This window comes from Schistocerca serialis, unplaced genomic scaffold, assembly GCF_023864345.2.
Source record: "Schistocerca serialis cubense isolate TAMUIC-IGC-003099 unplaced genomic scaffold, iqSchSeri2.2 HiC_scaffold_1417, whole genome shotgun sequence".
Classification (NCBI taxonomy): Eukaryota; Metazoa; Arthropoda; class Insecta; order Orthoptera; family Acrididae; genus Schistocerca; species Schistocerca serialis.
Window position 1 is genome coordinate 28841075 of NW_026047644.1, and position 72089 is coordinate 28913163.

Below are 72089 nucleotides of genomic sequence, written 5' to 3' on the forward strand. Positions count from 1 at the left end.
CTCCTGCGAGTCCAGTATTAGATTCAGATGCTTCACTTAAGGTTTACTGTATTCCTTGGACCTTCTTATTGACGATGAAACACAGAAATTGCATCCGAATTTAATACAAAAGGCACAATACCGACTTAATTACAAGAGGAGTCACACTCTAACCTTCTATGATTTGAACCTATCCTGTGAGCCCAGTTTTCGATTCCGATGCTTCATTTCAGGTTTACTGTATCTCTTGGTTCTTCTTCTTGACGATGAAACACAGAAATTGCATCCGAATTTAATACAAAAGGCACAATGCCGACTTAAGTACAAGAGGACTGACACTCTCACCTTCTATGATTTGAACCTCTCCTGTGAGTCCAGTTTTAGATTCCGATGCTTCACTTCAGATTTACTGTATCCCTTGGACCTTCTTATTTACGATGAAACACAGAAATTGCATCCGAATTTAATACAAAAGGCTCAATGCCGACTTAAGTAAAAGAGGACTGAGACTCTAACATTCTACGATTTGAACCTCTCCTGCGAGTCCGGTATTAGATTCAGATGCTTCCCTTAAGGTTTACTGTATCCCTTGGACCTTCTTATTGACGATGAAACACAGAAATTTCATCCGAATTTAATACAAAAGGCACTATACCGACTTAAGTACAAGAGGAGTGACACTCTAACCTTCTATGATTTGAATCTCTCCTGTGAGTCCAGTTTTAGATTCCGATGCTTCACTTTAGGTTTACTGCATCCCTTGGACCTTCTTATTGACGATGAAACACAGATATTGCTTCCGAATTTAATACAAATGGCATAATGCCGACTTAAGTACAAGAGGACTGACTCTCTCACTTTCTATGATTTGAACCTCTCCTGTGAGTCCAGTTTTAGATTCCGATGCTTCACTTCAGGTTTACTGTATCCCTTGGACATTCTTTTTGACGATGAAAGACAGAAATTGAATCGGATTTTAATTCAAAAGGCAAAATGCTGGCTTAAGTAAAAGAGGACTGACACTCTCACTTTTTATGCTTTGAACCTCTCCTGTGAGTCCAGTTTTAGATTCCGATGCTTCACATCAGGTTTACTGTATCCCTTGGAACTTCTAATTGACGATGAAACACAAAAAATTGCATCCGAATTTAATACAAGAGGCACACTACCGACGTAAGTGGAAGAGACGTGACACTCTAACTTTCTATGAATTGAACCTCTCCTGTTTGTCCAGATTTTGATTCCGATGCTTCACTTCAGGTTTACTGTATCATTTGGACCTTCTTATTGACGATGAAACACAGAAATTGCATCGGAATTAAATTCAAAAGGCACAATGCCGACTTAAGTACAAGAGGACTGGCACTCTAACATTCTATGATTTGAACCTCTCCTGCGAGTCCAGTTTTAGATTCCGATGCTTCACTTCAGGTTTACTGTATCCCTTGGACCTTCTTATTGACGATGAAACACAGAAATTGCATCCGAATTTAATACAAAATGCACAATACCGACATAAGTACAAGAGGAGTGACACTCTAACATTCTATGATTTGAACCTCTCCTATGAGTCCAGTTTTAGATTCCGATGCTTCACTTCAGGTTTACTGTATCCCTTGGACCTTCTTATTGACGATGAAACACAGAATTTGCATCCGCATTTAATACAAAGGGCACAATAGCGACTTAAGTACAGGAGGAGTGAAACTCTAACTTTCTATGATTTGAATCTCTCTGGTGAGACCAGTTTTAGATTCCGATGTTTAACTTCAGGTTTACTGTATCCCTTGGACCTTCTTATTGACGATGAAACACAGAAATAGCATCCGAATTTAAAACAAAGGGCACAATACCGACTTAAGTACAGGAGGAGTGAAACTCTAACTTTCTATGATTTAAACCTCTCCTGTGAGTCCTGTTTTAGATTCCGATGCTTCACTTAAGGTTTACTGTATCCCTTGGACCTTCTTATTAACGATGAAACACAGAAATTGCATCCGAATTTAATACACAAGGCACAATACCGACTTAAGTACAAGAGGAGTGACACTCTAACCTTCTATGATTTGAATCTCTCCTGTGAGTCCAGTTTCAGATTCCGATGCTTCACTTTAGGTTTACTGCATCCCTTGGACCTTCTTATTGACGATGAAACACAGATATTGCTTCCGAATTTAATACAAATGGCATAATGCCGACTTAAGTACAAGAGGACTGACTCTCTCACTTTCTATGATTTGAACCTCTCCTGTGAGTCCAGTTTTAGATTCCGATGCTTCACTTCAGGTTTACTGTATCCCTTGGACATTCTTTTTGACGATGAAAGACAGAAATTGAATCGGAATGTAATTCAAAAGGCAAAATGCTGGCTTAAGTAAAAGAGGACTGACACTCTCACTTTCTATGCTTTGAACCGCTCCTGTGAGTCTAGTTTTAGATTCCGATGCTTCACTTCAGGTTTACTGTATCCCTTGGAACTTCTAATTGACGATGAAACACAAAAAATTGCATCCGAATTTAATACAAGAGGCACACTACCGACTTAAGTGGAAGAGGAGTGACACTCTAACTTTCTATGAATTGAACCTCTCCTGTTAGTCCAGATTTTGATTCCGATGCTTCACTTCAGGTTTACTGTATCCCTTGGACCTTCTTATTGACGATTAAACACAGAAATTGCATCCGAATTTAATACAAATGGCACAATGTAGACTTAAGTACAAGATTACTTACATTCTCACTTTCTATGACTTGAACCTCTTCTGTGAGTGCAGTTTTAGATTCCGATGCTTCACTTCAGTGTTACCGCATACCTTGCACTTTCTTATTGACGTTGAAACACAGAAATTGCATCGGAATTAAATTCAAAAGGCACAATGCCGACTTAAGTGTAAGAGGACTGACACTCCAACTTTCTATGATTCGATCCTCCCAGTGACTCCAGTTTTAGATTCCGATGCTTCACTTCAGGTTTGCTGTATCCCTTGGACCTTCTTATTGACGATGAAACACAGAAATCGCATCCGAATTTAATACAAATGGCACAATGCCGACTTAAGTACAAGAGGATTGACACTCTCACTTTCAATGATTTGAGCCTCTCCTGTGAGTCCAGTTTTAGATTCCGATGCTCCTCTTCAGGTCTACTGTATCCCTTGGACCTTCTTATTGACGATGAAACACAGTAATTGCATCCGCATTTAATACAAAGTTCACAATACCGACTTAAGTACAGGAGGAGTGACACTCTAACTTTCTATGGTTTGAACCTCTCCTGTGAGTCCAGTTTTAGATTCCGATGCTTCACTTCAGGGTTACTGTATCCCTTGGACCTTCCTATTGACGATGAATCACAGAAATTGCATCCGAATTTAATACAAATGGCACAATGTCGACTTACGTACAAGAGGACTGACACTCTCACTTTCTTTGATTTGAACCTCTCCTGTGAGTCCAGTTTTAGATTTCGATGCTTCAATTCAGGATTACTGTATCCCTTGGACCTTCTTATTGACGATGAAACACAGATTTTGCATCCGAATTTAATACAAAATGCACAATGACGACTTAAGTACAAGAGGACTGACACTCTAACTTTCTATGATTTGAACCTCTCCTGTGAGTCCAGTTTTAGATTCCGATGCTTCACTTCAGGTTTACTGTATCCCGTGGAACTTCTTATTGACGAAGAAACACAGAAATTGCATCCGAATTTAATACAAAAGGCACAATGCCGACTAAAGTACAAGAGGACTGACACTATAACTTTCTATGTTTTGAACCACTCCTGTGAGTCCAGCTTAAGTTTCCGATGCTTTACTTCAGGTTTAGTGTATCCCTTTGGCCTTATTTTTGACGATGAAACACAGAAATTGCATCCGAATATATTACAAAAGGCACAATGCCGACTTAAGTACAAGAGGACTGACACTCAAACTTTCTATGATTTGAACATCTCCTATGAGTCCTGTTTCAGATTCAGATGCTTCACTTCAGGTTTACTGTATCCCTTGGACCTTCTTATTGACGAAGAAGCACAGAAATTGCATCGGAATTAAATTCAAAATGCACAATGCCGACCTAAGTACAAGAGGACTGACACTCTAACTTTCTATCATTTGAACATCTCCTGTGAGTCCAGTTTTACATTTCAATGCTTCACTTCAGGTTTACTGTATCCCTTGGACCTTCTTACTGACGATGAAACACAGAAATTGCATCCGAATTAAATTCAAAAGGCACAATGCCGACTTAAGTACAAGAGGACTGACACTCTAACTTTTTATGATTTGAACCTCGCCTGTGAGTCCAGTGTTAGATTCCGATGCTTCACTTCAGGTTTACTGTATCCCTTGGACCTCCTTATTGACGATGAAACACTGATATTGCATCCGAATTCAATACAAAAGGCACAATACCGACTTAAGTACAAGAGGAGTGACACTCTAACCTTCTATGATTTGAATCTCTCCTGTGAGTCCAGTTTTAGATTCCGATGCTTCACTTTAGGTTTACTGCATCCCTTGGACCTTCTTATTGACGATGAAACACAGATATTGCTTCCGAATTTAATACAAATGGCATAATGCCGACTTAAGTACAAGAGGACTGACTCTCTCACTTTCTATGATTTGAACCTCTCCTGTGAGTCCAGTTTTAGATTCCGATGCTTCACTTCAGGTTTACTGTATCCCTTGGACATTCTTTTTGACGATGAAAGACAGAAATTGAATCGGATTTTAATTCAAAAGGCAAAATGCTGGCTTAAGTAAAAGACGACTGACACTCTCACTTTCTATGCTTTGAACCTCTCCTGTGAGACCAGTTTTAGATTCCGATGCTTCACATCAGGTTTACTGTATCCCTTGGAACTTCTAATTGACGATGAAACACAAAAAATTGCATCCGAATTTAATACAAGAGGCACACTACCGACTTAAGTGGAAGAGGAGTGACACTCTAACTTTCACTGAATTGAACCTCTCCTGTTAGTCCAGATTTTGATTCCGATGCTTCACTTCAGGTTTACTGTATCCCTTGGACCTTCTTACTGACGATGAAACACAGAAATTGCATCCGAATTAAATTCAAAAGGCACAATGCCGACTTAAGTACAAGAGGACTGACACTCTAACTTTTTATGATTTGAACCTCTCCTGTGAGTCCAGTGTTAGATTCCGATGCTTCACTTCAGGTTTACTGTATGCCTTGGACCTCCTTATTGACGATGAAACACTGATATTGCATCCGAATTCAATACAAAAGGCACAATGCCGACTTAAGTACAAGAGGACTGACACTCTAACTTTCTATGATTTGAACCCCTCCTGGGAGTCCAGTTTAAGATTCCGATGCTTCCCTTCAGGTTTACTGTATACCTTGTACCTTCTTATTGTCGATGAAGCACAGAAGTTGCAGCTGAATTAAATTCAAAAGGCACAATGCCGACTTAAGTACAAGAGGACTGACACTCTAACTTTCTATGATTTGAACCTCCTCTGTGAGTCTAGTTTTAGATTCCAGTGCTTCACTTCAGGTTTACTGTATCCCTTGGACCTTCTTATTGACGATGAAACACAGAACTTGCATCGGAATAAAATTCAAAAATCACAATGCCGACTTAAGTACATGAAGACTGACACTCTAACCTTCTATGATTTGAACCCCTCCTGTGAGTCTAGTTTTAGATTCCGATGCTTCACTTCAGGTTTACTGTATACCTTGGACCTTCTTATTGTCGACGAATCACAGAAATTGCATTGGAATTAAATTCAAACGGCTCAAAGCCGACTTAAGTACAAGAGGACTGACACTCTAACTTTCTATGATTTGAACCTCTCCTGTGACTCCTGTTTTAGATTCCGATGCTTCACTTCAGGATTACTGTATTGCTTGGACCTTCTCATTGACGATGAAACACAGAAATTGCATCCGAATTTAATACAAAAGGCACAATACCGACTTAAGTACAAGAGGACTGACACCCAAACTTTCTATTATTTGAACATCTCCTGTGAGTCCTGTTTCAGATTCAGATCCTTCTCTTCAGGTTTACTGTATCCCTTGGACCTTCTTATTGACGATGAAACACAGAAATTGCATCCGAATTTGATACAAAAGGCACAATGCCGACTTAAGGACAAGAGGACTGACACTCCATCTTTCTATGATTTGAACATCTCCCATGAGTCCAGTTTTAGATTCCGATGCTTCACTACAGGTTTACTGATTCCCTTGAACCTTCTTATTGACGATGAAGCACAGAAATTGAATCATAATTAAAATCAAAACGCACTATGCCGACTTAAGTACAAGAGGACTGACACTCTAACTTTCTATGATTTGAACATCTCCCATGAGTCCAGTTTTAGATTCCGATGCTTCACTTCAGGTTTACTGTATCCCTTGGACCTTCTTATTGACGAAGAAACACAGAAATTGCATCCGAATTTAATACAAAAGGCACAATGAAGACTTAACTACAAGAGGACTGACACTCTAACTTTCTATGATTTGAACCTCTCCTGTGAGTCCTGTTTTAGATTCCGATGCTTCACTTGAGGTTTACTGTATCCCTTGGACCTTCTTATTGACGATGAAGCACAGGAATTGCATGATAATTAAAATCAAAACGCACTATGCCGACTTAAGTACAAGAGGACTGACACTCTAACTTTCTATGATTTGAACATCTCCTGTGAGTCCACTTTTACATTCCGATGCTTCACTTCAAGTTTACTGTATCCCTTGGTCCTTCTTATGGACTATGAAACACAGTAATTGCATCCGAATTTAATACAAAATGCACAATGCCTACTTAAGTACAAGGGGACTGACACTCTAACTTTCTGTGATTTGAACATCTCCTGTGAGTCCAGATTTACATTCCGATGCTTCACTTCAAGTTTACTGTATCCCTTGGACCTTCTTATGGACTATGAAACACAGTAATTGCATCCGAATTTAATACAAAATGCACAATGCCTACTTAAGTACAAGAGGACTGACCCTCTCACTTTCTATGATTTGAACCTCTCCAGTGAGTCCAGTTTTAGATTCCGATGCTGCACTTCAGGTTTACTGTATGCCTTCGACCTTCTTATTGACGATGAAGCACAGAAATTGCGTCGGAATTAAATTCAAAAGGCTCAATGCCGACTTCAGTACAAGAGGACTGACACTATAACTTTATATGATTTGAACATCTCCTGTGAGTCCAGTTTTACATTCCGATGCTTTACTTCAAGTTTACTGTATCCCTTGGACCGACTTATTGACGATGAAAGACAGAAATTGCATCCGAATTTAATACAAAATGCACAATGCCGACTTAACTACAAGTGGACTGACACTCTAACTTTCTATGATTTGAACCTCTCCTGTGAGTCCAGTGTTAGATTCCGATGCTTCACTTCAGGTTTACTGTATTGCTTGGACCTTCTCATTGACGATGAAACTCAGAAATTGCATCCGAATTTAATACAAAAGGCACAATACCGACTTAAGTACAAGAGGACTGACACCCAAACTTTCTCTTATTTGAATATCTCCTGTGAGTCCTGTTTCAGATTCAGATCCTTCCCTTCAGGTTTACTGTATCCCTTGGACCTTCTTATTGACGATGAAACACAGAAATTGCACCCGAATTTGATATAAAAGGCACAATGCCGACTTAAAGACAAGAGGACTGACACTCTAACTTTTAATGATATGAACCTCTCCTGTGAGTCCTGTTTTAGATTCCGATGCTTCACTACAGGTTTACTGTATCCCTTGGACCTTCTTATTGACGATGAAACACAGAAATTGCATCCGAATTAAATTCAAAAGGCACAATGCCGACTTAAGTACAAGAGGACAGACACTCTAACTTTTTATGATTTGAACCTCTCCTGTGAGTCCAGTGTTACATTCCGATGCTTCACTTCAGGTTTACTGTATCCCTTGGCCTTCTTATTGACGAAGAAACAAAGAAATTCCATCCGAATTTAACACAAAAGGCACAATGCCAACTTAAGTACAAGAGGACTGACACTATAACTTTCTGTGATTTGAACCTCTCCTGTGAGTCCTGTTTTAGATTCCGATGCTTCACTTCAGGTTTACTGTATTGCTTGGACCTTCTTATTGACGATGAAACACAGAAATTGCATCCGAATGTAATACAAAAGGCACAATACCGACTTAAGTACAAGAGGACTGACACCCAAACTTTCTATTATTTGAACATCTCCTGTGAGTCCTGTTTCAGATTCAGATCCTTCCCTTCAGGTTTACTGTATCCCTTGGACCTTCTTATTGACGATGAAACACAGTAATTGCATTTGAATTTGATACAAAAGGCACAATGCCGACTAAAGGACAAGAGGACTGACACTCTATCTTTCTATGATTTGAACATCTCCCATGAGTCCAGTTTTAGATTCCGATGCTTCACTACAGGTTTACTGATTCCCTTGAACCTTCTTATTGACGATGAAGCACAGAAATTGAATCATAATTAAAATCAAAACGCACTATGCCGACTTAAGTACAAGAGGACTGACACTCTAACTTTCTATGATTTGAACCTCTCCTGTGAGTCCAGTTTTAGATTCCGATGCTTCACTTCAGGTTTACTGTATTCCTTGGACCTTCTTATTGACGATGAAATACAGATATTGCATTCCGAATGTAATACAAAAGGCACAATGCCGACCTAAGTACAAGACGACTGACACTCTAACTTTCTACGATTTGAACATCTCCTATGAGTCCAGTCTTACATTCCGATGCTTCACTTCAGGTTAACTGTATCCCTTGGACCTTCTTATTGACGATGAAATACAGAAATTGCATCCGAATTTAATACAAAAGGCACAATGCTGACTTAAGAACAAGAGGACTGACACTCTAACTTTCTATGATTTGAACCTCTCCTGTGAGTCCTGTTTTAGATTCCGATGCTTCGCTACAGGTTTACTCTATCCCTTGAACCTTCTTATTGATGATGAAGCACAGAAATTGCAATGGAATTACATTCAAAAAGCACAATGCCGACTTAAGTACAAGATGACTGACAGTCTAACTTTCTATGATTTGAATCACTCCTGTGAGTCCAGTTTTAGATTCTGATGCTTCACTTCAGGTTTACTGTATCCCTTGGACCTTCTTATTGACGAAGAAACACTGAAATTGCATCCGAATTTAATACAAAAGGCACAATGAAGACTTAAGTACAAGAGGACTGACACTCTAACTTTCTATGATTTGAACCTCTCCTGTGAGTCCCGTTTTAGATTCCGATGCTTCACTTGAGGTTTACTGTACCCCTTGGACCTTCTTATTGACGATGAAACACAGAAATTGCATCCGAATTAAATTCAAAAGGCACAATGCCGACTTAAGTACAAGAGGACTGACACTCTAACTTTTTATGATTTGAACCTCTCCTGTGAGTCCAGTATTAGATTCCGATGCTTCACTTACGGTTTACTGTATCCCTTGGACCTTCTTATTGACGATGAAACACTGATATTGCATCCGAATTCAATACAAAAGGCACAATGCCGACTTAAGTACAAGAGGACTGACACTCTAACCTTCTATGATTTGAACCTCTCCTGGGAGTCCAGTTTAAGATTCCGATGCTTCCCATCAGGTTTACTGTATACCTTGGACCTTCTAATTGTCGATGAAGCTCAGAAGTTGCATCGGAATTAAATTCAAAAGGCACAATGCCGACTTAAGTACAAGAGGACTGACACTCCACTTTTAAATGATTTGAACCTCTCCTGTGAGCCCTGTTTCAGATTCCGATGCTTCACTTCAGGTTTACTGTATCCCTTGGTCCTTCTTATTGACGATGAAGCACAGAAATTGGATCGGATTTAAATTCAAAAGGCACAATGCCGACTTAAGTACACGAGAACTGACACTCTAATTTTCTATGATTTGAACATCTCCTGTGAGTCCAGTTTTACATTCCGATGCTTTACTTCAAGTTTTCTGTATCCCTTGGACTTTCTTGTTGACGATGAAATACAGAAATTATATCCGAATTTTATACAAAAGGCACAATGCCGACTTAAGTACAAGAGGACTGACACTCTAACTTTCTATGATTTGAACCTCTCCTGTGAGTCTAGTTTTAGATTCCAATGCTTCACTTCAGGTTTACTGTATCCCTTGGATCTTGTTATTGACGATGAAACACAGAAATTGCATCGGAATTAAATTCAAAAATCACAATGCCGACTTAAGTACATCAAGACTGACACTCTAACTTTCTATGATTTGTACCCCTCCTGTGAGTCCAGTTTTAGATTCCGATGCTTCACTTCAGGTTTACTGTATACCTTGGACCTTCTTATTGACGATGAAGAACAGAAATTGCATCCGAATTAAATTCAAAAGGCACAATGACAACTTAAGTACAAGAGGACTGACACTCTAACTTTTTATGATTTGAACCTCTCCTGTGAGTCCAGTGTTAGAATCCGGTGCCTCACTTCAGGTTAACTGTATAACTTTCTACCTTCTTATTGACGATGAAGCACAGAAATTGCATCGTAATTAAATTCAAGAAGCACAATGCCGACTTAAGTGCAAGAGGACTGACACTCTAACTTTGTATGCTTTGAACCTCTCCTGTGAGTCCAGTTTTAGATTCCGAAGCTTCACTTGAGGTCTAGTGTATCCCTTGGACCTTCTTCTTGAGGATGAAACACAGTAATTGCATCCGAATTTAATACAAAAGGCACAATGCCGACTCAAGTGCAAGAGGACTGACTCTCTAACTTTCTATGATTTGAACTTCTCCTGTGAGTCCAGTTTTAGATTCCGATGCTTCACTTCAGGTTTACTGTATACCTTGGACCATCTTATTGACGACGAAACACAGAAATTGCATTGGAATTAAATTCAAAAGGCTCAATGCCGACTTAAGTACAAGAGGAGTGACACTCTAACTTTTTATGATTTGAATCTCTCCTGTGAGTCCAGTGTTAGATTCCGATGCTTCACTTCAGGTTTACTGTATCCCTTGGACCTTCTTATTGACGATGAAATACAGATATTGCATCCGAATTTAATACAAAAGGCACAATGCCGACTTAAGTACAAGAGGACTGACACTCTAACTTTCTATGATTTGAACCTCTCCTGGGAGTCCAGTTTTAGATTTCGATGCTTCACATCAGGTTTACTGTATCCCTTGGACCTCCTTATTGACGAAGAAACACAGAAATTGCATCCGAATTTAATACAAAAAGCACAATGAAGACTTAAGTACAAGAGGACTGACACTCTAACTTTCTACGATTTGAACCTCTCCTGTGAGTCCTGTTTTACATTCTGATGCTTCACTTCAGGTTTACTATATCCATTAGACTTTATTATTGACGATGAAACACAGAAATTGCATCCGAATTTTATACAAAAGGCACAATGCCGTCTTAAGTACAAGTGGACTGACACTCTACCTTTCTATGATTTGAACCTATCCTGTGAGTCCTGTTTCAGATTCCGATGCTTCACTTCAGGTTTACTGTATCCCTTGGACCATCTTATTGACGATGAAGCACAGATATTGCATCGGAATTAAATTCAAAAGGCACAATGCCGACTTAAGTACAAGAGGACTGACACTCTAACTTTCTATGATTTTAACATCTCCTGTGAGTCCAGTTTTACATTCCGATGCTTTACTTCAAGTTTACTGTATCCCTTGGACCGTCTTATTGACGATGAAACACAGAAATTGCATCCCAATTTAATACAAAAAGCACAATGCCGACTTAACTACAAGTGGACTGACACTCTAACTTTCTACGATTTGCACCTCTCCTGTGAGTCCAGTTTTAGATTCCGATGCTTCACTTCAAGTTTACTTTATACCTTGGACCTTCTTATTGACGATGAAGCACAGAAGTGGCGTCGGAATTAATTTCAAAAGGCACAATGCCGACTTAAGTACAAGATGACTGACACTCTAACTTTCTATGATTTGAACCTCACCTGGGAGTCCAGTTTAAGATTCCGATGCTTCCTTTCAGGTTTACTGTATACCTTGGACCTCCTGATTGTCGATGAAGCACAGAAGTTGCATCGGAATTAAATTCAAAAGGCACAATGCCGACTTAAGTACAAGAGGACTGACACGCTAACTTTCTATGATTTGAATCTCTCCTGTGAGTCCAGTTATAGATTCCGATGCTTCACCTCAGGCTTACTGTATACCTTGGACTTCTTATTAACGATGAAGCACAGTAATTGCATCGGAAATAAATTCAAAAAGCACAATGCCGACTTAAGTACAAGAGGACTGACACTCTAACTTTCTACGATTTGCACCTCTCCTGTGAGTCCAGTTTTAGATTCCGATGCTTCCCTTCAGGTTTACTGTATACCTTGGACCTTCTAATTGTCGATGAAGCTCAGAAGTTGCATCGGAATTAAATTCAAAAGGCACAATGCCGACTTAAGTACAAGAGGACTGACACTCCAATTTTAAATGATTTGAACCTCTCCTGTGAGCCCTGTTTCAGATTCCGATGCTTCACTTCAGGTTTACTGTATCCCTTGGTCCTTCTTATTGACGATGAAGCACAGAAATTGGATCGGATTTAAATTCAAAAGGCACAATGCCGACTTAAGTACACGAGAACTGACACTTTAATTTTCTATGATTTGAACATCTCCTGTGAGTCCAGTTTTACATTCCGATGCTTTACTTCAAGTTTTCTGTATCCCTTGGACTTTCTTATTGACGATGAAAGACAGAAATTATATCCGAATTTTATACAAAAGGCACAATGCCGACTTAAGTACAAGAGGACTGACACTCTAACTTTCTATGATTTGAACCTCTCCTGTGAGTCTAGTTTTAGATTCCAATGCTTCACTTCAGGTTTACTGTATCCCTTGGATCTTGTTATTGACGATGAAACACAGAAATTGCATCGGAATAAAATTCAAAAATCACAATGCCGACTTAAGTACATCAAGACTGACACTCTAACTTTCTATGATTTGTACCCCTCCTGTGAGTCCAGTTATAGATTCCGATGCTTCACTTCAGGTTTACTGTATACCTTGGACCTTCTTATTGACGATGAAGAACAGAAATTGCATCCGAATTAATTTCAAAAGGCACAATGCCGACTTAAGTACAAGAGGACTGACACTCCACTTTTAAATGATTTGAACCTCTCCTGTGAGCCCTGTTTCAGATTCCGATGCTTCACTTCAGGTTTACTGTATCCCTTGGTCCTTCTTATTGACGATGAAGCACAGAAATTGGATCGGATTTAAATTCAAAAGGCACAATGCCGACTTAAGTACACGAGAACTGACACTCTAATTTTCTATGATTTGAACATCTCCTGTGAGTCCAGTTTTACATTCCGATGCTTTACTTCAAGTTTACTGTATCCCTTGGACCGTCTTATTGACGATGAAACACAGAAATTGCATCCCAATTTAATACAAAAAGCACAATGCCGACTTAACTACAAGTGGACTGCCACTCTAACTTTCTACGATTTGCACCTCTCCTGTGAGTCCAGTTTTAGATTCCGATGCTTCCCTTCAGGTTTACTGTATACCTTGGACCTTCTAATTGTCGATGAAGCTCAGAAGTTGCATCGGAATTAAATTCAAAAGGCACAATGCCGACTTAAGTACAAGAGGACTGACACTCCACTTTTAAATGATTTGAACCTCTCCTGTGAGCCCTGTTTCAGATTCCGATGCTTCACTTCAGGTTTACTGTATCCCTTGGTCCTTCTTATTGACGATGAAGCACAGAAATTGGATCGGATTTAAATTCAAAAGGCACAATGCCGACTTAAGTACACGAGAACTGACACTCTAATTTACTATGATTTGAACATCTCCTGTGAGTCCAGTTTTACATTCCGATGCTTTACTTCAAGTTTTCTGTATCCCTTGGACTTTCTTGTTGACGATGAAATACAGAAATTATATCCGAATTTTATACAAAAGGCACAATGCCGACTTAAGTACAAGAGGACTGACACTCTAACTTTCTATGATTTGAACCTCTCCTGTGAGTCTAGTTTTAGATTCCAATGCTTCACTTCAGGTTTACTGTATCCCTTGGATCTTGTTATTGACGATGAAACACAGAAATTGCATCGGAATTAAATTCAAAAATCACAATGCCGACTTAAGTACATCAAGACTGACACTTTAACTTTCTATGATTTGTACCCCTCCTGTGAGTCCAGTTTTAGATTCCGATGCTTCACTTCAGGTTTACTGTATACCTTGGACCTTCTTATTGACGATGAAGAACAGAAATTGCATTCGAATTAAATTCAAAAGGCACAATGACAACTTAAGTACAAGAGGACTGACACTCTAACTTTTTATGATTTGAACCTCTCCTGTGAGTCCAGTGTTAGAATCCGGTGCCTCACTTCAGGTTAACTGTATAACTTTCTACCTTCTTATTGACGATGAAGCACAGAAATTGCATCGTAATTAAATTCAAGAAGCACAAGGCCGACTTAAGTGCAAGAGGACTGACACTCTAACTTTGTATGCTTTGAACCTCTCCTGTGAGTCCAGTTTTAGATTCCGAAGCTTCACTTGAGGTCTAGTGTATCCCTTGGACCTTCTTCTTGAGGATGAAACACAGTAATTGCATCCGAATTTAATACAAAAGGCACAATGCCGACTCAAGTGCAAGAGGACTGACTCTCTAACTTTCTATGATTTGAACTTCTCCTGTGAGTCCAGTTTTAGATTCCGATGCTTCACTTCAGGTTTACTGTATACCTTGGACCATCTTATTGACGACGAAACACAGAAATTGCATTGGAATTAAATTCAAAAGGCTCAATGCCGACTTAAGTACAAGAGGAGTGACACTCTAAATTTTTATGATTTGAATCTCTCCTGTGAGTCCAGTGTTAGATTCCGATGCTTCACTTCAGGTTTACTGTATCCCTTGGACCTTCTTATTGACGATGAAATACAGATATTGCATCCGAATTTAATACAAAAGGCACAATGCCGACTTAAGTACAAGAGGACTGACACTCTAACTTTCTATGATTTGAACCTCTCCTGGGAGTCCAGTTTTAGATTTCGATGCTTCACATCAGGTTTACTGTATCCCTTGGAACTCCTTATTGACGAAGAAACACAGAAATTGCATCCGAATTTAATACAAAAGGCACAATGAAGACTTAAGTACAAGAGGACTGACACTCTAACTTTCTACGATTTGAACCTCTCCTGTGAGTCCTGTTTTACATTCTGATGCTTCACTTCAGGTTTACTATATCCATTAGACTTTATTATTGACGATGAAACACAGAAATTGCATCCGAATTTTATACAAAAGGCACAATGCCGACTTAAGTACAAGTGGACTGACACTCCACCTTTCTATGATTTGAACCTATCCTGTGAGTCCTGTTTCAGATTCCGATGCTTCACTTCAGGTTTACTGTATCCCTTGGACCATCTTATTGACGATGAAGCACAGATATTGCATCGGAATTAAATTCAAAAGGCACAATGCCGACTTAAGTACAAGAGGACTGACACTCTAACTTTCTATGATTTTAACATCTCCTGTGAGTCCAGTTTTACATTCCGATGCTTTACTTCAAGTTTACTGTATCCCTTGGACCGTCTTATTGACGATGAAACACAGAAATTGCATCCCAATTTAATACAAAAAGCACAATGCCGACTTAACTCCAAGTGGACTGACACTCTAACTTTCTACGATTTGCACCTCTCCTGTGAGTCCAGTTTTAGATTCCGATGCTTCACTTCAAGTTTACTGTATACCTTGGACCTTCTTATTGACGATGAAGCACAGAAGTGGCGTCGGAATTAATTTCAAAAGGCACAATGCCGACTTAAGTGCAAGATGACTGACACTCTAACTTTCTATGATTTGAATCTCACCTGGGAGTCCAGTTTAAGATTCCGATGCTTCCCTTCAGGTTTACTGTATACCTTGGACCTTCTGATTGTCGATGAAGCACAGAAGTTGCATCGGAATTAAAATCAAAAGGCACAATGCCGACTTAAGTACAAGAGGACTGACACGCTAACTTTCTATGATTTGAATCTCTCCTGTGAGTCCAGTTATAGATTCCGATGCTTCACCTCAGGCTTACTGTATACCTTGGACTTCTTATTAACGACGAAGCACAGTAATTGCATCGGAAATAAATTCAAAAAGCACAATGCCGACTTAAGTACAAGAGGACTGACACTCTAACTTTCTATGCTTTGAACCTCTCCTGTGAGTCCAGTTTTAGATTCCGGTGCTTCACCTAAGGTTTAGTGTACCCCTTGGACCTTCTTATTGACGATGAAACACAGAAATTGCATCCGAACTTAATACAGAAGGCACAATGCCGACTTAAGTACAAGAGGACTGACACTCTACTTTTAAATGATTTGAACCTCTCCTGTGAGCCCTGTTTCAGATTCCGATGCTTCACTTCAGGTTTACTGTATCCCTTGGACCTTCTTATTGACGATGAAGCACAGAAATTGGATCGGATTTAAATTCAAAAGGCACAATGCCGACTTAAGTACAAGAGAACTGACACTCTAATTTTCTATGATTTGAACATCGCCTGTGAGACCAGTTTTACATTCCGATGCTTTACTTCAAGTTTTCTGTATCCCTTGGACTTTCTTATTGACGATGAAAGACAGAAATTATATCCGAATTTTATACAAAAGGCACAATGCCGACTTAAGTACAAGAGGACTGACACTCAAACTTTCTATGATTTGAACCTCTCCTGTGAGTCTAGTTTTAGATTCCAATGCTTCACTTCAGGTTTACTGTATCCCTTGGATCTTGTTATTGACGATGAAACACAGAAATTGCATCGGAATAAAATTCAAAAATCACAATGCCGACTTAAGTACATCAAGACTGACACTCTAACTTTCTATGATTTGTACCCCTCCTGTGAGTCCAGTTATAGATTCCGATGCTTCACTTCAGGTTTACTGTATACCTTGGACCTTCTTATTGACGATGAAGAACAGAAATTGCATCCGAATTAAATTCAAAAGGCACAATGACAACTTAAGTACAAGAGGACTGACACTCTAACTTTTTATGATTTGAACCTCTCCTGTGAGTCCAGTGTTAGATTCCGATGCTTCACTTCAGCATTACTGCATCCGTTGAACCTTATTGATGATGAAACACAGATATTGCATCCGAATTTAATACAAAAGGCACAATGCCGACTTAAGTACAAGAGGACCGACATTCTAACTTTCTATGATTTGAACCTCTCTTGGGAGTCCAGTTTCAGATTCCGATGCCTCACTTCAGGTTTACTGTATACCTTTCACCCTTCTTATTGACGATAAGGCACAGAAATTGCATCGTAATTAAATTCAAGAAGCACAATGCCGACTTAAGTACAAGAGGACTGACACTCTAACTTTTTATGATTTGAACCTCTCCTGTGAGTCCAGTGTTAGATTCCGATGCTTCACTTCAGGATTACTGCATCCGTTGGACCTTATTGACGATGAAACACAGATATTGCATCCGAATTTAATACAAAAGGCACAATGCCGACTTAAGTACAAGAGGACTGACATTCTAACTTTCTATGATTTGAACCTCTCTTGGTAGTCCAGTGTTAGATTCCGATGCTTCACTTCAGGTTTACTGTATCCCTTGGACCTTCTTATTGAGGATGAAACACAGTAATTGCATCCGAATTTAATACAAAAGGCACAATGCGGACTCAAGTGCAAGAGGACTGACTCTCTAACTTTCTATGATTTGAACTTCCCCTGTGAGTCCAGTTTTAGATTCCGATGCTTCACTTCAGGTTTACTGTATACCTTGGACCTTCTTATTGACGACTAAACACAGAAATTGCATTGGAATTAAATTCAAAAGGCTCAATGTCGACTTAAGTACAAGAGGACTGACACTCTAACTTTTTATGATTTGAATCTCTCCTGTGAGTCCAGTGTTGGATTCCGATGCTTCACTTCAGGTTTACTGTATCCCTTTGACCTTCTTATTGACGATGAAATACAGATATTGCATCCGAATTTAATACAAAAGGCACAATGCCGACTTAAGTACAAGAGGACTGACACTCTAACATTCTATGATTTGAACCCCTCCTGGGAGTCCAGTTTTAGATTCCGATGCTTCACATCAGGTTTACTGTATCCCTTGGACCTTCTTATTGACGAAGAAACACAGAAATTGCATCCGAATTTAATACAAAAGGCACAATGAAGACTTAAGTACAAGAGGACTGACACTCTAACTTTCTACGATTTGAACCTCTCCTGTGAGTCCAGTTTTAGATTCCGATGCTTCACTTCAGGTTTACTGTATACCTTGGACCTTCTTATTGACTACGAAACACAGAAATTGCATTGGAATTAAAGTTCAAAAGGCTCAATGCCGACTTAAGTACAAGAGGAATGACACTCTAACTTTCTATGATTTGAACCTCTCCTGAAAGTCCAGTTTTAGATTTCGATGCTTCACTTCAGGTTGACTGTATCCCTTGGACCTTCTTATTGACGAAGAAACACAGAAATTGCATCCGAATTTAATAAAAAGGCACAATGCCGACTTAAGTACAAAAGGATTGACACTATACCTTTCTATGATTTGAACCTCTCCTGTGAGTACTGTTTCAGATTCCGATGCTTCACTTCAGGTTTACTGTATCCCTTGGACCATCTTATTGACGATGAAGCACAGAAATAGCACCGGAATTAAATTCAAAAGGCACAATGCCGACATAAGTACAAGAGGACTGACACTCTAACTTTCTATGATTTGAACATCTCCTGTGAGTCCAGTTTTACATTCCGATGCTTTACTTCAAGTTTACTGTATCCCTTCGACCGTCTTATTGACGATGAAATACAGAAATTGCATCCGAATTTAATACAAAAGGCACAATGCCGAATTAACTACAAGTTGACTGACACTCTAACTTTCTATGATTTGAACATCTCCTGTGAGTCCAGTTTTAGATTCCGATGCTTCACTTCAGGTTTACTGTATACCTTGGACCTTCTTATTGACGATGAGGAACAGAAATGGCGTCGGAACTGATTTCAAAAGGCACAATGAGGACTTAAGTACAAGAGGACTGACACTCTAACTTTTTATGATTTGAACCTCTTCTGTGAGTCCAGTGTTAGATTCCGATGCTTCACTTCAGGTTTACTGTATCCCTTGGACCTTCTTATTGATGATGAAATACAGATATTGCATACGAATTTAATACAAAAGGCACAATGCCGACTTAAGTACAAGAGGACTGACACTCTAACTTTCTTCGATTTGAACATCTCCTGTGAGTCCAGTCTTACATTCCGATGCTTCACTTCAGGTTTACTGTATCTCTTGGACCCTCTTATTGACGATGAAACTCAGAAATTGCATCCGAATTTGATACAAAAGGTACAATGCCGACTTAAGGACAAGAGGACTGACACTCTAACTTTCTATGATTTGAACCTCTCCTGTGAGTCCTGTCTTAGATTCCGATGCTTCACTTCAGGTTTACTGTATGCCTTGGACCATCTTATTGACGATGAAGCACAGAAATTGCGTCGGAATTAAATTCAAAACGCTCAATGCCGACTTAAGTACAAGAGGACTGACACTCTGACTTTCTATGATTTGAACCTCTCCTGTTAGTCTAGTTTTAGATTCCAATGCTTCACTTCAGGTTTACTGTATCCCTGGGAACTTCTTATTGACGATGAAACACAGAAATTGCATCGGAATTAAATTGAACAGTTACAATGCCGACTTAAGTACATGAGGAATGACACTCTAACATTCTATGATTTGAACCCCTCCTGTGAGTCCAGTTTTAGATTCCGATGCTTCACTTTAGGTTTACTGTATACCTTGGACCTTCTTATTGACGATGAAGCACAGAAATTGCATCGGAATTAAATAGAAAAGGCACAATGCCGTCTTAAGTACAAGAGGACTGACACTCTAACTTTTTATGATTTAAACCTCTCCTGTGAATCCAGTGTTAGATTCCGATGCTTCACTTCAGGTTTACTGTATCCCTTGGACCTTCTTATTGAGGATGAAACACAGAAATTGCATCCGAATTTAATACAAAAGGCACAATGCCGACTTAAGTGCAAGAGGACTGACTCTCTAACTCTCTATGATTTGAACCTCTCCTGTGAGTCCAGTGTTAGATTCCGATGCTTCACTTCAGGTTTACTGTATCCCTTGGACCTTCTTATTGACGATGAAATACAGATATTGCATCCGAACTTAATACAAAAATCACAATGCCAACTTAAGTACAAGAGGACTGACACTCTAACTTTCTATGATTTGAACCTCTCCTGAAAGTCCAGTTTTAGATTCCGATGCTTCACTTCAGGTTGACTGTATCCCTTGGACCTTCTTATTGACGAAGAAACACAGAAATTGCAACCAAATTTAATACAAAAGGGACAATGAAGACTTAAGTACAAGAGGACTGACAGTCTAACTTTTTACGATTTGAACCTCTCCTGTGAGTCCAGTGTTAGATTCCGATGCTTCACTTCAGGTTTACTGTATCCCTTGGACCTTCTTATTGACGATGAAATACAGATATTGCATACGAATTTAATACAAAAGGCACAATGCCGACTTAAGTACAAGAGGACTGACACTCGAACTTTCTACGATTTGAACATCTCCTGTGAGTCCAGTCTTACATTCCGATGCATCACTACAGGTTTACTGTATCCCTTGAACCTTCTTACTGATGATGAAGCACAGAAATTGCAATGGAATTACATTCAAAAAGCACAATGCCGACTTAAGTACAAGATGACTGACAGTCTAACTTTCTATGATATCAACCTCTCCTGTGAGTCCAGTTTTAGATTCCGATGCTTCACTTGAGGTTTACTGTATCCCTTGGAACTTCTTATTGACGAAGAAACACAGAAATTGCATCCCAATTTAATACATAAAGCACAATGAAGACTTAAGTACAAGAGGACTGACACTCTAACTTTCTATGATTTGAACATCTCCTGTGAGCCCAATTTACATTTCGATGCTTCACTTCAAGTTTACTGTATCCCTTGGACCTTCTTATGGACTATGAAACACAGTAATTGCATCCGAATTTAATGCAAAATGCACAATGCCTACTTACGTACAAGAGGACCGACACTCTCTTTTTCTATGATTTGAACCTCTCCAGTGAGTCCAGTTTTAGATTCCGATGCTTCACTTCAGGTTTACCGTATGCCCTGGACCTTCTTATTGACGATGAAGCACAGAAATTGCGTCGGAATTAAATTCAAAATGCTCAATGCCGACTTAAGTACGTGAGGACTGACACTCTAACTTTCTATGATTTGAACCTCTCCTGTTAGTCTAGTTTTAGATTTCAATGCTTCACTTCAGGTTTACTGTATCCCTTGGACCTTCTTATTGATGATGAAACACAGAAATCGCATCCGAATTATATTCAAAAGGCACAATGCCGACTTAAGTACAAGAGGACTGACAGTCTAACTTTTTATGATTTGAACCTCTAATGTAGGTCCAGTGTTTGATTCCGATGCTTCACTACAGGTTTACTGTATCCCTTGGACATTCTTATTGACGATGAAACACTGATATTGCATCCGAATTCAATACAAAAGGCAAAATGTCGACTTAAGTACAAGAGGTCTGACACTCTAACTTTCTATGATTTGAACCTCTCCTGGGAGTACAGTTTAAGATTCCGATGCTTCCCTTCAGGTTTACTGTATACCTTGGACCTTCTAATTGTCGATGAAGCACAGAAGTTGCATCGGAATTAAATTCAAAAGGCACAATGCCGACTTAAGTACAAGAGGACTGACACGCTAACTTTCTATGATTTGAATCTCTCCTGTGAGTCCAGTTATAGATTCCGATGCTTCACTTCAGGCTTACTGTTTACCTTGGACTACTTATTAACGATGAAGCACAGTAATTGCATCGGAAATAAATTCAAAAAGCACAATGCCGACTTAAGTACAAGAGGACTGACACTCTAACTTTCTATGCTTTGAACCTCTCCTGTGAGTCCAGTTTTAGATTCCGGTGCTTCACCTCAGGTTTAGTGTACCCCTTGGACCTTCTTATTGACGATGAAACACAGAAATTGCATCCGAACTTAATACAAAAGGCACAATGCCGACTTAAGTACAAGAGGACTGACACTCTACTTTTAAATGATTTGAACCTCTCCTGTGAGCCCTGTTTCAGATTCCGATGCTTCACTTCAGGTTTACCGTATCCCTTGGACCTTCTTATTGACGATGAAGCACAGATATTGGATCGGATTTAAATTCAAAAGGCACAATGCCGACTTAAGTACAAGAGAACTGACACTCTAATTTTCTATGATTTGAACATCTCCTGTGAGACCAGTTTTAAATTCCGATGCTTTACTTCAAGTTTTCTGTATCCCTTGGACTTTCTTATTGACGATGAAATACAGAAATTATATCCGAATTTTATACAAAATGCACAATGCCGACTTAAGTACAAGAGGACTGACACTCTAACCTTCTATGATTTAAACCTCTCCTGTGAGTCTAGTTTTAGATTCCAATGCTTCACTTCAGGTTTACTGTATCCCTTGGATCTTGTTATTGACGATGAAACACAGAAATTGCATCGGAATAAAATTCAAAAATCACAATGCCGACTTAAGTACATGAAGACTGACACTCTAACTTTCTATGATTTGAACCCCTCCTGTGAGTCCAGTGTTAGATTCCGATGCTTCACTTCAGGATTACTGCATCCGTTGGACCTTATTGACGATGGAACACAGATATTGCATCCGAATTTAATACAAAAGGCACAATGCCGACTTAAGTACAAGAGGATCGACATTCTAACTTTCTATGATTTGAACCTCTCTTGGGAGTCCAGTTTTAGATTCCGATGCCTCACTTCAGGTTTACTGTATACCTTTCACCCTTCTTATTGTCGATGAAGCACAGAAATTGCATCGTAATTAAATTCAAGAAGCACAATGCCGACTTAAGTACAAGAGGACTGACACTCTAACTTTTTATGATTTGAACCTCTCCTGTGAGTCCAGTGTTAGATTCCGATGCTTCACTTCAGGATTACTGCATCCGTTGGACCTTATTGACGATGAAACACAGATATTGCATCCGAATTTAATACAAAAGGCACAATGCCGACTTAAGTACAAGAGGACTGACATTCTAACTTTCTATGATTTGAACCTCTCTTGGTAGTCCAGTGTTAGATTCCGATGCTTCACTTCAGGTTTACTGTATCTCTTGGACCCTCTTATTGACGATGAAACACAGAAATTGCATCCGAATTTGATACAAAAGGTACAATGCCGACTTAAGGACAAGAGGACTGACCCTCTAACTTTCTATGATGTGAACCACTCCTGTGAGTCCTGTCTTAGATTCCGATGCTTCACTTCAGGTTTACTGTATGCCTTGGACCATCTTATTGACGATGAAACACAGAAATTGCGTCGGAATTAAATTCAAAACGCTCAATGCCGACTTAAGTACAAGAGGACTGACACTCTGACTTTCTATGATTTGAACCTCTCCTGTTAGTCTAGTTTTAGATTCCAATGCTTCACTTCAGGTTTACTGTATCCCTGGGACCTTCTTATTGACGATGAAACACAGAAATTGCATCGGAATTAAATTCAAAAGTTACAATGCCGACCTAAGTACATGAGGAATGACACTCTAACATTCTATGATTTGAACCCCTCCTGTGAGTCCAGTTTTAGATTCCGATGCTTCACTTCAGGTTTACTGTATACCTTTGACCTTCTTATTGACGATGAAGCACAGAAATTGCATCGGAATTAAATTGAAAAGGCACAATGCCGTCTTAAGTACAAGAGGACTGACACTCTAACTTTTTATGATTTAAACCTCTCCTGTGAATCCAGTGTTAGATTCCGATGCTTCACTTCAGGTTTACTGTATCCCTTGGACCTTCTAATTGAGGATGTAACACAGAAATTGCATCCGAATTTAATACAAAAGGCACAATGCCGACTTAAGTGCAAGAGGACTGACTCTCTAACTCTCTATAATTTGAGCCTCTCCTGTGAGTCCAGTGTTAGATTCCGATACTTCACTTCAGGTTTACTGTATCCCTTGGACCTTCTTATTGCCGATGAAATACAGATATTGCATCCGAATTTAATACAAAAATCACAATGCCAACTTAAGTACAAGAGGACTGACACTCTAACTTTCTATGATTTGAACCTCTCCTGAAAGTCCAGTTTTAGATTCCGATGCTTCACTTCAGGTTGACTGTATCCCTTGGACCTTCTTATTGACGAACAAACACAGAAATTGCAACCAAATTTAATACAAAAGGGACAATGAAGACTTAAGTACAAGAGGACTGACAGTCTAACTTTTTACGATTTGAACCTCTCCTGTGAGTCCAGTGTTAGATTCCGATGCTTCTTTTCAGGTTTACTGTATCCCTTGGACCTTCTTATTGACGATGAAATACAGATATTGCATACGAATTTAATACAAAAGGCACAATGCCGACTTAAGTACAAGAGGACTGACACTCGGACTTTCTACGATTTGAACATCTCCTGTGAGTCCAGTCTTACATTCCGATGCATCACTACAGGTTTACTGTATCCCTTGAACCTTCTTACTGATGATGAAGCACAGAAATTGCAATGGAATTACATTCAAAAAGCACAATGCCGACTTAAGTGCAAGATGACTGACAGTCTAACTTTCTATGATTTGAACCTCTCCTGTGAGTCCAGTTTTAGATTCCGGTGCTTCACTTCAGGTTTACTGTATCCCTTGGAACTTTTTATTGACGAAGAAACACAGAAATTGCATCCCAATTTAATACAAAAGGCACAATGAAGACTTAAGTACAAGAGGACTGACACTCTAACTTTCTATGATTTGAACATCTCCTGTGAGTCCAATTTACATTCCGATGCTTCACTTCAAGTTTACTGTATCCGTTGGAAATTCTTATGGACTATGAAACACAGTAATTGTATCCGAATTTAATGCAAAATGCACAATGCCTACTTACGTACAAGAGGACCGACACTCTCTTTTTCTATGATTTGAACCTCTCCAGTGAGTCCAGTTTTAGATTCCGATGCTTCACTTCAGGTTTACCGTATGCCTTGGACCTTATTATTGACGATGAAGCACAGAAATTGCGTCGGAATTAAATTCAAAATGCTCAATGCCGACTTAAGTACAAGAGGACTGACACTAACTTTCTATGATTTGAACCTCTCCTGTTAGTCTAGTTTTAGAATTCAATGCTTCACTTCAGGTTTACTGTATCCCTTGGACCTTCTTATTGACGATGAAACACTGATATTGCATCCGAATTCAATACAAAAGGCAAAATGCCGACTTAAGTACAAGAGGTCTGACACTTTAACTTTCTATGATTTGAACCTCTCCCGGGAGTACAGTTTAAGATTCCGATGCTTCCCTTTAGGTTTACTGTATACCTTGGACCATCTTATTGTCGATGAAGCACAGAAGTTGCATCGGAATTAAATTCAAAAAGCATAATGCCGACTTAAGTACAAGAGGACTGACACGCTAAGTTTCTATGATTTGAACCTCTCCTGTGAGTCCAGTTATAGATTCCGATGCTTCACTTCAGGTTTACTGTATACCTTGGACCTTCTTATTGACGATGAAGCACAGTAATTGCATCGGAATTAAATTCAAAAAGCACAATGCCGACATAAGTACAAGAGGACTGACCCTCTAACTTTCTATGCTTTGAACCTCTCCTGTGAGTCTAGTTTTAGATTCCGATGCTTCACTTCAGGTTTAGTGTACCCCTTGGACCTTCTTATTGACGATGAAACACAGAAATTGCATCCGAATTTAATACAAAAGCCACAATGCCGACTTAAGTACAAGAGGACTGACACTCTAACTTTCTATGATTTGAACCTCTCCTGTGAGACCAGTTTTAGATTCCGATGCTTCACTTCAGGTTTAGTGTAACCCTTGGACCTTCTTATTGACGATGAAACACAGAAATTCCATCCGAATTTAATACAAAAGGCACAATGCCGACTTAAGTACAAGAGGACTGACACTCTACCTTTCTATGATTTGAACCTCTCCTGTGAGTCCTGTTTCAGATTCCGATGCTTCACTTCAGGTTTACTGTATCCCTTGGACCTTCTTATTGACGATGAAGCACAGAAATTGGATCGGAATTAAATTCAAAAGGCACAATGCCGACTTAAGTACAAGAGGTCTGACCTTCTAATTTTCTATGATTTGAACATCTCCTGTGAGTCCAGTTTTACATTCCGATGCTTTACTTCAAGTTAACTGTATCCCTTGGACCGTCTTATTGACGATGAAACACAGAAATTGAATCCGAATTTAATACAAAAGGCACAATGCCAACTTAAGTACAAGAGGACTGACACTCTAACTTTCAATGATTTGAACCTCTCCTGTGAGTCGAGTTTTAATTCCGATGCTTCACTTCAGGTTTACTGAATCCCTTGGACCTTCTTATTGACGATGAAACACAGAAATTGCATCGAATTAAATTCAAAAGGCACAATGCCGACTTAAGTACAAGAGGAGTGATACTCTAATTTTCTTTGATTTGAACCTCTCCTGTGTGTCCAGTTTTAGATTCCGATGCTTCCCTTCAGGTTTATTGTATACCTTGGACCTTCTAATTGTCGATGAAGCTCAGAAGTTGCATCGGAATTAAATTCAAAAGGCACAATGCCGACTTAAGTACAAGAGGACTGACACTCTACTTTCAAATGATTTGAACCTCTCCTGTGAGCCCTGTTTCAGATTCCGATGCTTCACTTCAGGTTTACTGTATCCCTTGGTCCTTCTTATTGACGATGAAGCACAGAAATTGGATCGGATTTAAATTCAAAAGGCACAATGCCGACTTAAGTACAAGAGAACAGACACTCTAATTTTCTATGATTTGAACATCTCCTGTGAGTCCAGTTTTACATTCCGATGCTTTACTTCAAGTTTTCTGTATCCCTTGGACTTTCTTGTTGACGATGAAATACAGAAATTATATCCGAATTTTATACAAAGGGCACAATGCCGACTTAAGTACAAGAGGACTGACACTCTAACTTTCTATGATTTGAACCTCTCCTGTGAGTCTAGTTTTAGATTCCAATGCTTCACTTCAGGTTTACTGTATCCCTTGGATCTTGTTATTGACGATGAAACACAGAAATTGCATCGGAATTAAATTCAAAAATCACAATGCCGACTTAAGTACATCAAGACTGACACTCTAACTTTCTATGATTTGTACCCCTCCTGTGAGTCCAGTTTTAGATTCCGATGCTTCACTTCAGGTTTACTGTATACCTTGGACCCTCTTGTTGACGATGAAGAACAGAAATTGCATCCGAATTAAATTCAAAAGGCACAATGACAACTTAAGTACAAGAGGACTGACACTCTAACTTTTTATGATTTGAACCTCTCCTGTGAGTCCAGTGTTAGATTCCGGTGCCTCACTTCAGGTTTACTGTATAACTTTCTACCTTCTTATTGACGATGAAGCACAGAAATTGCATCGTAATTACATTCAAGAAGCACAATGCCGACTTAAGTGCAAGAGGACTGACACTCTAACTTTGTATGCTTTGAACCTCTCCTGTGAGTCCAGTTTTAGATTCCGAAGCTTCACTTGAGGTCTAGTGTATCCCTTGGACCTTCTTATTGAGGATGAAACACAGTAATTGCATCCGAATTTAATACAAAAGGCACAATGCCGACTCAAGTGCAAGAGGACTGACTCTCTAACTTTCTATGATTTGAATTTCTCCTGTGAGTCCAGTTTTAGATTCCGATGCTTCACTTCAGGTTTACTGTATACCTTGGACCATCTTATTGACGACGAAACACAGAAATTGCATTGGAATTAAATTCAAAAGGCTCAATGCCGACTTAAGTACAAGAGGAGTGACACTCCAACTTTTTATGATTTGAATCTCTCCTGTGAGTCCAGTGTTAGATTCCGATGCTTCACTTCAGGTTTACTATATCCATTAGACTTTATTATTGACGATGAAACACAGAAATTGCATCCGAATTTTATACAAAAGGCACAATGCCGACTTAAGTACATGTGGACTGACACTCTACCTTTCTATGATTTGAACCTATCCTGTGAGTCCTGTTTCAGATTCCGATGCTTCACTTCAGGTTTACTGTATCCCTTGGACCATCTTATTGACGATGAAGCACAGATATTGCATCGGAATTAAATTCAAAAGGCACAATGCCGACTTAAGTACAAGAGGACTGACACTCTAACTTTCTATGATTTGAACATCTCCTGTGAGTCCAGTTTTACATTCCGATGCTTTACTTCAAGTTTACTGTATCCCTTGGACCGTCTTATTGACGATGAAACACAGAAATTGCATCCCAATTTAATACAAAAAGCACAATGCCGACTTAACTACAAGTGGACTGACACTCTAACTTTCTACGATTTGCACCTCTCCTGTGAGTCCAGTTTTAGATTCCGATGCTTCACTTCAGGTTTACTGTATCCCTTGGACCTTCTTATTGACGATGAAGCACAGAAGTGGCGTCGGAATTAATTTCAAAAGGCACAATGCCGACTTAAGTACAAGATGACTGACACTCTAACTTTCTATGATTTGAACCTCACCTGGGAGTCCAGTTTAAGATTCCGATGCTTCCCTTCAGGTTTGCTGTATACCTTGGACCTTCTGATTGTCGATGAAGCACAGAAGTTGCATCGGAATTAAATTCAAAAGGCACAATGCCGACTTAAGTACAAGAGGACTGACACGCTAACTTTCTATGATTTGAATCTCTCCTGTGAGTCCAGTTATAGATTCCGATGCTTCACTTCAGGCTTACTGTATACCTTGGACTTCTTATTAACGATGAAGCACAGTAATTGCATCGGAAATAAATTCAAAAAGCACAATGCCGACTTAAGTACAAGAGGACTGACACTCTAACTTTCTATGCTTTGAACCTCTCCTGTAAGTCCAGTTTTAGATTCCGGTGCTTCACCTAAGGTTTAGTGTACCCCTTGGACCTTCTTATTGACGATGAAACACAGAAATTGCATCCGAACTTAATACAAAAGGCACAATGCCGACTTAAGTACAAGAGGACTGACACACTACTTTTAAATGATTTGAACCTCTCCTGTGAGCCCTGTTTCAGATTCCGATGCTTCTCTTCAGGTTTACTGTATCCCTTGGACCTTCTTATTGACGATGAAGCACAGAAATTGGATCGGATTTAAATTCAAAAGGCACAATGCCGACTTAAGTACAAGAGAACTGACACTCTAATTTTCTATGATTTGAACATCTCCTGTGAGACCAGTTTTACATTCCGATGCTTTACTTCAAGTTTTCTGTATCCCTTGGACTTTCTTATTGACGATGAAATACAGAAATTATATCCGAATTTTATACAAAAGGCACAATGCCGACTGAAGTACAAGAGGACTGACACTCTAACTTTCTATGATTTGAACCTCTCCTGTGAGTCTAGTTTTAGATTCCAATGCTTCACTTCAGGTTTACTGTATCCCTTGAATCTTGTTATTGACGATGAAACACAGAAATTGCATCGGAATAAAATTCAAAAATCACAATGCCGACTTAAGTACATCAAGACTGACACTCTAACTTTCTATGATTTGTACCCCTCCTGTGAGTCCAGTTATAGATTCCGATGCTTCACTTCAGGTTTACTGTATACCTTGGACCTTCTTATTGACGATGAAGAACAGAAATTGCATCCGAATTAAATTCAAAAGGCACAATGACAACTTAAGTACAAGAGGACTGACACTCTAACTTTTTATGATTTGAACCTCTCCTGTGAGTCCAGTGTTAGATTCCGATGCTTCAGTTCAGCATTACTGCATCCGTTGGACCTTATTGATGATAAAACACAGATATTGCATCCGAATTTAATACAAAAGGCACAATGCCGACTTAAGTACAAGAGGACCGACATTCTAACTTTCTATGATTTGAACCTCTCTTGGGAGTCCAGTTTCAGATTCCGATGCCTCACTTCAGGTTTACTGTATACCTTTCACCCTTCTTATTGACGATAAAGCACAGAAATTGCATCGTAATTAAATTCAAGAAGAACAATGCCGACTTAAGTACAAGAGGACTGACACTCTAACTTTTTATGATTTGAACCTCTCCTGTGAGTCCAGTGTTAGATTCCGATGCTTCACTTCACGATTACTGCATCCGTTGGACCTTATTGACGATGAAACACAGATATTGCATCCGAATTTAATACAAAAGGCACAATGCCGACTTAAGTACAAGAGGACTGACATGCTAACTTTCTATGATTTGAACCTCTCTTGGTACTCCAGTGTTAGATTCCGATGCTTCACTTCAGGTTTACTGTATCCCTTGGACCTTCTTATTGAGGATGAAACACAGCAATTGCATCCGAATTTAATACAAAAGGCACAATGCGGACTCAAGTGCAAGAGGACTGACTCTCTAACTTTCTATGATTTGAACTTCTCCTGTGAGTTCAGTTTTAGATTCCGATGCTTCACTTCAGGTTTACTGTATACCTTGGACCTTCTTATTGACGACTAAACACAGAAATTGCATTGGAATTAAATTCAAAAGGCTCAATGTCGACTTAAGTACAAGAGGACTGACACTCTGACTTTTTATGATTTGAATCTCTCCTGTGAGTCCAGTGTTAGATTCCGATGCTTCACTTCAGGTTTACTGTATCCCTTGGACCTTCTTATTGACGATGAAATACAGATATTGCATCCGAATTTAATACAAAAGGCACAATGCCGACTTAAGTACAAGAGGACTGACACTCTAACATTCTATGATTTGAACCCCTCCTGGGAGTCCAGTTTTAGATTCCGATGCTTCACATCAGGTTTACTGTATCCCTTGGACCTTCTTATTGACGAAGAAACACAGAAATTGCATCCGAATTTAATACAAAAGGCACAATGAAGACTCAAGTACAAGAGGACTGACACTCTAACTTTCTACGATTTGAACCTCTCCTGTGAGTCCAGTTTTAGATTCCGATGCTTCACTTCAGGTTTACTGTATACCTTGGACCTTCTTATTGACTACAAAACACAGAAATTGCATTGGAATTAAAGTTCAAAAGGCTCAATGCCGACTTAAGTACAAGAGGAATGACACTCTAACTTTCTATGATTTGAACCTTTCCTGGAAGTCCAGTTTTAGATTTCGATGCTTCACTTCAGGTTGACTGTATCCCTTGGACCTTCTTATTGACGAAGAAACACAGAAATTGCATCCGAATTTAATACAAAAGGCACAATGCCGACTTAAGTACAAGAGGATTGACACTATACCTTTCTATGATTTGAACCTCTCCCGTGAGTACTGTTTCAGATTCCGATGCTTCACTTCAGGTTTACTGTATCCCTTGGACCATCTTATTGACGATGAAGCACAGAAATTGCACCGGAATTAAATTCAAAAGGCACAATGCCGACTTAAGTACAAGAGGACTGACACTCTAACTTTCTATGATTTGAACATCTCCTGTGAGTCCAGTTTTACATTCCGATGCTTTACTTCAAGTTTACTGTATCCCTTCGACCGTCTTATTGACGATGAAATACAGAAATTGCATCCGAATTTAATACAAAAGGCACAATGCCGAATTAACTACAAGTTGACTGACACTCTAACTTTCTGTGATTTGAACATCTCCTGTGAGTCCAGTTTTAGATTCCGATGCTTCACTTCAGGTTTACTGTATACCTTGGACCTTCTTATTGACGATGAAGAACAGAAATGGCGTCGGAACTAATTTCAAAAGGCACAATGAGGACTTAAGTACAAGAGGACTGACACACTAACTTTTTATGATTTGAACCTCTTCTGTGAGTCCAGTGTTAGATTCAGATGCTTCACTTCATGTTTACTGTATGCCTTGGACCATCGTATTGACGATGAAGCACAGAAATTGCGTCGGAATTAAATTCAAAACGCTCAATGCCGACTTAAGTACAAGAGGACTGACACTCTGACTTTCTATGATTTGAACCTCTCCTGTTAGTCTAGTTTTAGATTCCAATGCTTCACTTCAGGTTTACTGTATCCCTGGGACCTTCTTATTGACGATGAAACACAGAAATTGCATCGGAATTAAATTGAAAAGTTACAATGCCGACTTAAGTACATGAGGAATGACACTCTAACATTCTATGATTTGAACCCCTCCTGTGAGTCCAGTTTTAGATTCCGATGCTTCACTTTAGGTTTACTGTATACCTTGGACCTTCTTATTGACGATGAAGCACAGAAATTGCATCGGAATTAAATAGAAAAGGCACAATGCCGTCTTAAGTACAAGAGGACTGACACTCTAACTTTTTATGATTTAAACCTCTCCTGTGAATCCAGCGTTAGATTCCGATGCTTCACTTCAGGTTTACTGTATCCCTTGGACCTTCTTATTGAGGATGAAACACAGAAATTGCATCCGAATTTAATACAAAAGGCACAATGCCGACTTAAGTGCAAGAGGACTGACTCTCTAACTCTCTATGATTTGAACCTCTCCTGTGAGTCCAGTGTTAGATTCCGATGCTTCACTTCAGGTTTACTGTATCCCTTGGACCTTCTTATTGACGATGAAATACAGATATTGCATCCGAACTTAATACAAAAATCACAATGCCAACTTAAGTACAAGAGGACTGACACTCTAACTTTCTATGATTTGAACCTCTCCTGAAAGTCCAGTTTTAGATTCCGATGCTTCACTTCAGGTTGACTATATCCCTTGGACCTTCTTATTGACGAAGAAACACAGAAATTGCAACCAAATTTAATACAAAAGGGACAATGAAGACTTAAGTACAAGAGGACTGACAGTCTAACTTTTTACGATTTGAACCTCTCCTGTGAGTCCAGTGTTAGATTCCGATGCTTCACTTCAGGTTTACTGTATCCCTTGGACCTTCTTATTGACGATGAAATACGGATATTGCATACGAATTTAATACAAATGGCACAATGCCGACTTAAGTACAAGAGGACTGACACTCGAACTTTCTACGATTTGAACATCTCCTGTGAGTCCAGTCTTACATTCCGATGCATCAGTACAGGTTTACTGTATCCCTTGAACCTTCTTACTGATGATGAAGCACAGAAATTGCAATGGAATTACATTCAAAAAGCACAATGCCGACTTAAGTACAAGATGACTGACAGTCTAACTTTCTATGATTTGAACCTCTCCTGTGAGTCCAGTTTTAGATTCCGATGCTTCACTTGAGGTTTACTGTATCCCTTGGAACTTCTTATTGACGAAGAAACACAGAAATTGCATCCCAATTTAATACAAAAATCACAATGAAGACTTAAGTACAAGAGGACTGACACTCTCTTTTTCTATGATTTGAACCTCTCCAGTGAGTCCAGTTTTAGATTCCGATGCTTCACTTCAGGTTTACCGTATGCCTTGGACCTTCGTATTGACGATGAAGCACAGAAATTGCGTCGGAATTAAATTCAAAATGCTCAATGCCGACTTAAGTACATGAGGACTGACACTCTAACTTTCTATGATTTGAACCTCTCCTGTTAGTCTAGTTTTAGATTTCAATGCTTCACTTCAGGTTTACTGTATCCCTTGGACCTTCTTATTGATGATGAAACACAGAAATCGCATCCGAATTATATTCAAAAGGCACAATGCCGACTTAAGTACAAGAGGACTGACACTCTAACTTTCTATGCTTTGAACCTCTCCTGTGAGGCCAGTTTCAGATTCCGGTGCTTCACCTCAGGTTTAGTGTACCCCTTGGACCTTTTATTGACGATGAAACACAGAAATTGCATCCGAACTTAATACAAAAGGCACAATGCCGACTTAAGTACAAGAGGACTGACACTCTACTTTTAAATGATTTGAACCTCTCCTGTGAGCCCTGTTTCAGATTCCGATGCTTCACTTCAGGTTTACCGTATCCCTTGGACCTTCTTATTGACGATGAAGCACAGAAATTGGATCGGATTTAAATTCAAAAGGCACAATGCCGACTTAAGTACAAGAGAACTGACACTCTAATTTTCTATGATTTGAACATCTCCTGTGAGACCACTTTTACATTCCGATGCTTTACTTCAAGTTTTCTGTATCCCTTGGACTTTCTTAATGACGATGAAATACAGAAATTATATCCGAATTTTATACAAAAGGCACAATGCCGACTTAAGTACAAGAGCACTGACACTCTAACTTTCTATGATTTGAACCTCTCCTGTGAGTCTAGTTTTAGATTCCAATGCTTCACTTCAGGTTTACTGTATCCCTTGGATCTTGTTATTGACGATGAAACACAGAAATTGCATCGGAATAAAATTCAAAAATCACAATGCCGACTTAAGTACATGAAGACTGACACTCTAACTTTCTATGATTTGAACCTCTCCTGTGAGTCCAGTGTTAGATTGCGATGCTTCACTTCTGGATTACTGCATCCGTTGGACCTTATTGACGATGGAACACAGATATTGCATCCGAATTTAATACAAAAGGCACAATGCCGACTTAAGTACAAGAGGACCGACATTCTAACTTTCTATGATTTGAACCTCTCTTGGGAGTCCAGTTTTAGATTCCGATGCCTTACTTCAGGTTTACTGTATACCTTTCACCCTTCTTATTGTCGATGAAGCACAGAAATTGCATCGTAATTAAATTCAAGAAGCACAATGCCGACTTAAGTACAAGAGGACTGACACTCTAACTTTTTATGATTTGAACCTCTCCTGTGAGTCCAGTGTTAGATTCCGATGCTTCACTTCAGGATTACTGCATCCGTTGGACCTTATTGACGATGAAACACAGATATTGCATCCGAATTTAATACAAAAGGCATAATGCCGACTTAAGTACAAGAGGACTGACATTCTAACTTTCTATGATTTGAACCTCTCTTGGTAGTCCAGTGTTAGATTCCGATGCTTCACTTCAGCTTTACTGTATCTCTTGGACCCTCTTATTGACGATGAAACACAGAAATTGCATCCGAATTTGATACAAAAGGTACAATGCCGACTTAAGGACAAGAGGACTGACCCTCTAACTTTCTATGATTTGAACCACTCCTGTGAGTCCTGTCTTAGATTCCGATGCTTCACTTCAGGTTTACTGTATGCCTTGGACCATCTTATTGACGATGAAGCACAGAAATTGCGTCGGAATTAAATTCAAAACGCTCAATGCCGACTTAAGTACAAGAGGACTGACACTCTGACTTTCTATGATTTGAACCTCTCCTGTTAGTCTAGTTTTAGATTCCAATGCTTCACTTCAGGTTTACTGTATCCCTGGGACCTTCTTATTGACGATGAAACACAGAAATTGCATCGGAATTAAATTCAAAAGTTACAATGCCGACTTAAGTACATGAGGAATGACACTCTAACATTCTATGATTTGAACCCCTCCTGTGAGTCCAGTTTTAGATTCCGATGCTTCACTTCAGGTTTACTGTATACCTTTGACCTTCTTATTGACGATGAAGCACAGAAATTGCATCGGAATTAAATTGAAAAGGCACAATGCCGTCTTAAGTACAAGAGGCCTGACACTCTAACTTTTTATGATTTAAACCTCTCCTGTGAATCCAGTGTTAGATTCCGATGCTTTACTTCAGGTTTACTGTATCCCTTGGACCTTCTTATTGAGGATGTAACACAGAAATTGCATCCGAATTTAATACAAAAGGCACAATGCCGACTTAAGTGCAAGAGGACTGACTCTCTAACTCTCTATAATTTGAGCCTCTCCTGTGAGTCCAGTGTTAGATTCCGATGCTTCACTTCAGGTTTACTGTATCCCTTGGACCTTCTTATTGACGATGAAATACAGATATTGCATCCGAATTTAATACAAAAATCACAATGCCAACTTAACTACAAGAGGACTGACACTCTAACTTTCTATGATTTGAACCTCTCCTGAAAGTCCAGTTTTAGATTCCGATGCTTCACTTCAGGTTGACTGTATCCCTTGGACCTTCTTATTGACGAACAAACACAGAAATTGCAACCAAATTTAATACAAAAGGGACAATGAAGACTTAAGTACAAGATGACTGACAGTCTAACTTTTTACGATTTGAACCTCTCCTGTGAGTCCAGTGTTAGATTCCGATGCTTCACATCAGGTTTACTGTATCCCTTGGACCTTCTTATTGACGATGAAATACAGATATTGCATACGAATTTAATACAAAAGGCACAATGCCGACTTAAGTACAAGAGGACTGACACTCGAACTTTCTACGATTTGAACATCTCCTGTGAGTCCAGTCTTACATTCCGATGCATCACTACAGGTTTACTGTATCCCTTGAACCTTCTTACTGATGATGAAGCACAGAAAATGCAATGGAATTACATTCAAAAAGCACAATGCCGACTTAAGTACAAGATGACTGACAGTCTAACTTTCTATGATTTGAACCTCTCCTGTGAGTCCAGTTTTAGATTCCGGTGCTTCACTTCAGGTTTACTGTATCCCTTGGAACTTTTTATTGACGAAGAAACTCAGAAATTGCATCCCAATTTAATACAAAAGGCACAATGAAGACTTAAGTACAAGAGGACTGACACTCTAACTTTCTATTATTTGAACATCTCCTGTGAGTCCAATTTACATTCCGATGCTTCACTTCAAGTTTACTGTATCCCTTGGACCTTCTTATGGACTATGAAACACAGTAATTGTATCCGAATTTAATGCAAAATGCACAATGCCTACTTACGTACAAGAGGACCGACACTCTCTTTTTCTATGATTTGAACCTCTCCAGTGAGTCCAGTTTTAGATTCCGATGCTTCACTTCAGGTTTACCGTATGCCTTGGACCTTATTATTGACGATGAAGCACAGAAATTGCGTCGGAATTAAATTCAAAATGCTCAATGCCGACTTAAGTACAAGAGGACTGACACTCTAACTTTCTATGATTTGAACCTCTCCTGTTAGTCTAGTTTTAGAATTCAAAGCTTCACTTCAGGTTTACTGTAACCCTTGGACCTTCTTATTGACGATGAAACACTGATATTGCATCCGAATTCAATACAAAAGGCAAAATGCCGACTTAAGTACAAGAGGTCTGACACTTTAACTTTCTATGATTTGAACCTCTCCTGGGAGTACAGTTTAAGATTCCGATGCTTCCCTTTAGGTTTACTGTATACCTTGGACCATCTTATTGTCGATGAAGCACAGAAGTTGCATCGGAATTAAATTCAAAAAGCATAATGCCGACTTAAGTACAAGAGGACTGACACGCTAAGTTTCTATGATTTGAACCTCTCCTGTGAGTCCAGTTATAGATTCCGATGCTTCACTTCAGGTTTACTGTATACCTTGGACCTTCTTATTGACGATGAAGCACAGTAATTGCATCGGAATTAAATTCAAAAAGCACAATGCCGACATAAGTACAAGAGGACTGACACTCTAATTTTCTTTGCTTTGAACCTCTCCTGTGAGTCTAGTTTTAGATTCCGATGCTTCACTTCAGGTTTAGTGTACTCCTTGGACCTTCTTATTGACGATGAAACACAGAAATTGCATCCGAATTTAATACAAAAGCCACAATGCCGACTTAAGTACAAGAGGACTGACACTCTAACTTTCTATGATTTGAACCTCTCCTGTGAGACCAGTTTTAGATTCCGATGCTTCACTTCAGGTTTAGTGTAACCTTTGGACCTTCTTATTGACTATGAAACACAGAAATTCCATCCGAATTTAATACAAAAGGCACAATGCCGACTTAAATACAAGAGGACTGACACACTACCTTTCTATGATTTGAACCTCTCCTGTGAGTCCTGTTTCAGATTCCGATGCTTCACTTCAGGTTTACTGTATCCCTTGGACCTTCTTATTGACGATGAAGCACAGAAATTGGATCGGAATTAAATTCAAAAGGCACAATGCCGACTTAAGTACAAGAGGTCTGACCTTCTAATTTTCTATGATTTGAACATCTCCTGTGAGTCCAGTTTTACATTCCGATGCTTTACTTCAAGTTAACTGTATCCCTTGGACCGTCTTATTGACGATGAAACACAGAAATTGCATCCGAATTTAATACAAAAGGCAGAATGCCGACTTAACTACAAGTGGACTGACACTCTAACTTTCTATGATATGAACCTCTCCTGTGAGTCTAGTTTTAGATTCCAATGCTTCACTTCAGGTTTACTGTATACCTTGGACCTTCTTATTGACGATGAAGCACAGAAATTGTAACGGTATTAAATTCATAAAGCACAATGCCGACTTAAGTACAAGAGGACTGACACTCTAACTTTCTATGCTTTGAACCTCTCCTGTGAGTCCAGTTTTAGATTCCGATGCTTCACTTCAGGTTTAGTGTATCCCTTGGACCTTCTTATTAAGGATGAAACACAGAAATTGAATCCGAATTTAATACAAAAGGCACAATGCCAACTTAAGTACAAGAGGACTGACACTCTAACTTTCGATGATTTGAACCTCTCCTGTGAGTCCAGTTTTAGATTCCGATGCTTCACTTCAGGTTTACTGTAAACCTTTGACGTTCTTATTTACGACGAAACACAGAAATTGCATCGGAATTAAATTCAAAAGGCACAATGCCGACTTAAGTACAAGAGGACTGGCACTCTAACTTTTTATGATTTGAATCTCTCCTGTGAGTCCAGAGTTAGTTTCCGATGCTTCACTTCAGGTTTACTGTATCCCTTGGACCTTCTTATTGATGATGAAATACAGATATTGCATCCGAATTTAATACAAAAGGCACAATACCGACTTAAGTACAAGAGGACTGAAACTCTAACTTTCAATGATTTGAACCTCTCCTGTGAGTCGAGTTTTAATTCCGATGCTTCACTTCAGGTTTACTGTATCGCTTGGACCTTCTTATTGACGATGAATCACAGATATTGCATCCGAATTTAATACAAAAGGCACAATGCCGACTTAAGTACAAGAGGACTGACAGTCTAAATTTCAATTCTTTGAAACTCTCCTGTGAGTCCAGTTTTAGATTCCGATGCTTCACTTCAGGTTTAGTGTATCCCTTGGACCTTCTTATTGACGATGAAACACAGAAATTGCATCCGAATTTAATACAAAAGCCACAATGCCGACTTAAGTACAAGAGGACTGACACTCTAACTTTCTATGATTTGAACCTCTCCTGTGAGTCCAGTTTTAGGTTCCGATGCTTCACTTCAGGTTTAGTGTAACCCTTGGACCTTCTTATTGACGATGAAACACAGAAATTCCATCCGAATTTAATACAAAAGGCACAATGCCGACTTAAGTACAAGAGGACTGACACTCTACCTTTCTATGATTTGAGCCTCTCCTGTGAGTCCTGTTTCAGATTCCGATGCTTCACTTCAGGTTTACTGTATCCCTTGGACCTTCTTATTGACGATGAAGCACAGAAATTGGATCGGAATTAATTCAAAAGGCACAATGCCGACTTAAGTACAAGAGGTCTGACCTTCTAATTTTCTATGATTTGAACATCTCCTGTGAGTCCAGTTTTACATTCCGATGCTTTACATCAAGTTAACTCTATCCCTTGGACCGTCTTATTGACGATGAAACACAGAAATTGCATCCGAATTTAATACAAAAGGCAGAATGCCGACTTAAGTACAAGAGGACTGACAGTCTAAATTTCAATTCTTTGAAACTCTCCTGTGAGTCCAGTTTTAGATTCCGATGCTTCACTTCAGGTTTAGTGTATCCCTTGGACCTTCTTATTGACGATGAAACACAGAAATTGCATCCGAATTTAATACAAAAGCCACAATGCCGACTTAAGTACAAGAGGACTGACACTCTAACTTTCTATGATTTGAACCTCTCCTGTGAGTCCAGTTTTAGGTTCCGATGCTTCACTTCAGGTTTAGTGTAACCCTTGGACCTTCTTATTGACGATGAAACACAGAAATTCCATCCGAATTTAATACAAAAGGCACAATGCCGACTTAAGTACAAGAGGACTGACACTCTACCTTTCTATGATTTGAACCTCTCCTGTGAGTCCTGTTTCAGATTCCGATGCTTCACTTCAGGTTTACTGTATCCCTTGGACCTTCTTATTGACGATGAAGCACAGAAATTGGATCGGAATTAAATTCAAAAGGCACAATGCCGACTTAAGTACAAGAGGTCTGACCTTCTAATTTTCTATGATTTGAACATCTCCTGTGAGTCGAGTTTTACATTCCGATGCTTTACATCAAGTTAACTGTATCCCTTGGACCGTCTTATTGACGATGAAACACAGAAATTGCATCCGAATTTAATACAAAAGGCACAATGCCGACTTAACTACAAGTGGACTGACACTCTAACTTTCTTTGATATGAACCTCTCCTGTGAGTCTAGTTTTAGATTCCAATGCTTCACTTCAGGTTTAGTGTATCCCTTGGACCTTCTTATTAAGGATGAAACACAGAAATTGAATCCGAATTTAATACAAATGTCACAATGCCAACTTAAGTACAAGAGGACTGACACTCTAAATTTCTATGATTTGAACCTCTCCTGTGAGTCCAGTTTTAGATTCCGATGCTTCACTTCAGGTTTACTGTAAACCTTTGACGTTCTTATTTACGACGAAACACAGAAATTGCATCGGAATTAAATTCAAAAGGCACAATGCCGACTTAAGTACAAGAGGACTGGCACTCTAACTTTTTATGATTTGAATCTCTCCTTTGAGTCCAGAGTTAGTTTCCGATGCTTCACTTCAGGTTTACTGTATCCCTTGGACCTTCTTATTGATGATGAAATACAGATATTGCATCCGAATTTAATACAAAAGGCACAATGCCGACTTAAGTACAAGAGGACTGAAACTCTAACTTTCAATGATTTGTACCTCTCCTGTGAGTCGAGTTTTAATTCCGATGCTTCACTTCAGGTTTACTGAATCCCTTGGACCTTCTTATTGACGATGAAACACAGAAATTGCATCGAATTAAATTCAAAAGGCACAATGCCGACTTAAGTACAAGAGGAGTGATACTCTAATTTTCTTTGATTTGAACCTCTCCTGTGAGTCCAGTTTTAGATTCCGATGCTTCACTTCAGGTTTACTGATTCCCTTGGACCTTCTTATTGACGATGAAACACAATAATTGCATCCGAATTTAATACAAAAGGCACAATGCCGACTTAAGTACAAGAGGACTGACACTCGAACTTTCTATGATTTGAACCTCTCCTGTGAGTCCAGTTTTAGATTCCGATGCTTCACTTCCGGTTTACTGTATACCTTGGACCTTCTTAATGACGATGAAGCACAGAAATTGCTTCGGAATTTAATTCAAAAGTCACAATGCCTACTTAAGTTCAAGAGGACTGACACTCTAACTTTCTATGATTTGAATTTCTCCTGTGAGTCTAGTTTTAGATTCCGATGCTTCACTTCAGGTTTACTGTATATCTTGGACCTTCATATTGACGATGAAGCACAGAAATTGCATCGGAATTAAATTCAAAAGGCACAATGCCGACTTAAATACAAGCGGACTGACACTCTAACTTTTTATGATTTGAACCTCTCCTGTGAGTCCAGTGTTAGATTCCGATGCTTCACTTCTGGTTTACTGTATCGCTTGGACCTTCTTATTGACGATGAAGCACAGATATTGCATCCGAATTTAATACAAAAGGCACAATGCCGACTTAAGTACAAGAGGACTGACAGTCTAAATTTCAATTCTTTGAAACTCTCCTGTGAGTCCAGTTTTAGATTCCGATGCTTCACTTCAGGTTTAGTGTATCCCTTGGACCTTCTTATTGAGGATGAAACACAGAAATTGCATCCGAATTTAATACAAAAGGCACAATGCCGACTTAAGTACAAGAGGTCTGACACTCTAACTTTCTATGATTTGAACCTCCGCTGTGAGTCCTGTTCTAGATTCCGATGCTTCACTTCAGGTTTAGTGTATCCCTTGGACCTTCTTATTGAGGATGAAACACAGAAATTGCATCCGAATTTAATACAAAAGGCAGAATGCCGACCTAGGTACAAGAGGACTGACACTCTAACTTTCTATGATTTGAACCTCTCCTGTGAGTCCTGTTTTAGATTCCGATGCTTCACTTCAGGTTTACTGTATACCTTGGACCCTCTTATTGACGATGAAGCACAGATATTGCATCGGAATTAAATTCAAAAGGCACAACGCCGACTTAAGTACAAGAGGTCTGATAGTCTAACTTTCTATGATTTGAACCTCTGCTGTGAGTCCAGTTTTAGATTCCGATGCTTCACTTCATGTTTACTGTATACCTTGGACCTTCTTATTGACGATGAAGCACATAAATTGCATCGGATTTAAATTCAAAATGCACAATGCCGACTTAAGTTCAAAAGGACTGACACTCTAACTTTCTTTGATTTGAACATCTTCTGTGAGTCCATTTCTACATTTCGATGCTTCACTTCAGATTTACTGTATCCCTTGGACCTTCTTATTTACGATGAAGCACAGAAGTTGCATCGGAATTTTATTCAAAAGGCACAATGCCGACTTAAGTACAAGAGGCCTGACACTCTAACTTTTTATGATTTGAACCTCTCCTGTGAGTCCAGTGTTAGATTCCGATGCTTCACTTCAGGTTTACTGTATGCCTTAGACCTTCTTATTGACGATGAAATACAAAAATTTCATCCGAATTTTATACAAAAGGAACAATGCCGAATTAGGTACAAAAGGACTGACACACTAACTTTCAATGATTTGAACCTCTCCTGTGTGTCCAGTTTTAGATTCCGATGCTTCACTTCAGGTTTACTGTATCCCTTGGACCTTCTTATTGACGATGATACACAGAAATTGCATCCGAATTTAATACAAAAGTCACAATGCCACCTTAAGTACAAGAGGATCGACACTCACACTTTCTGTGATTCGAACCACTCCTGTGAGTCCAGTTTTAGATTCCGATGCTTCACTTCGGGTTTACTGTATACCTTGGACCGTCTTATTGACGATGAAGCACAGAAATTGCATCGGAATTAAATTCAAATGACACAATGCCGACTTAAGTAAAAGAGGACTGACACTCTAACTTTCTATGATTTGAACCCCTCCTGTGAGTCTAGTTTTAGATTCCGATGCCTCACTTCAGGTTTACTGTATACCTTAGAACTTCTTAGTGACTGCGAAACACAGAAATTGCATCGGAATTGAATTCAAAAGGCACAATGCCGACTTAAGTACTAGAGGACTGACACTCTAATTTTCTATGATATGAATCTCTCCTATGAGTCCAGTTTTAGATTCCGATGCTTCACTTCAGGTTTACTGTATCCCTTGGACCGTCTTTTTGACGATGACACACAGAAATTGCATCCGAATTTAATACAAAAGACACAATGCCGACTTAAGTACAAGTGGACTGACACTCTTACTTTCTATGATTTGAACCTCGACTGTGAGTCCAGTTTTAGATTCCGATGCTTTACTTCAAGTTTACTGTATCCGTTGGTTCGTCGTATTGACGATGAAACACAGGAGTTACATTGAATTAAATTCAAAAGGCACAATGCCGACTTAAGTACACGAGGACTGACACTCTTACATCCAATGATTTGAACCTCTCTTGTAAGTCCAGTTTCAGATTCCGATGGTTCACTTCAGGTTTACTGTATACCGTGGACCTTATTATTGACGATGAAACACAGAAATTGCATCCAAATTTAATACATAAGGCACAATGCCGACTTAAGTACAAGAGGACTGACACTCTAAATTTCTATGATTTGAACCTCTCCTGTGAATCCAGTTTTACATTCCGATGCTTCACTACTGGTTTACTGTATCCCTTGGACCTTCTTATTGACGTTGAAACACAGAAATTGCATCCGAATTTAATACAAAAGGCACAATGCCGAATTAAGTAGAAACGGACTGTCACTCTAACTTTCTATGATTTGAAACTCTCCTGTGAGTCCAGTTTTAGATTCCGATGCTTCACTTCAGGTTTACTGTATCCCTTGGACCTTCTTATTGACGATGAAACACAGAAATTGCATCCGAATTTAATACAAAAGCCACAATGCCGACTTAAGTAAAAGAGGACTGACAATCTAACTTTCTATGATTGGAACCTCTACTGTGACTGCAGTTTTAGATTCCTATGCATCACTTCCGGTTTACTGTATACCTTGGACTTTCTTATTGACGATGAAACACAGAAATTGCGTCAGAATTTAATTCAAAAGTCACAATGCCTACTTAAGTACAAGAGGACTGACACTCTAAATTTCTATGATTTGAATCTCTCCTGTGAGTCCAGTTTTAGATTCCGATGCTTCACTTCAGGTTTACTGTATACCTTGGACCTTCTTATTGACGATGTAGCACAGAAATCGCATCGGAATTAAATTCAAAAGGCACAATGCCGACTCAAGTACAAGAGGACTAAAACTCTAACTTTCTATGATTTGAACCTCTCCTGTGAGTACAGTTTTAGATTCCGATTCTTCACTGCAGGTTTACTGTATACCTTGAAATTCTTATTGACGGCGAAACACAGAAATTGCATCGGAATTAAATTCGAAAGGCACAACGCCGACTTAAGTACAATAGGACTGACACACTAACTTTCTATGATCTGAACCTCTCTTGTGAGTCTAGTTTTAGATTCCGATGCTTCACTTCAGGTTTACTGTATACCTTGGACCTTCTTATTTACGATGAATCACAGAAATTGCATCCGAATTTAATACAAAAGGCACAATGCCGACTTAAGTACAAGAGGACTGACACTCTGACTTTCTATGATTGGAACCTCTCCTGTGAGTCCAGTTTTAGATTCCGATGCTTCACTTCAGGTTTACTGTATACCTTGGATCTTCTTATTGACGATGAAGCACAGAAATTGCATCGGAATTAAATTCAAAAGGCACAATGCCGACTTAAGTACAAGAGGACTGACCTTCTAACTTTCTATGCATTAAACCTCTCCTGTGAGTCCAGTTTTAGATTCTGATGCTTCACATCAGGTGTACTGTATACCTTGGACCTTCTTGTTGACGATGAAGAACAGAAATTGCATTGGTATTAATTTCAAAAGGCACAATGCCGACTTAAGTACTTGAGGACTAAAAATCTAAGTTTCTATGATTTGAACCTCTCCTGTGGGTCCAGTTTTAGATTCCGATGCTTCACTTAAGGTGTACTGTATACTGTGACCTTCTTATTGACGGCGGAACACAGAAATTGCATCGGAATTATTTTCGACAGGCACAACGCCGACTTAAATACAATAGGACTGACACTCTAACTTTCTATGATCTGAACCTCTCCTGTGAGTCCAGTTTTAGATTCCGATGCTTCACTTCAGTTTTACTATATCCCTTGGACCTTCTTATTGACGATGAAACACAGAAATTGCATCGAATTAAATTCAAAAGGCACAATGCCTACGTAAGTACAACAGGACGGACACACTAACTTTCAATGATTTAACCTCTCCTGTGGGTCCAGTTTTCGATTCCGATGCTTCACTTCAGGTTTACTGAATACCTTGGACCTTCTTATTGACGATCAAACACAGAATTTGCATCCGATTTTAATACAAAAGCCACAATGCCGACTTAAGTACAAGAGGACTGACACTCTAACTTTCTATGATTTGAACCTGTCCTGTGAGTCCAGTTTTAGATTCCGATGCCTCACTTTAGGTTTACTGTACCACTTGGACCTTCTAATTGACGATCAAACATAGAAATTGCATCCGAATTTATTACAAAAGGCACAATGCCGAATTATGTACAAGAGGACTGACACTCCAACTTTCAATGATTTGAACCTCTCATGTGAGTCCAGTTTTAGATTCCGATGCTTCACTTCAGGTATACTGAATCCCATGGACCTGCTTATTGACGATGAAAAACAGAAATGCATCTAAATTTAATACAAAAGGCACAATGCCGACTTAAGTACAAGAGGACTGACACTCTAACTTTCTATGATTTGAACCTCTCCTGCGAGTCCAGTTTTAGATTCCGATGCATCACTTCAGGTTTACTGTATACCTTGGATCTTCGTATTGACGATGAACCACAGAAATTGCATCGGAATTAAATTCAAAATGCACAATGCCAACTTAAGTACAAGAGGACTGACACTCTAAATTTCTATGATTTGAATCTCTCCTGTGAGTCCAGTTTTAGATTCCGATGCTTCACTTCAGGTTTACTTTATACCTTGGACCTTCTTATTGACGATGTAGCACAGAAATCGCATCGGAATTAAATTCAAAAGGCACAATGCCGACTTAAGTACAAGAGGACTAAAACTCTAACTTTCTATGATTTGAACCTCTCCTGTGAGTACAGTTTTAGATTCCGATTCTTCACTCCTGGTTTACTGTATACCTTGACCTTCTTATTGACGGCTAAACACAGAAATTGCATCGGAATTAAATTCGAAAGGCACAACGCCGACTTAAGTACAATAGGACTGACACACTAACTTTCTATGATCTGAACCTCTCTTGTGAGTCTAGTTTTAGATTCCGATGCTTCACTTCAGGTTTACTGTATACCTTGGACCTTCTTATTTACGATGAATCACAGAAATTGCATCCGAATTTAATACAAAAGGCACCATGCCGACTTCAGTACAAGAGGACTGACACTCTGACTTTCTATGATTGGAACCTCTCCTGTGAGTCCAGTTTTAGATTCCGATGCTTCACTTCAGGTTTACCGTATCCCTTGGACCGTCTTTTTGACGTTGACACACAGAAATTGTATCCGAATGTAATACAAAAGGCACAATGCCGACTTAAGTACAAGAGGACTGACACACTAATTTTCTATGACTTGAACCCCTCCTGTGAGTCCAGTTTTAGATTCCGATGCTTCACTTCAGGTTTACTGTTTCACTTGGACCGTCTTTTTGACGATGACACACAGTAATTGCATCCGAATTTAATACAAAAGGCACAATGCCGACTTAAGTACAAGTGGACTGACACTCTAACTTTCTATGATTTGAACCTCTCCTGTGAGTCCAGTTTTAGATTCCGATGCTTCACTTCAAGTTTACTGTATCCCTTGGTTCTTCGTATTGACGATGAAACACAGAAATTGCATCGAATTTAATTCAAAAGGCACAATGCCGACTTAAGTACAAGAGGACTGTCACTCTAACTTTCAATGATTTGAACCTCTCCTGTGAGTCCAGTTTTAGATTCCGATGCCTTCACTTCAGGTTTACTGAATCCCTTGGACCTTCTTATTGACGATGAAAAACAGAAATGCATCTGAATTTAATACAAAAGGCACAATGCCGACTTAAGTACAAGAGGACTGACACTCTAACTTTCTATGATTTGAACCTCTCCTGTGAGTCCAGTTTTAGATTCCGATGCATCACTTCAGGTTTACTGTATACCTTGGACCTTCGTATTGACGATGAACCACAGAAATTGCATCGGAATTAAATTCAAAAGGCACAATGCCGACTTAAGTACAACAGGACTGACACTCTAAATTTCTATGATTTGAATCTCTCCTGTGAGTCCAGTTTTAGATTCCGATGCTTCACTTCAGGTTTACTGTATACCTTGGACCTTCTTACTGACGATGTAGCACATAAATCGCATCGGAATTAAATTCAAAAGGCACAATGCCGACTTAAGTACAAAAGGTCTAAAACTCTAACTTTCTATGATTTGAACCTCTCCTGTGAGTCCAGTTTTAGATTCCGATTCTTCACTTCAGGTTTACTGTATACCTTGACCTTCTTATTGACGGCGAAACACAGAAATTGCATCGGAATTAAATTCGAAAGGCACAACGCCGTCTTAAGTACAATAGGACTGACACACTAACTTTCTATGATCTGAACCTCTCTTGTGAGTCTAGTTTTAGATTCCTATGCTTCACTTCAGGGTTACTGTATACCTTCGACCTTCTTATTGACGATGAATCACAGAAATTGCATCCGAATTTAATACAAAAGGCACAATGCCGACTTAAGTACAAGAGGACTGACACTCTGACTTTCTATGATTGGAACCTCTCCTGTGAGTCCAGTTTTCGTTTCCGATGCTTCACTTCAGGTTTACTGTATACCTCGGACCTTCTTATGGACGATCAAACACAGACATTGCATCGAATTAAATTCAAAAGCATAATGCCGACTTAAGTACAAGAGAACTGACAATCTAACTTTCTATGATTTGAACCTCTCCTGTGAGTCCAGTTTTAGATTCCGATGCTTCACTTCAGGTTTACTGTATCCCTTGGACCGTCTTTTTGATGTTGACACAAAGAAATTGCATTCGAATGTAATACAAAAGGCACAATGCCGACTTAAGTACAAGAGGACTGACACTCCAACTTTCTATGATTTGAACCCCTCCTGTGAGTCCAGTTTTAGATTCCGATGCTTTACTTCAGGTTTACTGTATCCCTTGGACCGTCTTTTTGACGATGACACACAGAAATTGCATCCGAATTTAATACAAAAGGCACAATGCCGACTTAAGTACAAGTGGACTGACACTCTAACTTTCTATGATTTGAACCTCTCCTGTGAGTCCAGTTTTAGATTCCGATGCTTCACTTGAAGTTTACTGTATCCCTTGGATCTTCGTATTGACGATGAAACACAGAAATTGCATCGAATTAAATTCAAAAGGCACAATGCCGACTTAAGTACAAGAGGACTGACACTCTAACTTCCAATGATTTGAACCTCTCTTGTGAGTCCAGTTTTAGATTCCGATGCTTAACTTTACGTTTACTGTATACCGTGGACCTTATTATTGACGAAGAAACACAGAAATTGCATCCGAATTTAATACATAAGGCACCATGCCGACTTAAGTACAAGAGGACTGACACTCTAAATTTCTATGATTTGAACCTCTCCTGCGAGTCCAGTTTTAGATTCCGATGCATCACTTCAGGTTTACTGTATACCTTGGATCTTCGTATTGACGATGAACCACAGAAATTGCATTGGAATTAAATTCAAAATGCACAATGCCAACTTAAGTACAAGAGGACTGACACTCTAAATTTCTATGATTTGAATCTCTCCTGTGAGTCCAGTTTTAGATTCCGATGCTTCACTTCAGGTTTACTGTATACCTTGGACCTTCTTATTGACGATGTAGCACAGAAATCGCATCGGAATTAAATTCAAAAGGCACAATGCAGACTTAAGTACAAGAGGACTAAAACTCTAACTTTCTATGATTTGAACCTCTCCTGTGAGTACAGTTTTAGATTCCGATTCTTCACTTCAGGTTTACTGTATACCTTGACCTTCTTATTGACGGCGAAACACAGAAATTGCATCGGAATTAAATTCGAAAGGCACAACGCCGACTTAAGTACAATAGGACTGACACACTAACTTTCTATGATCTGAACCTCTCTTGTGAGTCTAGTTTTAGATTCCAATGCTTCACTTCAGGTTTACTGTATACCTTGGACCTTCTTATTTACGATGAATCACAGAAATTGCATCCGAATTTAATACAAAAGGCACCATGCCGACTTAAGTACAAGAGGACTGACACTCTGACTTTCTATGATTGGAACCTCTCCTGTGAGTCCAGTTTTAGATTCCGATGCTTCACTTCAGGTTTACTGTATCCCTTGGAACTTATTATTGACGATGAAACACTGAAATTGCATCGAATTAAATTCAAAAGGCACAATGCCCACTTAAGTACAACAGGACTGACAATCTAACTTTCAATGATTTGAACCTCTCCTGTGAGTCCAGTTTTAGATTCCGATGCTTCACTTCAGGTTTACCGTATCCCTTGGACCGTCTTTTTGACGTTGACACACAGAAATTGCATCCGAATGTAATACAAAAGGCACAATGCCGACTTAAGTACCAGAGGACTGACACTCTAATTTTCTATGACTTGAACCCCTCCTGTGAGTCCAGTTTTAGATTCCGATGCTTCACTTCAGGTTTACTGTATCCCTTGGACCGTCTTTTTGACGATGACACACAGTAATTGCATCCGAATTTAATACAAAAGGCACAATGCCGACTTAAGTACAAGTGGACTGACACTCTAACTTTCTATGATTTGAACCTCTCCTGTGAGTCCAGTTTTAGATTCCGATGCTTCACTTCAAGTTTACTGTATCCCTTGGTTCTTCGTATTGACGATGAAACACAGAAATTGCATCGAATTTAATTCAAAAGGCACAATGCCGACTTAAGTACAAGAGGACTGTCACTCTAACTTTCAATGATTTGAACCTCTCCTGTGAGTCCAGTTTTAGATTCCGATGCCTTCACATCAGGTTTACTGAATCCCTTGGACCTTCTTATTGACGATGAAAAACAGAAATGCATCTGAATTTAATACAAAAGGCACAATGCCGACTTAAGTACAAGAGGACTGACACTCTAACTTTCTATGATTTGAACCTCTCCTGTGAGTCCAGTTTTAGATTCCGATGCATCACTTCAGGTTTACTGTATACCTTGGACCTTCGTATTGACGATGAACCACAGAAATTGCATCCGAATTAAATTCAAAAGGCACATTGCCGACTTAAGTACAACAGGACTGACACTCTAAATTTCTATGATTTGAATCTCTCCTGTGAGTCCAGTTTTAGATTCCGATGCTTCACTTCAGGTTTACTGTATACCTTGGACCTTCTTATTGACGATGTTGCACATAAATCGCATCGGAATTAAATTCAAAATGCACAATGCCGACATAAGTACAAAAGGTCTAAAACTCTAACTTTCTATGATTTGAACCTCTCCTGTGAGTCCAGTTTTAGATTCCGATTCTTCACTTCAGGTTTACTGTATACCTTGACCTTCTTATTGACGGCGAAACACAGAAATTGCATCGGAATTAAATTCGAAAGGCACAATGCCGACTTAAGTACAAGTGGACTGACACTCTAACTTTCTATGATTTGAACCTCTCCTGTGAGTCCAGTTTTAGATTCCGATGCTTCACTTCAAGTTTATTGTATCCCTTGGTACTTCGTATTGACGATGAAACACAGAAATTGCATCGAATTAAATTCAAAAGGCACAATGCCGACTTAAGTACAAGTGGACTGACACTCTAACTTCCAATGATTTGAACCTCTCTTGTGAGTCCAGTTTTAGATTCCGATGCTTAACTTCAGGTTTACTGTATACCGTGGACCTTATTATTGACGATGAAACACTGAAATTGCATCCGAATTTAATAGATAAGGCACCATGCCGACTTAAGTACAAGAGGACTGACACTCTAAATTTCTATGATTTGAACCTCTCCTGAGAATCCAGTTTTAGATTCCGATGCTTAACTTCAGGTTTACTGTATCCCTTGGACCTTCTTATTGATGATGAAACACAGAAATTGCATCCGAATTTAATACAAAAGGCACAATGCCGTATTAAGTAGAAACGGACTGTCACTCTAACTTTTAATGATTTGAACCTCTACTGTGAGTCCAGATTTAGATTCCGATGCTTCACTTCAGGTTTACTGTATCCCTTGGACCGTCTTTTTGACGTTGACACACAGAAATTGCATCCGAATGTAATACAAAAGGCACAATGCCGACTTAAGTACAAGAGGACTGACACTCTAATTTTCTGTGATTTGAACCCCTCCTGTGAGCCCAGTTTTAGATTCCGATGCTTCACTTCAGGTTTACTGTATCCCTTGGACCGTCTTTTTGACGATGAAACACAGAAATTGCATCGAATTTAATTCAAAAGGCACAATGCCGACTTAAGTACAAGAGGACTGTCACTCTAACTTTCAATGATTTGAACCTCTCCTGTGAGTCCAGTTTTAGATTCCGATAATTCACTTCAGGTTTACTGAATCCCTTGGACCTTCTTATTGACGATCAAAAACAGAAATGCATCTGAATTTAATACAAAAGGCACAATGCCGACTTAAGTACAAGAGGACTGACACTCTAATTTCTATGATTTGAACCTCTCCTGTGAGTCCAGTTTTAGATTCCGATGCATCACTTCAGGTTTACTGTATACCTTGGACCTTCGTATTGACGATGAACCACAGAAATTGCATCGGAATTAAATTCAAAAGGCACAATGCCGACTTAAGTACAACAGGACTGACACTCTAAATTTCTATGATTTGAATCTCTCCTGTGAGTCCAGTTTTAGATTCCGATGCTTCACTTCAGGTTTACTGTATACCTTGGACCTTCTTACTGACGATGTAGCACATAAATCGCATCGGAATTAAATTCAAAAGGCACAATGCCGACTTAAGTACAAAAGGTCTAAAACTCTAACTTTCTATGATTTGAACCTCTCCTGTGAGTCCAGTTTTAGATTCCGATTCTTTACTTCAGGTTTACTGTATACCTTCACCTTCTTATTGACGGCGAAACACAGAAATTGCATCGGAATTAAATTCGAAAGGCACAACGCCGTCTTAAGTACAATAGGACTGACACACTAACATTCTATGATCTGAACCTCTCTTGTGAGTCTAGTTTTAGATTCCGATGCTTCACTTCAGGGTTACTGTATACCTTGGACCTTCTTATTGACGATGAATCACAGAAATTGCATCCGAATTTAATACAAAAGGCACAATGCCGACTTACGTACAAGAGGACTGACACTCTGACTTTCTATGATTGGAACCTCTCCTGTGAGTCCAGTTTTCGTTTCCGATGCTTCACTTCAGGTTTACTGTATACCTTGGACCTTCTTATGGACGATCAAACACAGACATTGCATCGAATTAAATTCAAAAGCATAATGCCGACTTAAGTACAAGGGAACTGACAATCTAACTTTCTATGATTTGAACCTCTCCTGTGAGTCCAGTTTTAGATTCCGATGTTTCACTTCAGGTTTACTGTATCCCTTGGACCGTCTTTTTGACGTTGACACACAGAAATTGCATTCGAATGTAATACAAAAGGCACAATGCCGACTTAAGTACAAGAGGACTGACACTCCAAATTTCTATGATTTGAACCCCTCCTGTGAGTCCAGTTTTAGATTCCGATGCTTCACTTCAGGTTTACTGTATCCCTGGGACCATTTTATTGACATTGAAACACAGAAATTGCATCCGAATGTAATACAAAAGGCACAATGCCGACTTAAGTACAAGAGGACTGACACTCCAACTTTCTATGTTCTGAATATATCCTGTGAGTCCAGTTTTAGATTCCGATGCTTCACTTTAGGTTTTCTGTATCCCTTGGACCTGCTTATTGACGATGAAGCACAGAAATTGCATCCGAATTTAATACAAAAGGCACAATGCCGACTTAAGTACAAGAGGACTGACACTCTAACTTTCTATGATTTGAACGTCTCCTAAGATTCCAGTTTTAGATTCCGATGCTTCACTTCAGGTTTACTGTATCCCTTGGACCTTCTTATTGACGATGAAACACAGAAATTGCATCCGTATTTAATACAAAAGGCACCATGCCGACTTAAGAACAAGAGGACTACCAATCTAGCATTCTATGATTTGAACCACTCCTGTGAGTCCAGTTTTATATTCCGATGCTTCACTTCAGGTTTACTGTATCCCTTAGACCTCCTTATTGGCGATGAAACACAGATATTGCAACCGAATTTAATGCAAAAGGCACAATGCCGACTTAAGTACAAGAGGACTGACACTCTAACTTTCTATGATTTGAACGTCTCCTAAGATTCCAGTTTTAGATTCCGATGCTTCACTTCAGGTTTACTGTATCCCTTGGACCGTCTTATTGACGACGAAATACAGAAATTGTTTCGGAATTAAATTCAAAAGGCACAATGCCGACTTAAGTACAAGAGGACTGACACTCTAATTTTCTATGATTTGAACCCCTCCTGTGAGTCCAGTTTTTAATTCCGATGCTTCACCTTAGGTTTACTGTATCCCTTGGACCGTCTTTTTGACGATGACACACAGAAATTGCATCCGAATTTAATACAAAAGGCACAATGCCGACTTAAGTACAAGTGGACTGACACTCTAACTTTCTATGATTTGAACCTCTCCTGTGAGTCCAGTTTTAGATTCCGATGCTTCACTTCAAGTTTACTGTATCCCTTGGTTCTTCGTATTGACGATGAAACACAGAAATTGCATCGAATTTAATTCAAAAGACACAATGCCGACTTAAGTACAAGAGGACTGTCACTCTAACTTTCAATGATTTGAACCTCTCCTGTGAGTCCAGTTTTAGATTCCGATGCTTCACTTCAGGTTTACTGTATCCCTGGGACCTTTTTATTGACATTGAAACACAGAAATTGCATCCGAATGTAATACAAAAGGCACAATGCCGACTTAAGTACAAGAGGACTGACACTCCAACTTTCTATGATTTGAACCTCTCCTGTGAGTTCAGTTTTAGATTCCGATAGTTCACCTCAGGTTTACTGTATACCTTGGACCTTCGGATTGATGATGAAGCACAGAAATTGCATCGGAATTAAATTCAAAAGGCACAATGCCGACTTAAGTAAAAGAGGACTGACACTCTAACTTTCTATGATTTGAACCTCTCTTGTGAGTCCAGTTTTAGATTCCGATGCTTCACTTCAGGTTTACTGTATCCCTTGGACCGTCTTTTTGACGATGACACACAGAAATTGCATCCGAATTTAATACAAAAGGCACAATGCCGACTTAAGTACAAGGGGACTGAAACACTAACTTTCGTTGACTTGAACCTCTCCTGTGAGTCCAGTTTTAGATTCCGATGCTTCACTTCAGGTTTACTGAATCCCTAGGACCTTCTTATTGACGATGAAAAACAGAAATGCATCTGAATTTAATACAAAAGGCACAATGCCGACTTAAGTACAAGAGGACTGACACTCTAACTTTCTATGATTTGAACCTCTCCTGTGAGTCCAGTTTTAGATTCCGATGCATCACTTCAGGTTTACTGTATACCTTGGACCGTCTTTTTGACGTTGACACACAGAAATTGCATCCGAATGTAATACAAAAGGCACAATGCCGACTTAAGTACAAGAGGACTGACACTCCAACTTTCTATGATTTGAACCTCTCCTGTGAGTCCAGTTTTAGATTCCGATGCTTTACTTCAGGTTTACTGTATCCCTTGGACCGTCTTTTTGACGATGACACACAGAAATTGCATCCGAATTTAATACAAAAGGCACAATGCCGACTTAAGTACAAGTGGACTGACACTCTAACTTCCAATGATTTGAACCTCTCTTGTGAGTCCAGTTTTAGATTCCGATGCTTAACTTCAGGTTTACTGTATACCGTGGACCTTATTATTGACGATGAAACACAGAAATTGCATCCGAATTTAATACATAAGGCACCATGCCGACTTAAGTACAAGAGGACTGACACTCTAAATTTCTATGATTTGAACCTCTCCTGTGAATCCAGTTTTAGATTCCGATGCTTCACTTCAGGTTTACTGTATCCCTTGGACCTTCTTATTGATGATGAAACACAGAAATTGCATCCGAATTTAATACAAAGGGCACAATGCCGACTTAAGTAGAAACGGACTGTCACTCTAACTTTCAATGATTTGAACCTCTCCTGTGAGTCCAGTTTTAGATTCCGATGCTTCACTTCAGGTTTACTGTATCCCTGGGACCATTTTATTGACATTGAAACACAGAAATTGCATCCGAATGTAATACAAAAGGCACAATGCCGACTTAAGTACAAGAGGACTGACACTCCAACTTTCTATGTTTTGAATATATCCTGTGAGTCCAGTTTTAGATTCTGATGCTTCACTTTAGGTTTTCTGTATCCCTTGGACTTGCTTATTGACGATGAAGCACAGAAATTGCATCCGAATTTAATACAAAAGGCACAATACCGACTTAAGTACAAGAGGACTGACACTCTAACTTTCAATGATTTGAACGTCTCCTAAGATTCCAGTTTTAGATTCCGATGCTTCACTTCAGGTTTGCTGTATCCCTTGGACCTTCTTATTGACGATGAAACACAGAAATTGCATCCGTATTTAATACAAAATGCACCATGCCGACTTAAGTACAAGAGGACTACCAATCTAGCATTCTATGATTTGAACCACTCCTGTGAGTCCAGTTTTAGATTCCGATGCTTCACTTCAGGTTTACTGTATCCCTTGGACCTCCTTATTGGCGATGAAACACAGAAATTGCAACCGAATTTAATGCAAAAGGCACAATGCCGACTTAAGTACAAGAGGACTGACACTCTAACTTTCTATGAATTGAACGTCTCCTAAGATTCCAGTTTTAGATTCCGTTGCTTCACTTCAGGTTTACTGTATCCCTTGGACCGTCTTATTGACGACGAAAGACAGAAATTGTTTCGGAATTAAATTCAAAAGGCACAATGCCGACTTAAGTACAAGAGGACTGACACTCTAACTTTCTATGAATTGAACCTCTCCTGTGAGTCCAGTTTTAGATTCCGATGCTACACTTCAGGTTTAGTGTATCCCTTGGACCTTCTTATTGACGATGAAACACAGAAATTGCATCCGAATTTAATACAAAAGGCACAATGCCGACTTAAGTACAAGAGGACTGACATTCTAACTTTCTATGATTGGAACCTCTCCTGTGAGTCCAGTTTTAGATTCCGATGCTTCACTTCCGGTTCACTGTATACCTTGGACCTTCTTATTGACGATGAAGCACAGAAATTGCGTCGGAATAAAATTCAAAAGGGATAGTGCCGACTTAAGTACAAGAGGACTGACACTCTAACTTTCTATGATTTGAGTTTCTCCTGTGAGTCTAGTTTTAGATTCCGAAGCTTCACTTCAGGTTTACTATATCCCTTGGAACTTCTTATTGACGATGAAGCACAGAAATTGCATCGGAATTAAATTCAAAAGGTACAATGCCGACTTAAGTAAAAGAGGACTGACACTCTAACTTTCTATGATTTGAACCTCTCCTATGAGTCCAGTTTTAGATTCCGATGCTTCACTTCAGGTTTACTGTATCCCTTGGACCGTCTTTTTGACGTTGACACATAGAAATTGCATCCGAATTTAATACAAAAGGCACAATGCCGACTTAAGTACAAGGGGACTGAAACTCTAATTTCGTTGATTTGAACCTCTCCTGTGAGTCCAGTTTTAGATTCCGATGCTTCACTTCAGGTGTACTGAATCCCTTGGATCTTCTTTTTGACGATGAAAAACAGAAATGCATCTGAATTTAATACAAAAGGCACAATGCCGACTTAAGTACAAGAGGACTGTCACTCTAACTTTCTATGATTTGAACCTCTCCTGTGAGTCCAGTTTTAGATTCCGATGCATTACTTCAGGTTAACTGTATACCTTGGACCTTCGTATTGACGTTGAACCACAGAAATTGCATCGGAATTAAATTCAAAAGGCACAATGCCGACTTAAGTACAAGAGGACTGACACTCTAAATTTCTATGATTTGAATCTCTCCTGTGAGTCCAGTTTTAGATTCCGATGCTTCACTTCAGGTTTACTGTATACCTTGGACCTTCTTATTGACGATGAAGCACAGAAATTGAATCCGAATTTAATACAAAAGGCACAATGCCGACTTAAGTACAAGAGGACTGACCCTCTATCTTTCTATGATTGGAACCTCTACTGTGACTCCAGTTTTAGATTCCGATGCTTGACTTTAGGTTTTCTGTATCCCTTGGACATGCTTATTGACGATGAAGCACAGAAATTACATCCGAATTTAATTAAAAGACACAATGCCGACTTAAGTACAAGAGGACTGACACTCTAACTTTCTATGATTTGGTCGTCTCCTAAGATTCCAGTTTTAGATTCCCATGCTTCACTTCAGGTTTACTGTATCCCTTGGACCTTCTTATTAACGATGAAACACAGAAATTGCATCCGAATTTAATACAAAAGGCACCATGCCGACTTAAGTACAAGAGGACTGACAATCTAGCATTCTATGATTTGAACCACTCCTGTGAGTTCAGTTTTAGATTCCGATGCTTCACTTTAGGTTTTCTGTATCCCTTGGACCTTCTTATTGACGATGAAGCACAGAAATTGAATCCGAATTTAATACAAAAGGCACAATGCCGACTTAAGTACAAGAGGACTGACCCTCTATCTTTCTATGATTGGAACCTCTACTGTGACTCCAGTTTCAGATTCCGATGCTTCACTTCCGGTTTGCTGTATACCGTGGACCTTTTTACTGACTATGAACCACAGAAATTGCGTCGGAATTTAATTCAAAAGTCACAATGCCTACTTAAGTACAAGAGGACTGACACTCTAACTTTCTATGATTTGAATTTCTCCTGTGAGTCTAGTTTTAGATTCCGATGCTACACTTCAGGTTTAGTGTATCCCTTGGACCTTCTTATTGACGATGAAACACAGAAATTGCATCCGAATTTAATACAAAAGGCACAATGCCGACTTAAGTACAAGAGGACTGACATTCTAACTTTCTATGATTGGAACCTCTCCTGTGAGTCCAGTTTTAGATTCCGATGCTTCACTTCCGGTTCACTGTATACCTTGGACCTTCTTATTGACGATGAAGCACAGAAATTGCGTCGGAATAAAATTCAAAAGGGATAATACCGACTTAAGTACATAAGGACTGACACTCTAACTTTCTATGACTTGAGTTTCTCCTGTGAGTCTAGTTTTAAATTCCGAAGCTTCACTTCAGGTTTACTGTATCCCTTGGACCGTCTTATTGACGATGAAAGACAGAAATTGTTTCGGAATTAAATTCAAAAGGCACAATGCCGACTTAAGTACAAGAGGACTGACACTCTAACTTTCTATGAATTGAACCTCTCCTGTGAGTCCAGTTTTAGATTCCGATGCTACACTTCAGGTTTAGTGTATCCCTTGGACCTTCTTATTGACGATGAAACACAGAAATTGCATCCGAATTTAATACAAAAGGCACAATGCCGACTTAAGTACAAGAGGACTGACATTCTAACTTTCTATGATTGGAACCTCTCCTGTGAGTCCAGTTTTAGATTCCGATGCTTCACTTCCGGTTCACTGTATACCTTGGACCTTCTTATTGACGATGAAGCACAGAAATTGCGTCGGAATAAAATTCAAAAGGGATAATACCGACTTAAGTACATAAGGACTGACACTCTAACTTTCTATGACTTGAGTTTCTCCTGTGAGTCTAGTTTTAAATTCCAAAGCTTCACTTCAGGTTTACTATATCCCTTGGACCTTCTTATTGACGATGAAGCACAGAAATTGGATCGGAATTAAATTCAAAAGGCACAATGCCGACTTAAGTAAAAGAGGACTGACACTCTAACTTTCTATGATTTGATCCTCTCCTATGAGTCCAGTTTTAGATTCCGATGCTTCCCTTCAGGTTTACTGTATCCCTTGGACCGTCTTTTTGACGTTGACACATAGAAATTGCATCCGAATTTAATACAAAAGGCACAATGCCGACTTAAGTACAAGGGGACTGAAACTCTAATTTCGTTGATTTGAACCTCTCCTGTGAGTCCAGTTTTAGATTCCGATGCTTCACTTCAGGTGTACTGAATCCCTTGGATCTTCTTATTGACGATGAAAAACAGAAATGCATCTGAATTTAATACAAAAGGCACAATGCCGACTTAAGTACAAGAGGACTGACACTCTAAATTTCTATGATTTGAATCTCTCCTGTGAGTCCAATTTTAGATTCCGATGCTTCACTTCAGGTTTACTGTATACCTTGGACCTTCTTATTGACGATGTAGCACAGAAATCGCATCGGAATTAAATTCAAAAGGCACAATGCCGACTTAAGTACAAGAGGACTAAAACTCTAACTTTCTATGATTTTAACCTCTCCTGTGAGTCCAGTTTTAGATTCCGATGCTTCACTTCAGGTTTACTGTATACCTTGACCTTATTGACGGCGAAACACAGAAATTGCATCGGAATTAAATTCGAAACGCACAACGCCGACTTAAGTACAATAGGACTGACACACTAACTTTCTATGATCTGAACCTCTCCTGTGAGTCTAGTTTTAGATTCCGATGCTTCACTTCAGGTTTACTGTATACCTTGGACCTTCTTATTGACGATCAATCACAGAAATTGCGTCCGAATTTAATACAAAAGGCACAATGCCGACTTAAGTACAAGAGGACTGACACTCTGACTTTCTATGATAGGAACCTCTCCTGTGAGTCCAGTTTTAGAGTCCGATGCTTCACTTCAGGTTTACTGTATCCCTTGGAACTTCTTATTGACGATGAAACATAGAAATTGCATCGAATTAAATTCAAAAGGCACAATGCCTACTTAAGTACAATAGGACTGACACTCTAACTTTCAATGATTTGAACCTCTCCTGTGAGTCCAGTTTTCGTTTCCGATGCTTCACTTCAGGTTTACTGTATACCTCGGACCTTCTTATTGACGATCAAACACAGACATTACATCGACTTAAAGTCAAAAGCATAATGCCGACTTAAATACAAGAGAACTGACAATCTAACTTTCTATGATTTGAACCTCTCCTGTGAGTCCAGTTTTAGATTCCGATGCTTCACTTCAGGTTTACTGTATCCCTTGGACCGTCTTTTTGACGTTGACACACAGAAATATCATCCGAATGTAATACAAAAGTCACAATGCCGACTTAAGTACAAGAGGACTGACACTCTAACTTTCTATGATTTGAATCCCTCCTGTGAGTCCAGTTTTAGATTCCGATGCTTCACTTCAGGTTTACTGTATCCCTTGGACCGTCTTTTTGACGATGACACACAGAAATTGCATCCGAATTTAATACAAAAGGCACAATGCCGACTTAAGTACAAGTGGACTGACACTCTAACTTTCTATGATTTGAACCTCTCCTGTGAGTCCAGTTTTAGATTCCGATGCTTCACTTCAGGTTTACTGTATCCCTCGGACCTTCTTATTGACGATGAAACACAGAAATTGCATCCGAATTTAATACAAAAGGCACAATACCGACTTAAGTAGAAGAGGACTGACACTCCAACTTTCTATGCTTTGAACATCTCCTGTGAGTCCAGTTTTAGATTCCGATGCTTGACTTTAGGTTTTCTGTATCCCTTGGACATGCTTGTTGACGATGAAGCACAGAAATTGCATCCGAATTTAATACAAAAGGCACAATGCCGACTTAAGTACAACAGGACTGACACTCTAACTTTCTATGATTTGGTCGTCTCCTAAGATTCCAGTTTTAGATTCCCATGCTTCACTTCAGGTTTACTGTATCCCTTGGACCTTCTTATTGACGATGAAACACAGAAATTGCATCCGAATTTAATACAAAAGGCACCATGCCGACTTAAGTACAAGAGGACTGACAATCTAGCATTCTATGATTTGAACCACTCCTGTGAGTCCAGTTTTAGATTCCGATGCTTCACTTTAGGTTTTCTGTATCCCTTGGACCTTCTTATTGACGATGAAGCACAGAAATTGAATCCGAATTTAATACAAAAGGCACAATGCCGACTTAAGAAAAAAGGACTGACCCTCTATCTTTCTATGATTGGAACCTCTACTGTGACTCCAGTTTCAGATTCCGATGCTTCACTTCCGGTTTACTGTATACCGTGGACCTTTTTACTGACGATGAACCACAGAAATTGCGTCTAAATTTAATTCAAAAGTCACAATGCCTACTTAAGTACAAGAGGATTGACACTCTAACTTTCTATGATTTGAATTTCTCCTGTGAGTCTAGTTTCAAATTCCGAAGCTTCACTTCAGGTTTACTGTATCCCTTGGACCGTCTTATTGACGATGAAAGACAGAAATTGTTTCGGAATTAAATTCAAAAGGCACAATGCCGACTTAAGTACAAGAGGACTGACACTCTAACTTTCTATGAATTGAACCTCTCCTGTGAGTCCAGTTTTAGATTCCGATGCTTCACTTTAGGTTTAGTGTATTCCTTGGACCTTCTTATTGACGATGAAACACAGAAATTGCATCCGAATTTAATACAAAAGGCACAATGCCGACTTAAGTACAAGAGGACTGACATTCTAACTTTCTATGATTGGAACCCCACCTGTGAGTCCAGTTTTAGATTCCGATGCTTCACTTCCGGTTCACTGTATACCTTGGACCTTCTTATTGACGGCGAAACACAGAAATTGCATCGGAATAGAATTCAAAAGGCACAATGCTGACTTAAGTACAAGACTACTGACACTCTAACTTACTATGATATGAACATCATCTGTGAGTCCTGTTCTAGATTCCGATGCTTCACTTCAGGTTTACTGTATCCCTTGGACAGTCTTTTTGACGATGACACACAGAAATTGCATCCGAAATTAATACAAAATGCACAATGCCGACTTAAGTACAAGTGGACTGACACTCTAACTTTCTATGATTTGAGTTTCTCCTGTGGGTCTAGTTTTAGATTCCGAAGCTTCACTTCAGGTTTACTATATCCCTTGGACCTTCTTATTGACGATGAAGCACAGATATAGCATCGGAATTAAATTCAAAAGGCACAATGCCGACTTAAGTACAAGAGGACTGACACACTAACTTTCTATGATCTGAACCTCTCCTGTGAGTCTAGCTTTAGATTCCGATGCTTCACTTCAGGTTTACTGTATACCTTGGACCTTCTTATTGACGATGAATCACAGAAATTGCATCCGAATTTAATACAAAAGGCACAATGACGACTTAAGTATAAGAGGACTGACACTCTGACTTTCTATGTTTGGAACCTCTCCTGTGAGTCCAGATTTAGATTCCGATGCTTCACTTCAGGTTTACTGTATACCTTGGACCTTCTTATTGACGATGAATCACAGAAATTGCATCCGAATTTAATACAAAAGGCACAATGCCGACTTAAGTACAAGAGGACTGACATTCTAACTTTCTATGATTGGGACCCCTCCTGTGAGTCCAGTTTTAGATTCCGATCCTTCACTTCCGGTTAATTGTATACCTTGGACCTTCTTACTGACGATGAAGCACAGAAATTGCGTCGGAATAAAATTCAAAAGGCATAATGCCGACTTAACTACAAGAGGACTGACACTCTACCTTTCTATGATTTGAGTTTCTCCTGTGAGTCTAGTTTTAGATTCCGAAGCTTCACTTCAGGTTTACTGTATCCCTTGGACCTTCTTATTGACGATGAAACACAGAAATTGCTTTGGAATTAAATTCAAAAGGCACAATGCCGACTTAAGTAAAAGAGGACTGACACTCTAACTTTCTATGATTTGAACCCCTCCTGTGAGTCAGTTTTAGATTCCAATGTTTCACTTCTGGTTTACTGTATACCTTAGAACTTCTTATTGACTGCGAAACATAGAAATTGCATCGGAATTGAATTCAAAAAGGCACAATGCCGACTTAAGTAAAAGAGGACTGACACTCTAACTTTCTATGATTTGATCCTCTCCTGTGAGTCCAGATTTAGATTCCGATGCTTCACTTCAGGTTTAGTGTACCCTTGGACCTTCTTATTGACGATGATACACAGAAATTGCATCCGAATTTAATACAAAAGGCACAATGCCGACCTAAGTACAAGAGGACTGACACTCTATCTTTCTATGAATTGAACCTCTCCTGTGAGTCCAGTTTTAGATTCAAATGCTTCTTTTCAGGTTTACTGTATACCTTGGACCATCATATTGACGACGAAACACAGAAATTGCATCGGAATTAAATTCAAAAGGCACAATGCCGTCTTAAGTACAAGAGGACTAAAACTCTAACTTTCTATGATTTGAACCTCTCCTGTGAGTCCAGTTTTAGATTCCGATGCTTCACTTCAGGTTTACTGTATCCCTTGACTTTCTTATTGACGGCGTAACACAGAAAATGCATCTGAATTAAATTCGAAAGGCACAACACCGACTTAAGTACTATAGGACTGACACACTAACTTTCTATGATCTGAACCTCTCCTGTGAGTCTAGTTTTAGATTCCGATGCTTCACTTCTGGTTTACTGTATACCTTGGACCTTCTTATTGACGATGAATCACAGAAATTGCATCCGAATTTAATACAAAAGGCACAACGCCGACTTAAGTAAAAGAGGACTGACACTCTGACTTTCTATGATTGGAACCTCTCCTGTGAGTCCAGTTTTAGATTCCGATGCTTCACTTCAGGTATACTGTATCCCTTGGAACTTCGTATTGACGATGAAACACAGAAATTTCATCGAATTAAATTCAAAAGTCACAATGCCTACTTAAGTGCAACAGGACTGACACTCAAACTTTCAATGATTTGAACCTCTCCTGTGAGTCCAGTTTTCGTTTCCGATGCTTCACTTCAGGTTAACTGTATACCTTGGACCTTCTTATTGACGATGAAACACAGACATTGCATCGAATTAAATTCAAAAGCATAATGCATACTTAAGTACAAGAGAACTGACAATCTAATTTTCTATGATTTGAACCTCTCCTGTGAGTCCAGTTTTCGTTTCCGATGCTTCACTTCAGGTTTACTGTATACCTTGGATCTTCTTATTGACGATGAAGCACAGAAATTGCATCGGAATTAAATACAAAAGGCACAATGCCGGCCTAAGTACAAGAGGCCTGACACTCTATCTTTCTATGACTTGAACCCCTCCTGTGAGTCCAGTTTTAGATTCAAATGCTTCACTTCAGGTTTACTGTATACCTTGGACCATCTTATTGACGATGAAGCACAGAAATTGCGTCGGAATAAAATTCAAAAGGCATAATGCCGACTTAAGTACAAGAGGACTGACACTCTACATTTCTATGATTTGAGTTTCTCCTGTGAGTCTAGTTTTAGATTCCGAAGCTTCACTTCAGGTTTACTGTATCCCTTGGACCTTCTTTTTGACGATGAAACACAGAAATTGCATCGGAATTAAATTCAAAAGGCACATTGCCGACTTAAGTACAAGAGGACTAAAACTCTAACTTTCTATGATTTGAACCTCTCCTGTGAGTCCAGTTTTAGATTCCGATGCTTCACTTCCGGTTCACTGTATACCTTGGACCATCTTATTGACGATGAAGCACAGAAATTGCGTCGGAATAAAATTCAAAAGGCATAATGCCGACTTAAGTACAAGAGGACTGACACTCTACATTTCTATGATTTGAGTTTCTCCTGTGAGTCTAGTTTTAGATTCCGAAGCTTCACTTCAGGTTTACTGTATCCCTTGGACCTTCTTTTTGACGATGAAACACAGAAATTGCATCGGAATTAAATTCAAAAGGCACATTGCCGACTTAAGTACAAGAGGACTGACACTCTAACTTTCTATGATTTGATCCTCTCCTGTGAGTCCAGATTTAGATTCCGATGCTTCACTTCAGGTTTAGTGTATCCCTTGGACCTTCTTATTGACGATGATACACAGAAATTGCATCCGAATTTAATACAAAAGGCACAATGCCGGCCTAAGTACAAGAGGATTGACACTCTATCTTTCTATGACTTGAACCCCTCCTGTGAGTCCAGTTTTAGGATCAAATGCTTCACTTCAGGTTTACTGTATACCTTGGACCATCATATTGACGACGAAACACAGAAATTGCATCGGAATTAAATTCAAAAGGCACAATGCTGACTTAAGTACAAGAGGACTGAAACTCTAACTTCCTATGATTTGAACCTCTCCTGTGAGTCCAGTTTTAGATTCCGATGCTTCACTTCAGGTTTACTGTATTCCTTGGACCTTCTTATTGACGATGAAACACAGAAATTACATCCGAATTTAAGTCAAAAGGCACAATGCCGACTTAAGTACAAGAGGACTGACACTCTAACTTTGAATGATTTGAACCTCTCCTGTGAGTCCAGTTTTAGATTCCGATGCTTCACTTCAGGTTTACTGTATACCTTGGACTTTCTTATTGACGATGAAACACAGAAATTGCATCGAATTTAATTCAGAAGGCACAATAGCGACTTAAGTACAAGAGGACTGACAGTCTAACTTTCTATGTTTTGAACCTCTCCTGTGAGACCAGTTTTAGATTCCGATGCTTCACTTCAGGTTTACTGTATACCTTGGATCTTCTTATTGACGATGAAGCACAGAAATTGCATCGGAATTAAATTCAAAAGGCACAATGCCGACTTAAGTACAAGAGGACTTACCCTCTAACTTTCTATGAATTGAACGTCTCCTGTGAGTCCAGTTTTAGATTCCGATGCTTCACATCAGGTTTACTGTATACCTTGGACCTTCATATTGACGATGAAGAACAGAAATTGCATCGGAATTAATTTCAAAATGCACAATGCCGACTTAAGTACTTGAGGACTGACACTCTCACTTTCTATGATTTGATTCTCTCCTGTGAGTCCAGTTTAAGATTCCGATGCTTCACTTCAGGTTTACTGTATACCTTGGACCTTCTTATTGACGATGAAACACAGAAATTGCAACTGAATTTAATACAAAAGGCACAATGCCGTCTTAAGTACAAGAGACCTGACACTCTAACGTTCTATGAATTCAACCTCTCCTGTGAGTCCAGTTTTAGATTCCAATGCTTCACTTCAGGTTTACTGTATACCTTGGACCTTCTTATTGACGATGAAACACAGAAATTGCATTGGAATTAAATTCAAAAGGCACAATGCTGACTTAAGTACAAGTGGACTGACACTCCAACTTTCTATGATTTGAACCTCTCCTGTGAGTCCAGTATTAGGTTCCGATGCTGCACTTTAGGTTTACTGTATACCTTGGACCTTCTTATTGACGATGAAGCACAGAAATTGTATCGGAATTAAATTCAAAAGGCACAATGCCGACTTAAGTAAAAGAGGACGAACACTCTAACTTTCTATGATTTGAACCTCTCCTGTGAGTCCAGTTTTAGATTCCGATGCTTCACTTCAGGTTTACTTTACCCTTGGACCTTCCTATTGACGATGAAACACAGAAATCGCATCCGAATGTAATACAAAATGCACAATGCCGACTTTAGTGCAAGAGGACTAACACTCGAACTTTCTATGATATGAACCTCTCCTGTGAGTCCAGTTTTAGATTCTGATGCTTCACTTCACGTTTACTGAATCTCTTGGACCTTCTTATTGACGGTGAAACACAGAAATAGCATCTGAATTAAATACAAAAAGGCACAATGCCGACTTAAGTACAAGAGGACTGATACTCTAACTTTCTATGATTTGAACCACACCTGTGAGTCCAGTTTTAGATTCCCATGCATCACATCAGGTTTACTGTATACCTTGGACTTTCGTATTGACGATGAACCACAGAAATTGCATCGGAATTAAATTCGAAACGCACAATGCCGACTTAAGTACAAGAGGACTGACGCTCTAACTTTCTATGATTTGAACGTCTCCTGTGAGTCCACTTTTAGATTCCGATGCTTCACTTCAGGTTTACTGTATACCTTGGACCTTCTTATTGACGATGAAGCACAGATATTGCATCGGAATTAAATTCAAAAGGCACAATGCGGACTTAAGTACAAGAGTACTGACACTCTAACTTTCTATGATAGGAACCTCTCCTGTGAGTCCAGTTTTAGATACCGATGCTTCACTTCAGGTTCACTGTATCCCTTGGAACTTCTTATTGACGATGAAATACAGAAATTGCATCGAATTAAATGCAAAAGGCAAATTGCCTACTTAAGTACAACAGGACTGACACTCAAACTTTCAATGATTTGAACCTCTCCTGTGAGTCCAGTTTTCGTTTCCGATGCTTCACTTCAGGTTTACTGTATACCTTGGACCTTCTTATTGACGACGAAACACAGACATTGCATCGAATTAAATTCAAAAGCATAATGCATACTTAAGTACAAGAGAATTGACAATCTAATTTTCTATGATTTGAACCTCTCCTGTGAGTCCAGTTTTAGATTCCGATGCTTCACTTCAGGTTCACTGTATCTCTTGGACCGTCTTTTTGACGTTGTCACACAGAAAATGCATCCGAATTTAATACAAAAGGCACAATGCCGACCTAAGTACAAGAGGACTGACACTCTATCTTTCTATGACTTGAACCTCTCCTGTGAGTCCAGTTTTAGATTCAAATGCTTCACTTCAGGTTTACTGTATACCTTGGACCATCATATTGACGACGAAACACAGAAATTCCATCGGAATAAAAAATTCAAAAGGCACAATGCCGACTTAAGTACAAGAGGACTGAAACTCTAACATTCTATGATTTGAACCTCTCCTGTGAGTCCAGTTTTAGATTCCGATGCTTCACTTCAGGTTTACTGTATTCCTTGGACCTTCTTATTGACGATGAAACACAGAAATTACATCCGAATTTAAGTCAAAAGGCACAATGCCGACTTCAGTACAAGAGGACGGACACTCTAACTTTGAATGATTTGAACCTCTCCTGTGAGTCCAGTTTTAGATTCCGATGCTTCACATCAGGTTTACTGAATACCTTGGACCTTCATATTGACGATGAAGAACAGAAATTGCATCGGAATTAATTTCAATAGGCAAAATGCCGACTTAAGTACTTGAGGACTGACACTCTCACTTTCTATGATTTGATTCTCTCCTGTGAGTCCAGTTTTAGATTCCGATGCTTCACTTCATGTTTACTGTATACCTTGGACCTTCTTATTGACGGCGAAACACAGAAATTGCATCGGAATTAAATTCAAAAGGCCCAATACCGACTTAAGTACAAGAGGACTGACACTCTAACTTTCTATGATTTGAACCTCTCCTGTGAGTCCTGTTTTAGATCCCGATGCTTCACTTCAGGTTTACTGTATCCTTTGGACAGTCTTTTTGACGATGACACACAGAAATTGCAGCCGAATTTAATACAAAAGGCACAATGCCGACTTAAGTAAAAGAGGACTAACACTCTAACTTTCGATGATTTGAACCTCTCCTGTGAGTCCAGTTTTAGATTCCGATGCTTCACTTCAGGTTTACTGTATCCCTTGGACCGTCTTTTTGACGATGGCACACAGAAATTGCATCCGATTTTAATACAAAAGGCACAATGCCGACTTAAGTACAAGGGGACTGACATTCTAACTTTCTATGATATGAACCTCTCCTGTGAGTCCAGTTTTAGATTCTGATGCTTCACTTCAGGTTTACTGATTCTCTTGGACCTTCTTATTGACGATGAAACACAGAAATAGCATCTGAATTGAATACAAAAAGGCACAATGCCGACTTAAGTACAAGAGGACTGATACTCTATTTTTCTATGATTTGAACCTCACCTGTGAGTCCAGTTTTAGATTCCCATGCATCACATCAGGTTTACTGTATACCTTGGACCTTCGTATTGACGATGAACCACAGAAATTGCATCGGAATTAAATTCGAAACGCACAATGCCGACTTAAGTACAAGAGGACTGACGCTCTATCTTTCTATGATTTGAACCTCTCCTGTGTGTCCACTTTTAGATTCCGATGCTTCACTTCAGGTTTACTGTACACCTTGGACCTTCTTATTGACGATGAAGCACAGATATTGCATCGAATTAAATTCAAAAGACACAATGCCGCCTTAAGAACAAGAGGACTGACAATCTAACATTTCTATAATTTGAGCCTCTCCTGTGAGTCCAGTTTTAGATTTTAACCTCTCCTGTGAGTCCAATTTTAGTTTCTGATGCTTCACTTCAGGTTCACTGTATGCCTTGGACCTGCTTATTGACGATGTAACACAGAAATTGCATCCGTATTTAATACAAAACGCACAATGACGACTTAAGTACAAGAGGACTGACCCTCTAAATTTCTATGATTTGAACCTCTCCTGTGAGTCCAGTTTTAGATTCCGATGCTTCACTTCAGGTTTACTGTATACCTTGGACCTTCTTATTGACGACGAAACCCAGAAATTGCATCCGAATTTAATACAAAAGGCACAATGCGAATTAAGTACAAGAGGACTGACACTCTAGCGTTCAATGATTTGAACCTCTCCTGTGAGTCCAGCTTTAGATTCCGATGCTTCACTTCAGGTTTACTGTATACCTTGGACCTTCTTATTGACGATGAAGCACGGAAATTGCATCGGAATTAAATTCAAAAGGCACCATGCCGACTTAAGTACAAGAGGACTGACACTCTACCTTTCTATGATTTGAGTTTCTCCTGTGTGTCTAGTTTTAGATTCCGAAGCTTCACTTCAGGTTTACTGTATCCCTTGGACCTTCTTATTGACGATGAAACACAGAAATTGCTTTGGAATTAAATTCAAAAGGCACAATGCCGACTTAAGTACAAGAGGACTGACACTCTAACATTCTATGATTTGATCCTCTCCTGTGAGTCTAGTTTTAGATTCCGAAGCTTCACTTCAGGTTTACTGTCTCCCTTGGACCTTCTTATTGACGATGAAACACAGAAATTGCTTCGGAATTAAATTCAAAAGGCACAATGCCGACTTAAGTAAAAGAGGACTAACACTCTAACTTTCTATGATTTGAACCTCTCCTGTGAGTCCAGTTTTAGATTCCGATGCTTCACTTCAGTTTTACTGTATCCCTTGCACCATCCTATTGACAATGAAACACAGAAATTGCATCTGAATTTAATACCAAAGGACATAATGCCTTCTTAAGTACATGAGGACTGACACTCTAACGCTCTATGATTTGAACCTCTCCTGTGAGTCCAGTTTTAGATTCCGATGCTTCACTTCAGGTTTACTGTATACCTTGGACCTTCCTATTGACGATGATACACAGAAATTGCATCCGAATTTAATACAAACGGCACAATGCCGACCTAAGTACAAGAGGACTGACACTCTATCTTTCTATGACTTGAACCTCTCCTGTGAGTCCAGTTTTAGATTCAGATGCTTCACTTCAGGTTCACTGTATACCTTGGACCATCATATTGACGACGAAACACAGAAATTGCATCGGAATTAAATTCAAAAGGCACAATACCGACTTAAGTACAAGAGGACTGAAACTCTAACTTTCTATGATTTGAACTTCTCCTGTGAGTCCAGTTTTAGATTCCGATGCTTCACTTCAGGTTTACTGTATGCCTTGGACCTTCTTATTGACGATGAAACACAAAATTACATCCGAATTTAAGTCAAAAGGCACAATGCCGACTTAAGTACAAGAGGACTGACACTCTAACTTAGAATGATTTGAACCTTTCCTGTGAGTCCAGTAGTAGGTTCCGATGCTTCACTTCAGGTTTACTGTATACCTTGGACCTTCTTATTGACGATGAAGCACAGAAATTGCATCGGAATTAAATTCAAAAGGCACAATGCCGACTTAAGTAAAAGAGGACTAACACTCTAACTTTCTATGATTTGAACCTCTCCTGTGAGTCCAGTTTTAGATTCCGATGCTTCACTTCAGGTTTACTGTATTCCTTGGACCATCTTTTTGACGATGACACACAGAAATTGCATCCGATATTAATACAAAAGGCACAATGCCGACTTAAGTACAAGGGGACTGACATTCTAATTTTCTATGATTTGAACATCTCCTGTGAGTCCAGTTTTAGATTCCTATGCTTCACTTCAGGTTTACTGAATCTCTTGGAATTTCTTATTGACGATGAAACACAGAAATAGCATCTGAATTGAATACAAAAAGGCACAATGCCGACTTAAGTACAACAGGAATGATACTCTAACTTTCTATGATTTGAACCTCTCCTGTGAGTCCAGTTTTAGATTCCCATGCATCACATCAGGTTTACTGTATACCTTGGCCCTTCGTATTGACGATGAACCACAGAAATAGCATCGAATTAAATTCAAAAGGCACAATGCCTACTTAAGTACAACAGGACTGACACTCTAACTTTCAATGATTTGAACCTCTCCTGTGAGTCCAGTTTTCGATTCCGATGCTTCACTTCAGGTTTACTGTATACCTTGGACCTTCTTATTGACGATCAAACACAGAAATTGCATCCGAATTTAATGCAAAAGGCACAATGCCGACTTAAGTACAAGAGGACA